Here is a 72089-nt window from a genome sequence, read left to right as displayed (position 1 = left end):
TTTTGTTTGCATAGGTTTACAATGGGAGTTGAGTTAGCACCGTGAGTCATTCAAGGCTAGCAATTTTTCTACCTTTTAAATCTTGGTATGGTTGCGTTCAACGAAGAAACAGTTACAACAGAGATCGGTCGTGAAAGAATGTGATCATAAGAAACAATCCAGCAAAGCTATTTTATATTAAATGCCAGACTGGAAAATAATTAAACATCTTTCTCTAACTTTTCTGTTCTCATATTGATTATCCTACGTGAAATTGCCATAACGTTAAGAGTTATATCACCCGGCTAAAATATAGCGTTACTTCTTATCATCTTTCTATTATTCCAACTATGATTAAAAGAAGCGACCTCGAAACAAACCAGTACGACAAGCACCTGACAGACAATAACTTATGGAACGGGGGTGGGGAGTACATATATTTTCATTTGTTCTCAATACACAGTTGAACGGCAAAATCAAATAACTAGTATTAACAACATGCAAGTTCCAATTTCTACAAACACTCTTCTATTTGGCGAACCTGAACTTGTAACTGAGCAAATTTTTAAATGTAAATGAGTTGTTTTTCAAAAGCACATGAAGGATACGAGGCGTTTTAACACAGGCTTATACGTTAGATTCTAAATATAAAGGGAGTCTTGTAATTATTAATATTGCTCTTCCTCGGCCTGTATAATGACCAATGGATATGTGCATTACATACTAAATGATATTCCTTCACAGGTTTGGTAACATCCTTGTTTACTTGCCTTGAATATCTCTATTCTTTTCTCCTTTTTGTAAACCTTCATCCTTGAATTATCAGCGCACCCACTATGTTATTTTTCTTGTGTCTTTTTTTCTTCTGTCGCTTGACATTTTTAATTTGTACTACTATAGTTGTAAGTGAAAGGGATGATCTAATGTTGTGAGAACTTGTAGCATAATTTAGCAAATTAAACATATTTAAGAGAAGGCGGAAACATAACTGAACAACAGCAACAGCAACAACTCAACAGGTGTATGAAACATAGGGATAATTGCATGCAATTCGACAAGTGCTTGGGTCTTTAGACATAATAGATGCCTCTTCATCGTACAGGACTCAGTAATGTAACTGCCGTGAACCTGAGTACAGCTTAATGGAGGTCGTTACTTAAAGCTAATGAATATCATTGCTATATGCAGACATACGAGATTAAAGTTAATAAAGTTAATACAAATAGATGGATCATTATTTTCTTTCAGCAAAATCTCCATGTTAAAAATATTTTGAATAAACATAACAAAAGTTAAGATCATTTTTCGATAGGCCATTAAAATTATACGAAGCATTCACGCAGCAGTCAGGAAACGTACCTGTGTTCAATTGTTTATCAAATTGTGCAGAAAGCATAAAATCAAAATGATCAGTAATTTTCTATGTAGAGATTATGAGATTAGAGATTGCTTTTGAGGTTATTCGCGTATTAAAATACTTTAAATTACTTTATCTGAATGTAAATGGTTTACGTTCTGTCATATATATATATATATATATATATATATATATATATATATATATATATATATATATATATATATATATATATATATATATATATATATATATATATATATATATATATATATGTGTGTGTGTGTGTGTGTGTGTGTGTGTGTGTGTGTGTGTGTGTGTGTGGGTTCATGGCGCTATGACCACTCCGGTAGCCTAGTGGTTAGGGCGTCCGCCTCGAATGCGGGAGGTCGTGTGTTCGATCCCCGGCCGAGTCATACCAAAAACATACATATATCTTGTTGTACGAGAGGAAATGAAGTTGCTTCTTTCAGATCATCGCATGTTACAATGGTAAGGCCAATCAATATTTGCACGAAACCAAAGACATCCTCTGAGCAACAAAGAATGTAGTCTACAAACTGCATTAATTTAGGTAAATGCGCCTATCCTCCTGTGATGAAAATATGATACGAATTACTCGGGAGGCTAGCTTAAATCATATCGACTATAAACATAATACAGCCTCTGGTCCATGACACTGAGTGTCTCATGTGAGGAGTTTTATCTTGGGTATCAGAGGCATGTCACGAGTTGTGTTCCACGTAAAAAACCGACATTACACGATAAACTGATTTTCTTATCATCAGTACAACAGATTATTAATTATATTGAACGAAAGCTGTTATATTTACACGTAGTTGTGAAGTTAATGGCTGAGTGGACTAACCAATCATATCAAGATAAGATACCTTCATCTTATCAAAATACCTAACTCCTTGGTTTTTCTACATTGTATAAAGGGGATGGGGGTGTGTGCCTTTTTTAAGTCAGGGTACTTAATCACGAAAGTGTACATGTAACTCTTACTCCAGTTTCAAAAACTTCCCATACACTGTAACGTCGATGTGACTCCCCTTAAAGTCACCAACATTTGTAACATTATTGTTTTGTTTGTGTCTCATAATATACCTCACATTTAAATAATGAAGAAAAACTCTAATAATCTCTTTAGATTGATTCTTTTATTTAGTTTTATTTTGCAGTTCAAGTTTAATTCATAGTCAGTTTCGTAACAACCGTATACACTTTCTTATAAGTAGAGCCAACCTATAAACAACATAGACCATGATATATCGTTGCATTATGCAACGGCTATTATGCGACGGCTAATCAGGGTCTATTTTATTTTTATTCTATTGATTACTCCTAAAAGAGCAACTGCATAGACAAGGGTATACTGACATGGTATGCCATGGCGTTTCTGTGTTTCACCCGTTTTCTGTTGGGCTCATTTTATAAGCGATGATAGACGATATCAGTGAAACTCGTATGGAAACATCGTACGATGAAGATGCACATTTCGATAGTGTATTCTTTAAGGTCCTTAATATAAATGAGCACTAAAATACTGAAATATTGTCTGTAACGAAATATTGTATTCGATCTTCTTTATAGTAAGTATGTTCATTCGTAATTGCATTCATTTTTTAAAGGAATTAAAGCTATCGCGGATTGTTTTGTTTGTCTGGTTTAGTTGCGGTGTTTTGGCTTTTTGAGGATAGCGAATTGGGGTGGTAGGCGGGAGATAATAGTTTTCAAAACTTAAACTGAGTCACTGAGAAACATCGTAAATATGGTGGGCAAGAATCATATTCTATGATGAAAGTTTTAGTTGTGTTTTGATATCGTGTGTGAGGAATCATTTATTTAAATTATTCATGGAATTCCAAACTGCTTGGGGACATTTTTGACAAAAACACTACTTTGGGATTATTGTGAATTCATTTAAAGACATTCTTTATTTTGTCATCGTGATACATCAACACTGTTGGTACATCATCACATTCAAGACTATTGGTACAGTTGCACATTCAAGACTTGGAATTTGCTTTGAATGCTCTATAATTTTGGACTTGTGATAGAACTTTTAGGATTATTTGGGATCTAAATTCACAATGACTTAAGTTCCTGGTAAAGTTTCACTTTGTAATCAAGGCAAATAAAGTGTTTGTTAAATTTTACTAGACATGTTGCTTCTACTTTTTCTGTTACTAAGTTTAAGACGGTAGATTCGTAAAAAGTACCAAATGCCGAGTAAAGGAGTTTTAAAAACCAAGGAAACCCCTGCAGCACCCATGTCATAGTTGTCGTTTTGCAAATCCAACTCTTCCAACAAGCTAAAAGCGGCCCCATCATGTAAAAATACTTCAGAATCGCCAAGTAATTTTCTTAATGTTAAATTTATGTTGCACAAATCCTTCTTCAAATCTACTTAAAATGTAAACTAGTTTGTGTTCTTCGTGGAGGTGGACGCAGCCCGATGTTTATGTATTGCACATATACAGTGGGATGGAATGGCTGAAATGTATTCAGGTAATACGAAAATGATTAACTTATCCTTGCATGACTCCATTACTGACGTTGGTAAGAAATCCTGTGGGTGATTCAGACTACCAGTTAACTGGCCTTAGCTTTGTTGTTCCCACGAGAGCCTAATTCCATGAATATTCTCTTTCCAAATGTGAAATAAAAACCGATGTCTCAAAATTAACTTTCAGATCCGTTTCATATAACGTTTGCAACGTGTATCGGCAGACAGTTCCCACCACCAATGTAAATGCATTTGCAGACATCTATGTATTCCTAAACTATCCTACAAAGTCAAACCTGACACCAGCTTGCATGCAGAAAAATGTCGTCAATTATATTTTATTACAGTCCATTCTGAGAGGCATACGCGGGCGTGATATTGTTCAATCTGACTAAAATTCCTAAAGACCATGTAAATAATTTCAAAATGGATCTTCTTCCTACACGTCATGTCACAAATAAGGGCAATGTCTTCATGTTGTCTGACAATCAGACTTCAAGGTATGGCTGCTGAAGATCACGTAACAGTCTTCCATCTGTAATAATTAAATTATTTTGTTGGTACATTAATTATTTTTTAATTAAATTACATAAGGCCTTCTGCAGTTTATGAATCACATAAGCACATCCATCCCTGGTTTCCACATTAGATCAAGTGCAAATAATGCTATATATGATGATATGGTCAGTTTGTATTTTCCAAATATTCTATTATGTTCCAGACATTTAAGATCTATGAAGCAATACCACCATTGTTTGCTATCCATCGCACTACCTGGGTCATATGTGGTCATTATAATCCATACTTAGCATTCATTATTACAACAAGGCCCAGAATACATTACACAGACCGCTGTGGCCTTTGTTGGTCTATGTATTGTAAACAATGGAAGGCAACACAGAAGTATTTGTTGCAAGTAGACTGGTCAGTTGTCAACTTCCTGAATGTGTCATTGTAGTCATATCAAATAATAGCTGCCACTAGCGCTTTTGCTTTGTGCAGTTGACATTCGACGCAATTTCACTTTTTTCAGACTCCATTGCCTGCGACAGTTTCATCTTCGTACAAGATTTCATACTAAATCGTCCATTTTATGTTGTTCTCTTGGCTTTTTCGACTTACAACGTGCTGTTACATACATCTGCAACCGCCATTGCAATAGCCTATGGTACCATTTTGAAACGGGTAAAGCCTCCATTTTTAATCAAGAACTAGCATTCATACTAAGACACATGAAGTATAATGAAACGTCCAACAATATCTTCTCTGATCCCTTTTCACAACCTCTCTATTAGACAATCCTTTATTACCTCAAGCCTAAAATAAAACACACTTTGCATACAACATGTTGAAAATGTGTTGTATACTGTGGCCTGATTAGTCACATTGTCATTTTAGGAGTAATTAAAGTGCAGATCAAGCACATAAAGTTCCATTCACCCATATGTAGTCGTAAACACACGCCTGTTCTGGAGCCGTATTAAAAATAAACGTTCACTCACTCGTTCCGACAACATTAAAGTATAATATCCTAAATTCGTAGCGCACTATAGGAACATATAAAAAAATCGTGATACAAAAACACTTAAGAAAAGGTCAATATCGACTGGCTGAATAAGACTCGATGGTCCAATTTTATAAAATATGTTATGCATATTTAATTTGCATTGTTTGTTTGTTATTTGTCTCTTTTTATTTCATTTTATTCTATTGTAATGCAACATTATACGTTGAACTTAACCTTAAACATGTCTGTTTTCTACTTGACCTGAGTTTTAGACTCTTTTTAATTCTGCAAACAATTAATTTGTTTAATATTATTATCATTATTAATAGAAGTAAACATGTTTATTTGGGTTATTGGAATTCCCCTGCAATTTACCTGGCGTATTTAGGGTAGAGGTGGGTAAAACGCCTCCGTGGGGTAAAACGCCCCCAAACCATCCTGACGCCCCTGTGCTAGAATATGACCTGGTCTTTATTCAGCAAGATTGCTCAGATTACACAGGCCTTGTGAATGACGGCCATTGTTGGATGCAGCCGCACGCATGGTTTTTATACAAGAATATTACTTTTTTGGCATCTTCCTGTAAAAATGTTCAATCCATTTCTTTGCAGTATTTCTGACTGAAACTACCTAAAGAAAACAGGGTATGTATGTTTTTAAACAACATAGTATAGAGATGCATTATGTATAATATTTTATGATTCTCAGCAATTGTTAATTCCGCCTGTCGTTAAATTGTCAATGCTGTACGATAGAGGCAAAACGCCCCCTACAGGGGACGCGTTGCCCCATAACTGTTTAAACGTTGTACACTTTTTAACTAGCCGTTCATATGCCTAAAATTATTCTATACTTTTTTGCAGATGGCGTGAACTTACAGAAGGAAAACTGAAAGCTGCTGCCAGGAATTATGGAATTCCGACTAAAATTTTGCTTAGACATAGAGATTTGAAGGTTTCTCAATATGGAGAGTCAAAACTGGAAATTAAGTACTGTTTTCAAGCCTGTTTATGAGTTACTTCTAGTTGAGCACATCCAGTCCATGGAAACGGCATTATTTGGACTTACCACAATTGACGTACGGCGTTTAGCATACAACTTAGCGGTTCATCTGAATATTAAAAACCATAAATTTCAAGGCAATGCAGTAGGTATTGGTTGGCTGAAGGGCTTTATGAAAAGACATCCAAATCTAGCCATCAGAGCTCCAGAGGCAACCAGTGTCAGCAGAGCCATGGGCTTTAACCGGCCACAGGTACTTAATTTTTACCAAGTATATAAGGAATCTCTTGACGCAACACTTGCTGATGGTCTCAGAATATGGAACATGGATGAAACGGGCATTAGTACTGTCCACAGGCCAGTAAACATCATTGCATCAAAAGGTGTTAGATCAGTTGGTAAAGTTACAAGCGGTGAACGTGGTCAAACTATTACTGTAATATGTGCCATGAACGAGGCCGGTACCTTTGCACCGCCAGCATTTATCTACCCACGTAAACGAATGGTTCCGTCACTGATGAATGGCGCACCAGCCGGATCACTAGGCTTGTGTAGCCCAAGTGGGTGGACAGTCAGTCATATTTTCTTGCAATGGCTAGAACATTTCACTTCTTTTGTGAAATCCACGAAGGATTAGTAAGGTTATGATCATTTCTGACAATACGAAAACAAGCAAGACGGTTGAATTTCTGTTAACTGGTAGTTCTACAGCCACTGTGGATGGGTCGGGTAATCCAGAGACAAACCAAACAATTTATACTCAGTCACATGATAATCAACAAACACATCACTTTGCCATCACCGTCGAGGAGACAAGCAATAGAAAATGTTTGACGAAGCTATTCTTGCTGGAAGAACGGAATGTGTTACCTTGGGGGTATCTGATAACGAATGCAAAAGTGCAGAGGATTCAGCGTTTATGAACATATTGCTTAAACTTTCGCCAAAGCCTAGAATATACGGTCAGCGCACAAGAAAGCAAAAGGCAGAATCAGCCATGAACTTAACATCATCACCATATAAATATATGCTTATTGAAAAGCAAAGTAAGACGATAACAAATACAAACGGCAAATGTTATAGGACTGTACAGGCAAGTGGGAGCAAACGGAATGAAACCAAAGTTTCAAAACAGAAAGAAATGCAGACAAAAAAGAAGCAGACATGTAGGGAGGACAAAAAGATGGGTAGAAAACCATCTAAGACCATGAAAAAGGAAAAATGATTCGGGTCCAAAGTCAGTTGCTAAACATGATCTTGCCTTGTCAGCAAACACAACATATAATAAAGACAACATTTGTGGAAACTGCGAATTTGAGTATGGAGGAAGTGATGATCCCTTAATAGAAGATTCCTGGTTGAAGTGCAAGAAAAGTTCCAGGTGGTGCCATGAATCATGTGGCACCACCCTCAATATGCAATTTTTCTGTGTTAAGTGTGAGTAATAAAGAATTTTCCAGGAGCATTCACGACTTTTGGGCTTTGTCTTTTTCTTCATTAATTATGGAAATTAGGGGCTATTTAGACCTAAGCATTGTTGTAACTGCTTGCCTATCTGCATTGTTGTGCTAATTTGAATGATGCAGCAGTTTGTAGTTTTAGCATCTTTGCCATATATAAAATGTCCATATAAGAATAATACTTGATTTTACAGTTCAGTAGTATCCCTGTAGTTTTACAGACTTATACAGATGTCGAATGCATTGTGGGGAAAAATACCCTGGAGGGGGCTTGTTGCCCCACCATATGGGCAAAATGCCCCTTTATAAAGTTTTACCATTTTTCATTTTTCTCGTAAATAGTTTCTTCGTTGTAACCAAACATCATTCCATTATGTTCGACGTAAAGCATACTGTAAATAAATTGTCCAGTTGCGAACACAATCATGTAAATCATGCCATAAATTACCAAAAGTTGTTAAATGGGGCGTTTTGCCCCCCCCCCCCCCCCTTGTAATTTTAGTAACCGACTTTCTTATTATGATAACCATTTTATTGTTTAAACTTTAAGAAGTTTCTAGAGGGTGATTTTCCATTAGGTAAAAGTATTTTTTAGAAAATGCTAATTGTGACCTGAGGCCAAGTATGAGGAATATTTAGTCTTTCACTGGAAATATTATTCATTAGTGCTTTAACATTAGAGCAGAATCAAGTTATTGTTGCGTACAATATTTTACTTGGAATGATTCAAATTATTTATTCTTTGGAAATTCAAAAGCGCTATGATAACATTCTTGAAAATAGAGATTTGAATTTATACTGAAATTTCGAATAAGGATTTCATCTTGGATAATATTATTATGATCCAACAAATGACTGTTGACACATCACCACGACAAGAAGCCACCAGAGGCACATCAACACTTTACGACTCATTAGATGCACATCAACACCTTCAGCGTTGGACTTAATTGGGATTTCCATTAAAATGTATTCATAAATTTTATTATTAGTACTTACAGGTTTATAACACTGGGATTTTTTTGGCATCTAATTCGCAATACCGTAAATTCTTTCTCTTTTATTTTCACTTTGTGTTCTTAATAAATAAATTATTCGTTGAATTTTACAAAGCTTGTTACTTTCAACTCTTTTATTGTACCTATTTTAAGAGCATAGGTTCGTAACAAACAATTTTATTCACTGGGCAGTATTTCTAGTAACTAGTCACAAAAGTCTATATTCACTAATGCAGTACGATTATGCTTTCCTTAAAAAAAAATGATATTCACTAATACAGCCCTACGATCGTGCAATTTGAAATCTTACTAAACAATATGGGATTTACAAATAACATGATACCGATCCGAAGATCCTCAGTTCGGTTCGGTGTTGTCTCCAATATAAAATGAGCACATCTGATTCCTCTCGTCTTGTAGGGACGGTGTAGTTGGACTGAATGGCTTGAGTCAAATCAAAGTGAAAGGAATTGGGTTCACCGAATTTGAGATTACATGACATTTCAAACTGTGATGCACCTTAAACCTATAGAGACGTTTTCGCTCTGCCTACATGTTTAATTACTTTTGTAGCGCATAACCTTTCGTTTCACCCTATGGGGGTCAGTGTAACTTATATTCAATCATGTAATCGAAGTGATTCAACTTCATCGCTGATGTGACGGGGAAAAATTGGCGGCAATCACTGGCGTAGCTAGGATATTTTGGTCATATATGCAAAGCTCACCGATACATCAAGACTGTTTTGCTTTGCATACTCTTGCTATACCCTGCCATTTCATAGAAATACAAGCTGATGAACCATGCCAGTAGGATGGCCAGGTGCACTACAAACTAGAGTCATAGCTTATACTGACGGCAGATAGTGAGACTAATAGAAAGCAGGTTCGCTTTTACTTGAAATTTATAATTTATTACGAAACGTCTTATCTTAAATATTAAGGATACGAACTCATGTAAAAGAATATATATATATATATATATATATATATATATATATATATATATATATATATATATATATATATATATATATATATATATATATATATATCATGGCTTTTAGAGTATTGTTATAAAAGAATAGATATACCAAGAGTATTGGTACATCGAATTATGATCCGCCCATGGCACATTAAAACGTATGTATAAACATTAATTCATCTGTATGCTATCGATTATATAGTTCATTGATGAATTTCCAATGATTAATCATTAGTGACGTAAGAAAATAACGATAAAAATATATTCATAATTCCAGTTGACAAGAACAAAAATGTCCTTATTGAAATTCTCCCTTAATCTCTCTCTCTCTCTCTCTCTCTCTCTCTCTCTCTCTCTCTCTGCTTGTTGGTCTGTCAAGATATCAGTTTTGCCACATTATCTCGCCCTCACACTCTGCCTCTTTGTCTCATGCTCATCACAAGATACTATTTCGACTGCATCATGCATGTATCAACGTCTCTGAACCATTGAATGATGGTACAAATTAGACAAACCGACCATCGGAAGGTGGAAAGAGAGAGATGTAGGACAGAAACAATTGTATGGTCCGTAGTAACGTTAAAGCAGAATGATGGCCGAAATCAAGTGTAAATACATTACATTATTTGAATTACTTTTTTACTGGTTCGTCATTTTGCTTAGTTTATTTTCCACACTCATTTCCATACACTATCGCATTTATCTCCGACGACAATTTGAAGTCTCCTATTTGTGACTGCTCTTATCGAACCTCCAGGATTAACATCTTCCAAAATCACAAAGACATTCAACACATGCAGCATTCTAAGGATGAGTTCAACATCATCAGTGGAAGAGCAACCACGCATTTCACTCACTCGTGTCTCAACTCTATCGGACAAGGAACGTGGCAAAGTCTTATCTGCAGATCAACTTCCGACCAGCAAACGAAGTTTCGTCAAGATCGACAAGACTCCAACAATATATTCCTAGTGCACGTTATGACGGTGGCTATAGCTCGTGCAAAGGAATTCGACATACGCCATGATAAAAGAACATGGGTTGCACTAGAATATACCACATGCAGAAAATGAAGAGAATCGAAAGAGACCTTCTGTAAACTCCATGAGGTGTACAGAATTAAAGAAATAGTATACCCTCGCTATACTTTGAATGTTGTCCCCATGTCATATGTGGAAATATACTGTATAGAGAACCAATTGTTTCCAGATATAAAAGAAATTCCGGGTAAATCATCACTAAAAAGATTTCGACGCTATTAACACTATTAACGAATTTCTCAGATTCATTTACTTCTGAGAAACCGGTAAAATAGCTTTTCACAACTGGGAGCAAACCTTCCACACTGTGCTGAGAGGCAGGTGGCTATTTATCGTCGAACCCTTGTGTTCTAGAGGGAAAGGAGGACTTGTGGTTTGCAGTACATGATAGGCTGTATATGGCGGCCAGTATATCTAGTGGAAGAAGAATCCTGGAAAACCCAGGGAAGAACCTAGCACGAGAAGCTACTGGCAAGCGTTTTCATATACTCACATTGGCCAAGCCTTCGACTCGAATGCACGAGGACAGATCACTCAGCCACACGGAGTCTTCTAGATAAAAAGCAACAATTATGTGGTTGTCGATCTGCTTGTTACAAACAGCATCAAATGAAAAAGTTCCAATATAAAAAGGTGCATGAGAATTAGTGGAAGTGTGTCAGAATGTGGATAGGATGCTCGTACCAATTTGACATGCTCGGATATTTGTTCACTACATCACCTCCTCGATTTCGTTAATTAGCGTCACATTCTGCGGTTCGTCAAAGACCAAGATGAATTAATGGATAACCAGAACCATAAGTAAAGGAAAGATACCGTCACATGGATTTTTTATCTGACACAAACAGTTCTCAACGCAAAAGGCACAATAATCCCTAATTTTGTTTGTAGCTGATTTATAGTTTATTTTAAAGCATTTAGCAAGAAAGGGAAGCAAACATCAATAAGTGACCATAAATGTAGATTAGATCATTTACTTAGGAATGGTATAATTCAAATATTCCGTGAAATATTCTGACAATGAGACTGAATAAGATGCCTAAATGATTGGAATGTCTGAAGTGGTTTTAAAATATTTTCTTTACTTATCCAACCCCTAGAAAAATTAGCATTTTATTCTAACCTATTGCCCAAAGCACTATACTAGAACCCAGACATTGAGTGAGTGGGGCAGTGTGAGATTTCAACACATGGTATTAGATAAATAGACCGTTTTGACTGTCAACACGAGATTCCTCCTACTGTCAGTCTGATGTCGATATTGCAGGACGAAGTTGAGAAAGAACTGAGGTAGTTGTTTATCGAGAATAGTCATAATCCTTTTACGGAAACATATACCTTTGTCAAATATCGTGACCTGGTGTGTCGAAAGAATTTCATACCCAAGAACATAATAACTATTGTACAACCTCACAAGTATCAATCCGTGAGCCGTTAATATTAGCAGAGGCTTTGTGTTGGTTACGCTGTTACTCAGTACAACATGTTAGAAACAGTCGAAAAAAGACTATTAGTCCATTCTCTATCGATGACAATTATTTTGAAATCCCAATATCGTGTACGAATTTCGTGGCTGACCTTGTGGACATAATACGCGTTACACAGTCCGGGAACTAAACATTCCATACAGAGGACATGCCATGAAGCATACGTACGAAGGTCTCTACCAATGAACGCGAGAACCTAGAAGCCCAGGACACCGCGTGATGGAAACTTGGTAGCTCGAATACGATAAGCGTTTCAACAGACTCTGAATTTCAACGTGTCGTCGAAGATAATGAAGTCGAAGACTCGAAACCTTTAGATTCTCGCGGCGAATTGTTTAAAGGACAGACCGATACAAAGCGCCTGTTGCACGCAACAGATAAACCTCAGTTAGTACAGTTCAGGTATATTGTTGCGTGCCCTCTGTAACCTTGAGTCTGTAAACCAAGTTTGATCTCATCTTCACCTTCATCAAACGTATCATCTTAAATAACGCTACCAGTCTGACTTGAGCCAAACACGATCCTGTCTCCTTTGTGAAGAATACCAATAAAAGCAAAATGTGTTCCCCTTGACTTTCTTGGAGTTTATAATAAGCCGATTGTCACCTATCGAACACCACACGATACGTTGTGGAGGACTAAAGAACAAAATTTGATTTCGTTCTATCAAATGTTTGACAAATCCGGTTCTGTCTGAATCGCAATCTCAAACAATCATTATGATTATGGGATGGTACAGTGCGTCCCAACGTTGACAATATGGCTTTGCCAATCACACTGAGAACAGAGAATACAGTCTTGATATTAAATTATTGAATTTCTGAGAGTGAACAGATCACACAAGACGGTATATACAGAATACGAGCGAGATTTAATTTTTCTGAAATACACATTAATGCAATGCCAGCAGCAACGAGTTTCAAAAAGATAATTTGATTTTATTTCTTTTAAACTAGTACGATAAGCATGTGTTCTTGTGGCGCTGGTGATGATGGGTATCAGTGCAAAGATTCGCACATGGCCTCGGCGTGGTGCGATGTGTTTTGTGATGATGGTAGTGATGGGTAGCATTGTAAAGATTCACACATGGTTCTGCGTGGTGCGATGTGTTCTTGTGGTGGTGGTGGTAATGATGTGTAGCAGTGTATAGATTCGCACATGGCCTCTGCATGGTGCTATATGTATCATCTCCTAGCATCAAATCTAAGACACTTTCAGTTGCGTAATTTATTCCAGTTAATTTGGTTGGTGAAAATCGCTAACGAAGCGAATCTTATCAAGTATGTATTGCTCATACAGAGACAGACTGATATTCATCACCAGTAGCATGATTTTAAACGCAGTGATTTTCTCGAGACCAAACAAAGCGTATGTCTTTGACCAGGAAAAATTAGGTCATTGTCTACGTTCCGAACGACAACATTGTGGAATACTTTGAATGGTACCTAACGATAAAGCTGATGCCCTCCCCCTCATATTAGACTCACTAATATGTAAGTATTGATCATCATAATATGGTACCTAAAGATAATGGTGTTGTCCTTGTACGTCTTTGACACGCTAAAATAGATCGGGCTTATAAAACTCAAAACTCAAAACCTTTTAGATTCAGAACTACATCATCCAATAGCTTTTCCCTTCGAAAAGGATTTCGCTGTTAATATCGTTTTGTGTTGTTTGAAAGCGCAAACTGCTCCATCCTTTGATCATTGATAGACCTGGAATTTCTATCGTAAAACATGTAGGAGGCTCAACCGGTTATTTACAAATGACAGGGCGTAAAGTAGTTGCTTGTAGCCGCAAAGGATAGAAACCGTTCGAAGTTTTAGTAGTAACAGTTTAGTAGTACCAATTGTAGTATAGTCCAATGACCTTGACACTTGGACCAAAATCCAACCATGAATGCATTACTTTCTAAGTCATGTCTTTGAGCACTCTATTTTGACAAGGCAACTGTTTTTTGTTTTTTTTTCTTAAACTCTATATTTTTGAACCGAACATGGCCAGAACGTACTTATTTTGTCGAAAATTGTACGGTTTTCTTTGAAACTATTTCCGGTAACAATATAATACCAGTAAGTTATTTCACTGTTTTCATTATAAAGTGAACATCTCGAAGAATGTGTCTTTTTTAGCATGAAAAGACTAACTAAACCTAAACTGGTTACCCTCACTCTGTGTTATCTGTTTTTTATCAGCCAGCCTCAATGCAACATCCAGTAATTGTTATATTTGATGATTTTTTTTAAATATTCACATGATCTAGTACATGATGAGAGGAATCTAAATTCAAAGCGCCACATGAACTGTCAGGCCTCTTATTGAAAATAGAGCAAGTCTTTCTCTTTATGACTTCCACAATGATCAGTTCGTGATAAATGGCGTTAAATTGATTGCCCTGGAGAATTATGAATTAATTGAGATAGCCTGCAGTTTATCCACGTGTCGTTTTCAGGCCGTTTTAATTTAATGACCTTTAATTGAGAACGCACTGCTATTGATTGCTCACTCATTATTTCACTATATGCATGCAAAGAGGGCACAATTGAAATTGCCATGAAAAGAACACGTACAAGGTCAAAATTCTCTTTTCGCTGATAATTGTATGAGAAAGCAAATCAAACGTATGTTTTATCTTCTTTTCTTAATTACTTTATGTTCTATTTTGTTTGATACTCTTAGTGTAATCATCCGTGAGCATATTTGTTTCGATGAACTATATTCTTGCAATGAGCTTTCTGTTGCTTTTTTTATCTTTTGTGATTTTTTTTTTTTTTTTTTTTTTTGTTGTTGCAAGAGTAGAGCCTTTACGATGTGCAATGTGTCTTTTAGCAATGTTTTTCAAGAAATGTTGCAAGCAAACTGCTTGCTTGTTTTTTATTAACACAAAATGCTGATTATTATTTAACAAAACTGCCGAGTTTGTCCTTAAATTTTAAGTTATTAGTAAGAAACAAATGTCATACAGATCAAAATTGTTCTCTGTCTTTCTCGCAATTCTTCCAGGACCATTATTTTAACGGCATTTTTTATCTCTTCTACGGCAAGAACAAAGAGCGTTGAAACAGGAAGATAGATATCCAAAAATCCAACACGACAAAAAATGCCACTCTTCTTACCTTAAATATCACACATAATGCCAGACAAACAAGTAAAGGTAATTATACTGACGTGTGGATGCCTGACCATAAATAAGACTATTCACAGAAGCGAATGAACATCACTTATGTGTGATTTTTGAACAATATAGGCGATGAATATCGTTATTCAAGTCCCCAGAAAGCCTAAATTGTAGTTAATTAGAGGTCACGTGTTTATTTGCTCATTAAGGTAGTTCAAAATACTTGAAGAAATATTCAACACATAATTAAAATAGAAAGCTTTGGAATATTATGAGAAATGACGCTGTTTATTGTAAAAATGTTTCAATAAGTGTAAACTATTTGAAACTGACCATTTATTTTCCTTGTCCTTTTTCCGGTTCCAGAATAGTATCGGTTGTTGGATTGACAACATTGTCGTTGCTAACATGTATGCAACGTAGAAGAGTTACTTCCCTTGTGAACACTGATGAGCATGACGTGACATAAATATCTGGACATTGTGTACTCTCAGATTTGAACGCCAGTCTGTTTTGTTGAGCGTTTTATATTTTATTTTCTTCTAGATTCACTGGATGGATCGTTGTTACTGTTCTCTTTCATAGGGTTCTACGAGATCTCTGAGAAGAATTTAGATGTAAAATGCAGCCATGATTACTATTCATTTTAGGATAAATGATATCAATTCGTTCTCATAGAGACAGAGTGTACGGGATAAATGGGACATTTCAGTTCTGTACCAAACCAATGACAGCATGCATCATATCCTTCGCACGCGCAAACTATCAAGCAACTTCAATAACAGCCAATACCCGTCAAACTCTGTCATCACGACCAAATGCCCGATATAGGCACAAAACAACGTTGGTGTCGTACGCACAGTGAACTCTCTCACAACTGTATCATTACAAACAAAAGCAAAACCTGGCCATTAGAAACAATGCGATTCCAAAAGCCATAACTCATTTATCCGTTGGTATATGGATTTTGTCAGCGCACGACATGGATCACGAAACCGTAAAGTGCATATATCAAAACCCTTGTTACCAAATATGTAGTCAGTGTACATGCATTTCCCGTTAGGAACTTTTGATGTAGTCTCATCTTTAATCTCCTGAATCAATTTGACATCTTAACCAATATCTGTAAAACAAATTAACCAATATCTGTAAAACAAATTATCTTAACCAATATCTGTAAAACAAATTATCTTAACCAATATCTGTAAAACAAATTATCTTTTGAACCACAAATGTCAGGTACATAAAGCTTATATGTATTCGATATATATTTAACTATTCCTGACCACCAAACCATGTGCCATCTTTTGTTTATTTCTTAATTCAAACGTGAATTATGTTGGCCTTTGCAGCTTGCAATTGACTTCGGTAATAAATTCGTCCATATTTAGATGTTATTTGATTTCGGTTTGCAATCAACACTCAGTTACAGAGGCGTAGCTGGGGGGGGGGGGGTCAGGGGGGTACATATGTCCCCGGGCGCCAAGGTACAGGGGCGCCAAAATGAGGCATACAACGTTACATTATAATAAGTAAACAAGGGTAATATTCAAAAATGTGATTAAACGGGGAGGGGGCTGGGGCGCCAATTTTATAGTTCGTCCCCGGGCGCAAAATATCATAGCTACGCCTCTGCTCAGTTATCCCCGATCTATTTTCAAACAAACATGACTGTGAGTGTGATGAGAGCTAAAAGCGCTACGTAACACATTTCATATATATGCATCATACGTCTTCAGTTTATCACAATCTGTAACGGCAAATGATAAAATCTTTATTTCACACAGGCCGTTTTATGAAATATCAAAAAGAAGTCTTACTTTGCATCTTACTGATCAGCAATAGACGCTTCGATACTTCGAGGAATTTGCATAAAACACATCGTGATCTCGGTGAAGTATAAGAAACTAGCAAAAATACGCATTTAAAACGGTTGGAAGGAACGGAAACAACTACATTAAAACTCTCAGGCAAGGTGTCTAAGATGTCATCAAAAAGACAAACCATGCTCCAAAAGAGGCCAAGATTAACGAAATTGCAAACTCACCAAATTATAATATGACCACTGCTGATTGCATTGCACTCAGGCGCCCTGGACTGTTAAAGCGAATAACAGCTCACCTGTCCAAATCAATCAAATCTTACATACCTCTCCTACATATGCACACGTTGTTAGGGTGATTTAAAGCCCCAATTTCGCTGTTTCTCATTAACTTCACCATGCGTTCAATCTAACTAAAAGGAAGGAAATGATTTGGTAAAAAAGATATCTAACATAAAGCGTTCATTGAAATAATCAAGATGTTACGTTAAAACGACGTTTAAAGATTCAGTTTAGAATTACGAGATTCCACTATTATGTATATTTGATTTAATTATATCTGATTTAATATATATTTATTTCAATTTAATTATTTGTCAGCTGTATAAAAAATATGATATTGGAATGTACATTTTTTCACTAGAGATGATACTTTTCAGTTTGACCTTGACTGTTAGTTTATAAACACCATATGTTGATCTAAATCCTGACCTTGTTTCAGAATTTGTAGCAACCGTCTTAAACAAGTTCGTTTTTATTTTAAAATGATTGGTTGTTTCCAAGGTCATGGTGCTACCTAGTCTTTAAGATATAAACAATTTTTGATACTTTTTATTTCTTAGAGTAAAAATGATTGGTTTTCATCAGGGTCACGCTGGGTAAACACGGTCACGTGACCCTGTGATTCGCAATTCCGGTTTTTCCAGTACTGTTAGATATTCTCTGGGAAACACTTATAACAGTTGTTGTTGTTGTAGGGTTTAACGCCATTTTTCAGCACACGATAGGCTATACATGGCGGCCAGTATTAATGGTGGAGGAAGAACCTGGGAAATCCCGGGTAAGAACCACCGACCCTCGAGAAGCAACTGGCAAGCTTTCTCACATATCCAGATTGGCCGAATCCGAGACTCGAACCCATGCAGACAGAGATGAGATGGCAGTGATCCGTAACGGAGAGCGCTTTAGACCACTCGGCCACTCGGGGCCCCCACTGATAACAGATCATCGCAATGAAGAATAATATTGTACCTGGCAAACAAAAGGCTACATCCCACAACAAATAGAATTTTCCATAGGAGGGAGTCTAGAAACCTCATTTTATGGATGAACATTCCTGCAGATGAGTCAGGAATGGTAGAAAATCCAGATGTGTAACTTGTGAGATGTGGATGACAGGAAACCAACTCCGTTCAATATATGACAACAAACATGGTGTTTAGAGTAAAGGGGTCGCCTAGTTCAGATGGTTACAATAACTATCAGGACAGGAACTAAATTTGTATGGTGAAAGTGGCAACATAAATAACTATGATTACCATGGTGATGATACCCACGAGAATGAATATGATGACCTTTTTGACGCTAAATATTGGGCACACAAGATCAGATATTAGGATGCGAAGTGTGAGTAGTATTGGTTTTGTTAGTATGTTGTTACTGTGTTGTTACTGTGTTGTTCACTTAAATTCCAGAAGGTTGTGGCCTTGACTATTTTTGCTTTGTTCTTATATTAGTGCCTGGTAACGGGCGCAACTTATTTACTGGAACATAACGGGCATAAGGTCTTCCGCACTCTATGCATTTAATTTACTTCATCTATTAAATACTGATATTGCATTCATACGTGAACACAAATTTGCAAGCCATTCAGAGAAAACTTTTTGAATACTTTATATGATACATATACAAGCTACACTAAAGTAGATAACAATGAGTATGAATTTAATAGTAAAAGTGTAACATCTGGTGCAGCAATACTGTACAGGAAATATCTTGCATAAAATCCTGTCAAACAACTATAATTTAGTAACGAATTGAATTAAACGTGACTTCAAAAATCAACTTTTTCTATTAGGCGCTAATTTCCTGCAGATGACAATCATTGATACCAAGAATGTACTGATATTCCAAAATCTCTGTTTCAAGTAATTCTCATGGAAGATTTTAATACCAGATTCTGTTCATGGGACAAAAGTCCATCACTGACAAACGTTATTAGCAAAAACAACTTCGTGGCCCTAAACAAGACAAGCGAGGGACTGAGTTACACATTTGAGCCTCTTAAAATATTTCTTGACTCTATTCTTGTTGGCAAACGCTTGTTTCAATGCGTACATAACTGCGAGGCGTTTCCAAATCAGGATACATGTTTGGGGTCAGATCACAATGTATTGTACAGTAAACCTCCGTGCCCCAGTTGCAAGGTATGCCAAAATAAATAAATAAATAAATAAATATATATATATATATATATATATATATATATATATATATATATATATATATATATATATATATATATATATATATATATATATATATAACTGAAACAGCAAAGCTTATCTCTTACCATCTAGATGTTAACAAAAGATTAAACGAATTATTATACTCCTTTCTGTTAACTCTAAAACAATGAAGAATTAAACAATAATCTCGTGGTTCATATAAAAGAGGCCGCAATAAACATTACCCCATAAAGACATAATCCATATACAAAATCATAGTGATCACCAGCTGTCCATGAAGCATATGAAAGGGCTAGATAATTTGGACACGGATTAAAAATGGGAGAACCAGGCACCTAATGCATATCACCTACAAACAATGTAAGGATGCCAATAAAGAATTTAGGAAAAATATAGAGTTCGCTATCAATGAATGGGAATAAAGAGTGTTAGTAATATAGAGGAAGCATCAGAGTTGGATATCAGACTTTTATGGAACTCCTATAGAAATAAGGTTATAGAATCAGAAACTCTAAAAGCAGTTTTGAACTAAACCTTAATGGAGAAACAGCAGGCAATTCACAAGAGATAGCTAACGTATTTGCCAAGTACTTTAAACACCTATACATCACAGAGAATAATTTATTATCCAGCTCAACGGTGAATAATGAAATCAGTCTTAAAGATCACGTCTTTAATGAACATTTACATTTCTGTAATAGCGGAATCAATAAAACAACTTTAGTTACGTAAAACGCCTGGAATAGATGGCGTACAGAAAAAGCTTATAAGATATGGTGGTAAGAAACTGATAGAAATTATCATAAATCTATTAAATGCTATACTAAAATTTGTTACATACCATTTGACTGGAAAGTCGCAACAATTTTACTAATCTACAAAGGCGGAGGAATTAGTAAAATTAACCCTGAGAGCAACAGGCTGTGTCTTTGCAATCTGTTTTCTATAAATCGTATGAAAATGTGTATTTAAAAGATTTAATACATCGTACAAAACGAAAATGCATTTTTTCCGAATACTGCGCTTCCACAGAGAGTAAACTGCAAAACGTCATCGTTTAACTTCAATGAAGCTGTCTTCAGAATCAAACGTCTGCGCCACATGGGGGGGGGGGGGGGCATAAAAAGGGCGTTTGACATCATATAGCAGGAGGGATGTTAATTAATTCTTACTGTATTTGGGAAGTACTCGCAAACTCTTCCTTGTAATTAAGGAATCTCACTCTAATATCTATATCATTATAACTAGAAATGTCACTAAATATGAACATATACCAATCAGGCAAGGTGTTCGGCAAGTAAGGGTGCTTTCTACGATTCTACACCTGCTATAGATCACTGATATGCTAAAGTTGTTCGAAGAATTCAAGTTAGAAATTACTGTAGGATCAATTTCTTCTGGAAACCCTGCATTTGCTGATGATAGCACCCTTATGACAAAAAAGCTCCCGCTTATTTAGAAGTGATGTTTCATATCCCTCTCATTTATTCTGTAAAATGGAATTTTGAAAATAATGAAAATAACAGTCACACTATCATCTTTATTCGGAACATTAAGAAGAGCGACTGCAGTTTCAAGTGGAAAATCACTCCAAACTTGATTCCAATTTCGCAAACTGTCAAATCACATCGGTATTGTTATGTGCTGCGTAGCAAAATAGAAAATGCATGTTCAAAAGGAAGAAAATAACTATATTCCCTTATCAGAATTGGGTAAATGGAATGTAAATTTAACCCACTAACCTGAGGAAGTCTATTTTAAAAATTATATAATTTTTTTAATGGTTCGAAGATGTAATCAAAGATTGGATCAAAAGACAAAAAAAATATTAGGTAAAGTTCAGTATTAATACGTGAAGCACATTCAAGAATTTGTTGTAATCAATTTTAAACTCATAATTACTACTTACTATATCTAATACTAACGTAATAAATGAAATAGAAAGTCGTAATTACGAAATGCTTAGAAACAAATATTTCAACATTGCACTAACAGGCTTCCGTACATATGCATATTTCATGTCCAAAAGTACAAGGAACGAGGGTCCTACTATCAATAACTTTGATATTCTTCTTTATGCATATCATCATAATACATCTGACAAAGATTTTGTTCAGCACTTAATAGGAAGGAAATTCCCCTGCACTAGTGGACTGAATGAATTCGATCTTTATAGAAATAGTATATCAATTACAATATTTTCTGTGGTACGGATACATGAATTTTACAACTAATCGGAATGTTTGGTTCTTTGTCTGCTTATGGTTTGTTTCTATTTGTTTTTCAAAAATGGCTAACTAACGAAACTTTGATGAATGAAAGAATTAACTCAGAATCATCCAGCTGGATTAGCTCACAGCATTAATTATGTCATTATATAACTGGTTATACTTTGATGTAATACATATCCTAGTACTCATCCATGAAAATTGCATTAAGTTAATTAGATGTATAATTACAGCCCTCTGTCCAAATTAATATTTAAACGCAGTCCTGTTACTAATGGGGGTATTGATTTAAGCTTGGTTTAAAAGATGGTATCATGCAGATAGAAAATAAGACAGTCGATGAATTGTACAGTTTCTAAACATTCTTTATCAAAGCTAGCAAGAAACTCATCGTGATTATTCCAAACAGGCTTTTGCCGCTGCAGGAGTAATGCAAAGTTATTTGTTGGCAAGCACGATTATCCATTTTCATCATCCTCGTACCGGAAGTACACGTGACTGTGCTAAGAGAGTCCATATAAGAAGTTATTGTTCAACATCTATTCCATTCATCATGATACCTCAAGAGAGAAAAACTCATTTTCGTAAAGTTCTCTCATCATAACTTCAATACAATTCCACAATATATTTACCCAACACTGGGGAGAAGTATCTCTGATTTCAAAGAATAGTTTTATGGGATTAAGTCATGACGGAGTCTTGTAGCACCTGCCAATATTGTGTCGTTTGGAAAAATTAATTTTCTCATATTAACCTTTACGCCTTGCTGTAGATCCTACCATCGTACTATTGAAATCTTATGCTTCTATAAGGGAGACTACAAAATGCTATGATTGTAGTTCTGACAAATTATCAAACAAAATGGAAGGAGGGAATATCACATGATAACAACATTACAGAGACAACTCATTAAGTAAAAAGCCGCTATTTTGGGAAGTCTGAAAGCTTACTTATACGTGCTGGAAGAATTTTATATCATACATTGTTGTGTTGATGTGGTAGAACCTTCACATATACATCCACGAGCATATTTTAAACAACAAAAAAAGTATTTACAGAATAAGAACATGAAAATGCGGGAGCCATTTACTGTGATAGAAAGAAAAATAGCAGAAAGTGGAATGCAGTACTATCCAGATATCAACCAACAAAATCAAAAACATGAGACAGATAAAGAAAGCAAATATGTCACATTGTACGGTCTGTCAATGAAAATAAGATACAATTCTCTGATGAATCTATGCAAATCAAGCGCAGAATATGTGATCTGCATGTTTATTGGAGAATGTGGCAGTTTTTTAAGCCTATAATAATCAGCATTATATTTTATGTTATTTGTATTGCAGTATATACGGTTCTGAAACTCTGTTTGAATAATTTCTGTGCATTTAATAACATCAATCTGTGTTTATAGCTGCCAGGTATATTTTAGCTCTTTCAGTGCAATTCTGTGTATTAGCTGATAAATTATTGCCAATGTGTTTCCCCTCCCCAAACAGCCCCCATACACACACGTACACACACACACTCACACACATACATACACATCTTTCATGCTGTCATCATCCAGTGTTATTTGATTTGAGTATCAACTCTTTTTTGTTGCTGTTCATAATTACGAGTTAGCTGCTGTAAATGTTTCTAATAGTCTCAGTAGATGTTAATACGTTAATTTTTAAATCCTTATGCCATTATTAATTGTTAAAAGCCCTATGCCATTGTTAATTGTTAAAATCCTTATGCCGTTATTAATTGTTAAAAGCCCTATGACATTATTAATTGCTAAAAGCCCTATGACACTGTTAATTGTTAAAAATCCTATGCCATTATTAATTGTTAAAAGCCATATGCCAGTGTTAATTGTTAAAATCCTTATGCCATTATTAATTGTTAAAAGCCATATGCCATTATTATTTATTAACAGCCCTATGAAATTGCTAATTGTTAAAATCCATATGCCATTATTAATTGTTAAAAGCCCTATGACACTGTTAATTGTTAAAAGCCCTATGCCATTGCTAATTGTTAAAACCCCTATGCCATTATTAATTGTTAAAAATCATATGCCAGTGTTAATTGTTAAAAGCTCTTTGTCATTGGTAATTGTTAAAAGCCCTATGCCATTGTTAATTGTTAAACGCCCTATGCCATTATTAATTGTTAAAAGCCCTAGGCCATTGTTAATTGTTAAAAGCCCTATGCCATTGCTAATTGTTAAAATCCATATGCCATTATATATTGTTAAAGCCCTATGACATTGTTAATTGTTAAAAGCCCTATGCCATTGCTAATTGTTAAAGGCCCTATGTCATTATGAATTGTTAAAAGCCCTATGCCAGTGTTAATTGTTAAAAGCCCTGTCATTATTAATTGTTAAAAGCCCTATGCCATTATTTGTTAAAAGCCCCTATGCCATTATTAATTGTTAAAAGCCCTACGTCATTGTTAATTGTTAAAACCCCTATGTCATTGTTAATTGTTAAAATGCCTTAATATTGTGGGGTTTCTTTTAGTTTCAAATTTTGTAGGTGGGGACACCATACTTTTTTTCCAGTACATATGGCCATGGAAGGCTTTATTCCAGCACTGCTTGCATTGTAGTTGGGGGGCACCATACTATTTTCATTGCATAGGTCCATGAAAGACCTTAATCCGGCACAGCTTGTTTGTAGGTGGGGGGCACCAAACTATGTTCAGTGCATAGGGTCATGGAAGGCCTTAATCCAGCACTGCTTGCATGGGGGGGGGGACAATACTATTTTCTGTGCATAGGGCCATGGAAGGTTTTAATCTGACACTGCTTGCATTGTGGAGGGGGGACCATACTATTTTAAGGCCGTAAGGCCATGGAAGACCTTAATTCACACCATATTATTTTCAGTGCATAGGGCCATGATATGCCTTAATTCACACCATACTATTTTCAGTGCAGATGGACATGGAAGGCTTTAAACCACACCATACCTTTTTCAGTGCAAAAGGCCATGAAATGTTTTAATCCACACCATACTATTTTCGGTGCATAGGGCCATGAAAAGCTTTAATCCAGCACTGCTTGCATTGTATATGGGGGGCGCCATACTATTTTCAGTGCATATGGCCATGGAAGGCCTTAATCCACACCATACTATTTTCAGTGCATATGGCCATGGAAGGCTTTAGTCTGGCATGTAATTACTATCTGAAATAATTTCACTTCATTTTCGGTCTTGTTTAACGAGTTTACCTGAACGTTGATCCTATGTAATTTGTCTGTGGATGAGCCAGCTTTGAGATGCTTTATTTTTTTCCCCTCCATAATACAACAGTTTTATCTTCCATTTATGAAGATGGTAACATTTCTTGAGTTCCCCGGAAGAATTATAAGAATCATACGGCAGCTCGGTAAATAAGTATATTACATCTGTTGTTCATAATACACTGATATAAATAATGTGCAATACTGTCATCTAAAAGACTTTAAACTCGGTCGTTACTCTGTTCCCAACAGGTAGTATTGCCGCTTTACTACTATTGAGCCCGAGCCGACTGCAAACAACATACATAGACTGCAAACAACATACATAGACTGCAAACAATATACATAGACTGAAAACAATATACATAGACTGCAAACAACATAGACCCATATCTGCCGGCACATTATGTGACGCCAAGTCTGGATATTTTCAGTTTTCAGTTAGATTCAATTGATAAGCGACGATATACGGCAACGGCGTACTAATACAAGAGTTAGTTTATGCTGAATAAGATTTTTCTCATAATTGATTTCCAGCGAACGAATTATATATCTCAAATAAAACCTAATATGGGCAACAGTCTCATGAGAATTTGCCTTCGTCTTTGCTGTTTACAGATAATTGGGCCCTTTTCGTGCAATACAATCTCATGTATGCAGAGCAACTGGTCATTACGATCTTCATATTTTGCTACGAGATAAAGGTGCTATTTTAAAGGTGTGTAAACACTAGACACGCACTTGGTATTTAATAGACATTGTTTATCTCAGCTCTACTGTATTATTTTAGTCAAAATGGATTGTCTGTTAACGGTAACTGTATCAGTCCGTAGCAAACATTCGCAAATCAGGAGATTATTACATGCGTCAAATATTACATTGTTCTGTGTTGTGTCACGTCAGGACATGACATCCCATCATTGTTATGGCTTAACGGTTGATTTTTATTGATAAATTGTAAGAGAAAATAGCGGACATTTAACGTGAGATAAGACATATGTCCAACGAGCTTGGAGGACCATAAAAATACACAAATAAGCATTAACAGAGTGTAAACTTGCAGTCAGAGATGATGGAAAATGGACTTTGAAGGAGTTATAAAAAAGAGGGCTTCGGAAAATCAACGTGAGTGTCCGATTGTGTCAGTTTAGAACTAAGTAGGTATCAAATCACCTTCTAAAATTACAGTTGTTATTTCCTCTCTCCTATGTACTACTTGTAAACGTTGAAACAGTGTTTAATGGTTTTATTTCTTTCTAAATACATGTAACATTTAATAAAAACATGCCGCATCCCCTTCCCCGAAGATTCTTTATCATAAATTTGATAACTTATTTTTCATTCGTAAACAGTCCCTCCGGGGGGGGGGGGGGGGCAGGGGCCAGTTTTTATGTACAAATTTAATGCCGCAATCAGCGACATAGTATAAAAAAATAATAAAAAATCATATATGCAAGTGAGATCAAAAAGGTCCATATTTTTAGATACCTATATTAAAACAAAGCATAAGAATATTATCCACTTGACCAGAGAAGTCAATGGCAGTTCATAGCAGAAGAAGTTTATGCACCTCAACCCCTATTTTATACATGTATTTTTCACATCCGAATGCCATTTTTGACAGCATGTTGTGCTAACAGTGCAAAGGCAATCCCTTTCCCTGTATGAAAATTTTGAAAAACATTGTCTACTAAATAGCTTGATGAAATTCAGAATAGTTGTCATCCAAGCCGTTTTTGAGATATTCTACTTGCCTTGAACCCACGTGTCTACTGCTATGGGAGGCTAGCTCTTCTTCCTAGTCGACTATTGGTATTTCACTATCAACATATTGCAGAGCAACTATGGAAGGTGTACATGCCTGACATCAGTTTCAAGAACAACACAAGCCCGAAACACCTAGTTCACAAATATATCCACATCTATAAATAGTAGACAATAATAGCTGAAAAAGTCACACCATAGCCGTAAGTTAAGAAATTTGCCAGAGGCCAATTTACGAAACTGTACCCTGCCACCTTAAGAAGAAGACTTGTTGTATCCCTTCCGTGAAGCTGTTGCCGATTCGTTCATTGAGTGCAGTATTTTCAACTTTATTACGCACATTACATTGCGACAAGCCTACAGCTTGATCTCCAGTCGCATAATGTTCCGGTAGAACAGAGGTTATTCTATACTCTCGGTATGATTTTTAGCGAGATCTAATTTGTTGTCCCATTTTGCTACAACATCTCTGCCTTTGTACTTTTTTGTCAAAATATAGGCCACTTCCGTTGTAGACACAATTGCTGAATCTAAAGTGTGTAATCAAAGGAAACAGAAGATCTATAAGTGAATACAAAAATATTAACTACGAGTTATTGTGGTTTTATTGAAGGCATATGCTGTCAAACATTCTCAAAGGACTCGCTTAACTCTCTAATATAAAAGCAAGCGTTTCTGAAATGTTTAATCACATGCATTAGTTATTTAAAAATGAAAGAATTATGTATATTTCTTCTTATGACAGGTGCATTGAAAATTCAAGTTATCTCTTTTAAAGAAACATTAAAATCGTCATTAAAATCGTCGTATGATGTTGTGGGAAAAGAAATGCTATTAAAGGCTTTTAAATGCAAGACTCGCGCGTGAGTTTTTAATACCCTTTACTTATCTAAGCTCATTTTTAGTCAAAACGGTAGACATTTTAATTTTTAAAGTGTCAATCAGCGGCAAAATTATGGAAAGTATATTTGGCATTAAATATTCTATAATTATGTGTTTACATCACGTCAATATATTAGTTCGTATCCCTTTTATAAGTTTCGGTACGGACCTGACATAACTAAACGATTTGTCCCGCCTCCTTGAATTTTATTTGGGAATCTATCCTCGTGATGGCTTAACAACTGATGTAACAGCTTACTTGTCGGAGAAAATAGCAGACGACATTTAATGTGAAATAATACATACGTCCACCGAGACAAAACATTTCATAAAAATCCAAACAATAAACGAATTGACAAAACGCAAACTTCACACAAAATGTTTTGCACTAAACGTGCAGTCATACAAGATGGAAAGTGGGCTTTAAAAGAGTATGAAATTTTATGGCTTTGGGAAAATCGATGTGTTTTTCCGACTGCGTTAGGTCTGATACTGTGAAGGTATTCAATCACCTTCTGAACCTTACCTACTATATCTCACTTGTTCGTATTAATTAACAAATGTGGAATAAGACTTTTGACCTACCCACCAACAAAAATAAATAAAAATAGATAAACACAAATATATCGAGCTTCATGAGGAAAGCATTTTTTTTTATTCGAGAAAAAAAGCCTACTATGAAATTCAGTAAATTATTTCATAAGACTGAAACTAATTCTTTATTAGTTATATTACAGTCTCTAAGTTTTATAATTTTACATGCTCAGTGCAAGTAGCAGAGCTTAATAGTTTTGGATGAGATTAGTGTGTCAAGTTGAGTCGCTGCAGCTAATAAATTACATTTAAAGGTCACATGGGACACATATTCATCAAAAGCTTGATGTTATTCCAGCTCGTAAAATAAACACATTTTGTTATTTACAAGCACCGTCTAATTCATTATACAGGTCCGCTTTTTTTTTTATTAACGAGCAAGTAGTTCAGAAGTCTCCGTTAGCAATCGGCAGTTTCCACGTCCAAAAAGCGAATATGGTATATATATATATATATATATATATATATATATATATATATATATATATATATATATATATATATATATATATATATATTACATTCATTCTAGCTATTCATTTAATTTCCCAGAGTAAATGTAATATGTACTAAGGGTCTTAATTTTCTAGAGCAAATATGGTACGTTGCGGATGCAACCAAGAGAGTCATGATGACTGAAGAACAAACGGTTCTTCTTATTCCGGAAAACCCTTTTACCGTATAAAGTGAATTGGAGCAGTGGATCGAATTTGGGTCAGCGATGGGTAAATTATCCCCTTTGTACCAATAGCAGCGGCCTGTTTTTGTACAAGGCATTTTGAGGACAATTGATTTTCACACCCACCTTTCATGATAAAATCCTATGGGGTACAAATGAAACTGACGTTATTTAAGACATCAGTGCCAGCCTTACAGAGACTGGAATATGAAAAGAAACCCCTTATGTCACCAGTGAAGATTCATGGTGCTTATGAGAAGAGAGATAGAAAAAGCTTAAGTACAAAACACCAAATGCCGATCCTGATACAGTGATTTTAGTGCAGATGTGAAGTAATAATGTGAAGAAAAAAAAAGAAAATCGTAATGATATTTAAATGTCACGAGTATAAGCTATGATGATAATAAATGTGCATTTTTTAAACCAAGATGAAATCAAAACGCGTTTTAAAAAACGTAGAAATGAGATATTAGTCTGGAACATGTATGTCATCATAGGTGTGCAAGACTATATATATATATATATATATATATATATATATATATATATATATATATAGAGAGAGAGAGAGAGAGAGAGAGAGAGAGAGAGAGAGAGAGAGAGAGAGAGAGAGAGAGAGAGAGGGGGGGGGGGCACACGCTTTTAGTGGAGAGGTATCTGCCAAGCACCTGTTTCCAAAACTTCTGATGACTTGCGCAGTCTTTCTGCTAGTATCAAGACTTTTTATGGGTTGTTTGGCATGGCCATAGCGTGTCCGAATTTCACGCTGAAGTGAAGAGTCCAGGCAGTAAACAAAGATGCGTAGCTCCAACCGCATGCTAAAATACAGCGCTGTGAACAAGGATGGGCAGATGAGGCTCAAAATGGTACGGTCTCACTAGACAGTTTATCTGGTGCATTTTCATCCGACAATGACCTATTGCATAAAAATGAGAATAATTTTATATTGAAGATACAAATTAAAACAAACTAATGATTTTTGTAGAAAGCATGCATGTGATATTTTGACTGAGGCAATCAGGATAATTTCTTATATAACTGGTGGCTTTTATACTAAACCAACACTGACACCAACCCCTCTTTTTTACGTTCATTGTTGACAGCACAGTACTATTATGAATATTTGCCTGGGACAAGGCTGCAAAAGAATCAGTATGTGCCTTATTCATGAATAAAGTTCGCTAGTACTATAAGAAATTGGCACACTTTTCATCACCCCTCAACCATCTCGATTTTTAGATGTTTACTTCTGTAGCGAACATAAACAAATACGTAAGCCAAATCGGCTATTCATTTGCAGCCCAAGTTACGCATTTGATCTCCAGTGCCAGTCAACATGTGACAGGCAGTCACCAAACAAGTCAACCCATTTTCAAGCCTAACTCAAAGTAAATATAAACCACATAATAGATTTAGCTTCTGTGTGAATTTTCAAATGCTAGGCTTATCATAATTAGCTTAATGCTTTTTACCTTTAAAATTAGGGAGGTGTCGAAATACGAAAGTATCCAGTGAGACCTTAACCCAAATACAAGAGAGGTCACTATATGCTGAAGGCAGTGTTCCAGTGGTTAGTATTCAGATACAGCCAGTATGTACTCTAGGGATAGTATGCAGTTAAAATTTAAAAGTTTTTCCATCATTTTTTTATATAAATGTTTGATGAAAATTTTATTCTCATGCAACTATTTACAAGCCATATCTAAACAAAATCAGAAATCTTTCTATGACGATCAATCGGTTCTCACACTAAATGCTACTACATGTACTACAAAGTGTATAATACAACTAGCCAAGTTTCTAGAACATAATATTAGTGAACATCTCATGAGCATGTTATATAATCTGGGCTAGAAATGGACCATAAAAAATTTATTAAAAAAAATTCATTTTGACCTTAGAAACCTAAAACAGAATAAAAACGTTAGGAAAGCTAAATTTAGAAAGAAAAAAAAACTGAAGCAAATCCCGTCCCCCCTCCCAAGAAAAATTTTAGACACCGTTTTTCGTTAGGTAAGCTTAGTGATCGAGAAAGTGCGCAGATTTGTTGGCACTTACAGGTGTTTGTTTTATTATAATTTATTAATTTTAACTTACAAATAATTTTCATTTAATTTAAAAACAAAATCAAAGCATACTTTATAAACCTTTTAATTCATGTATATAGCTTATATATCTATATATATATATATATATATATATATATATATATATATATATATATATATATATATATATATATATATATATATATATATATATAGCTCACCTTGGAAATAATCTTGTAACTGGGTTCTGTCTTGTGCCGCAAAATAATTAATACCTTGATGAAAAAAAAACTAAAGATATAATCATAGATTTTAAAATTGAATTTCACTTCTAACCCTTTATAATTAAATGTATGTAAATCTATACAGTCTGCATATATATGTTCAATCGCTTGGCAGCAGGGCCTCATATCGATCGTCAAAGTTGGGGGGGGGGATATGGGGCCACTTAATTTGCCAGAGACAGAATCACTTTCTCCTTTCCTAGCTGCTAACAATTCTACCTGTCTTTCATTATCTCTCTGCTTATTTCAGTTATCTACTTCCATGATCTATAACCTAGCCGACTTTTCTAATTATTCCCTTCTTTCCTCTGATTCCACTTTTAATTTCCCCTTTTCCCTTTAAATTTGATTTGCTATTTCCAATTTTCCCCTTTCTGGTTCTCTTTTTAATTCCCTCATTCCCTTTCTGCTTCCTTTTATAATTCTCTCTTTTCTTTCTAAGCTTCCCTTTCAATTGCTCTTTTATTTCTCTCCCAGAATTGTTCTACCTGATCTAATTTTCTTTGACTCACTCCCTCATATTATCTAAATCAAGCAAGTATTTAAAAGATGACGTGACGGATAGCCAAAAAGGTCACCATATCCAAGCACATTATTTCTATACACACTAACGGAGTTAAATATCCTACAGTCAGTCGTATATTCCTTATCTAAGCAAACAACCCCCCCCCCACACACACACACACACATACACACACACAAATATAATATAATGGACCCATAAGCGCCCCAAAAATAAAGGACAAACAAATACCTAGCGATATGTTACTTTGCCTTATCAGGAAGGTCACGACCTATAACGCACGAACAATGTCTGCATGCCTTAGCATACAAGATGACAATAATAAAATCCAATTATTCCGCATCTGACACCATTGTAATATGATCACGTGAAAAGGAATGAATATTGATCCATAAATTATGTTTTAAAAAGAGCATGCGACTGCCGTGTTGGAAGAACTAATTATTTTTCATCAAAAATATAATTCTCGCATAGAGACTAAACGGTAACGCTCTGAGGCATCTCCAGTCACCACCGACTCTCACCAGCTCGGACCGAAAGGTGCCCAAGCAAGAAGTAAACACCATGCACAGGTCAAGAGTTGTAGTCATGGGTCTCTAGCAAGTTCAGCCCGTTATAGTTTCGCGGAAGGAAACCTGGTTCAGAGGGCATTCACAGTACATGCTGGTAGTACTTGCCTGTCATACGTTGCAAGTCTGCGCCAGCAGGCTAACGGGAACATCGCTCGGCCATTTCCGTCAAGACGCGAAGTAACCCATAACGTATTTGTAGGAATGCACATCAGTTTGATGTTTTTGGTGATTGTGTCTTTGTCTCATTCCACCATCCTATTGTTCCATAAAAACGAAAGCAGTTCAGAACATAGTTTTCAATGGCGACGAACGACATCTGAGATTTCTTTTTACACTTGACGGAGAAACCGAGGATGTTACAATTGCCAAAAGGCAAGACGCCGATAGATGACATGTCTATACACTCTTACCAAAAAAAAAACTTTGATTTTTATGCTAGTAAATGCAGATGTGAAATTCCACTATCTTGTTCTACTTATATCAATATGTTCACAGCAAAAATTAAAGAAAAATGTTAACCAGTGTTAGCAGATAACACAAGTAAAGACTGGTTTTATAGGTTATAAGTCCTCTAATTTAGGGTCATAATGATTTATGGGTTAAGAAGATAATGGTTTAATTGTTCGGTCTAATAAAAACAAATAAATAAACAAAAATTTGATTGTAGCCTCCGTTTATTGTCGTGATGTGTATCTTGTATTTCTATTCCTGGTCTCAGTAAACTTATAATGTCCATTTTGCGAAATATTATGGTCCGTTGTTATCCTCCTATTTAGAGTCTCGTGTAAATTCATGTATTTTGCAATTCTCCTATTTGTCTATCTTTACTTACATTAATTTTTTGTTATTTCGTTCGTTTATTCATTTTTCATTCAATTATGTTCTTATGTCTATTCCTTTTTTTTACCAACTTATTTGCCAACTACCTCTGTTCTTTAGTCCATTTCAATGTGAATGCCTTTTAATTATAAGGCTAAATAGAGAGATCGAAAACTAAATTATTAATGGAAATCTAAACAATAACTGTCCAGAAGAAAACAAAATTCTCCGAAAATCTTAAGGCACATAGCTATAATTAAATTAAAACAGTCGTGGTGGATTAATTCCTGAAAATGACTTGAAATGTATCATATGAAGTCTTCTTATCCTTTGTTAACAAGAAGTATGTACTCATGTGGGGATATATCTGTTTCAGTTCGGGCTTGGGTCTCTGTATGTGTGAAGTCTAAGCTAAGGGACATGTATACGACTTTTTCTCTCAAATAAATGATTATTTTTTCATCATTACGCTTTAGATTTTTTCTTTCCTTTTTGTGTGAATATAAACATTGTAATTACTCTATGTAAACTGATGTAGAATAAAAGCAAGTAATTTTAGAGTATGGCCTCTGACCTTTAAAAATCGTGTCTAATTGATTTCTATTATTTGCTGCTTCTCGTTGTTTTGGGTCTGAAACCATTTATTAGAGAAAGATATACTATACATATCGGCCAGTATAAATGGTGAAGGAAGAACCCTGGAAACTACCGGTAGGAACCATCTACTCACGGGAAGCTATTGTCAGTTTTCTCACATACCAACAATGGCAGAGTCCCAGATTCGAACCCACGCGGACAGAACTAAGATGGCGGTGATCGGTAAACGTGAGCGCGTTAGACTACTCTGCCACCCGGGGAACATGAATATTATTACCAACTAGATAAGGCTGCAGATAAGCTTTATTTTCATTAATTTGCCGTTCGTAAACATTCCCTCCTTCAAAAAGACAAACTCTTTATTCCACCCGTAATTAAATACTCACTGGTATTTACACGTTGAAAACGCACATCTAAATGTGAAGTGCGTACAGTCAGATCTCCCATCATATAATAAGCCGGCAGATCAGAGTGACTCTCTTCTCTCTTGGTATGATTCTGTTTGGCAAGAGCAAACTGCAAATTGCTATAACCAAAATTTAGCGAGCTTGTTACATGAAACTTCAACCCATATAAATTTGTACTCTGATCATAATTATTAATTCCAGGCCAGTCTCCCATCCTAAATTAGATTTTTTCCCTCTATTTTTTTTTTTTTTTTTTTGGATCGTGATTCTCTGTTAAATTTAGGATTCTAGATATTGACTTAAGGGGAATTGTTTATTCTTTAAAAGATGTTCATTATGGTATGGTTATCTGTATATTTTTTTTGGCTACAGTATACAGTATGCAACAAGGTATTGATATTCGCATGTATTCGAAGTCAGTGATCCATTGCTGTTTACAGAAAATTCTCCCACAAGAACTTCTCCGTTGAGTTCATATTTGAAGATATTTTAGATTAACGTATTATTTAAAAAGATTTGGACACTCTGAAAAATTCAGTACTGACAAACAAATGTAGGGACCATATAAAACAAATAAACGTGATCTGAGTCCATTAGCATCTTGCACGGAATCATATAGCTGCCATTTCTTCTGTATACACATTCTCACCTCACAATCTAAAGTGTGTAATTGAAGGAAATGGCTGATTTACGGGTGAATATGCAAATAATTTCTCTGAGTCAGTGTGGGTTTTATTGAAACCATATGCCATGATAAAATTCTCAACCGATTCTTCTTGCCCCAAATCAAACAAACGCAAACGTTTATGACTTGTTCAATTATGATAAGTGGCTTTTAAAAAAATCACGATCGGACAAATTGTGTACTTGTCATATAATGATAGATTGATTGAACATTCGAGTTACCTCGGACTTTTAAAGAAATATCTAACAATAAAATTGAAAATAAAAGTTGATAAATGAAATATTTTGACAACGATTTAAGACTTCAAAATTGATGTTTGCAAAAGAATAGTTAACTGTGGAAATTTACTGAATAATAAACACTCTTATCGCTTAAATAAGTAGAAAATTATGATCCATATTGCAATTAACGTTAATCACATTACAATTCATCTACGGCAAGGAGAATGCACTTGGGGTGGGATATCAGATAGGAAGAATGTGGTTTCTACACAACAGTGATTTTTAAATGTAGTAAATGCAAAATCAAACAGATCCACTGCAACTTGAAGAAAATGGGTAATCTTAGAACACAGATCTACATCTGAAGTGCTTGCCTTGTTGTTTTGCGTGTTGTAATTGGGCTGGTTATACATTCTAATTATTGATAGTACATTTTACTTCAAAGAGAAGCTAAAATATGAACTTCTGAATTTGAAATATTAATTGCAATGTTCAATGAGAGTACCTTTTCAATAATAAAAAAGCACCTGAATGGATGGGGGGTTTTTTTCTTTAAAAAAAAAACAATAAAATCTGACTCGAAAATCATGCTTGGGATTTAATTCCTCCAATTAGCTCTGCCCAGCATAATAATAATTTACTGACCTACCTCCAACTTACTCAGGGGCCTTTTCACTTCCGCAGAGAGAAAACTACACAGGTCCGTTAAGAATACACAGGTCAGTTAAACCTCGGGTTATAGTTTTTAAATATTGGCTATTTGGACATTCTAATATTCTAAATAAAACTATAATAAATGAAGACAAAATTGGAGTTGCTGAGAAATAACCAAGGAAGAGCATGTACTTTGCTAATCATGTCCCTTTTTCATTTGCATAACCCGTAAAGTGTGACATACGAACATTTCGCGAACGCAGTCTCTGAAGTAGAAGTGGTGGTTTTCATCTAGACGAAACAAATCCACATAGTCATAGTACACGTTTCCATCAGAAAAAAAAACCCAAAACATTTCTGATAATCTTTATTTTACAGCTTCTTGAAAGCAAAATTTTGAAATTATGTTTTCTTTTTAAAGTGTGGGTTGCACAAATATTATTTACATATCGGATTCTCCTGAAATCGAATAACCTAGCAGCTGCTGTTTACGATAAGTGGCATGTGGTATCTTGGTGAAACAATTACGAGGAACGTGTTATGTCAGAATATAATTAAATTTTGACATTGGTACTTCTACGAAAAAGAAAGTAATGATAGTATATAAATCCATTCTTGCAATTGTGTATGACGTGTCAGTATATTTAACAGCAAGCCTAATGCATGCCCACTACTACTATCAATTCTGAAATGGCAATGTACCTCCTTTACACAACAAACCCGCCGATACACAATCGTGCTACATGTAAAATAATAACAGTTGTCCAGAACTTCAATGACCTATCTTGTTTATGCTGCAATTAAATCCACTTATTATTGGTCTAATAATTGTTATTACCAGGAAACCTAATAGAAGTGCACTTACAAATATTAATTTTGAAATAATAAAAAAAACCGCAGAAGCAAAGATTGGGATAATCTGGTTATAGCGCGAGGAAACCTAGCAGTTTAATACCGTAGATCCCGGAAAAAGAACCGACAACCCACACTAAGGTAACCTGGCTTGCCATTATCCCCTCAGTGGCAAAGGTGACCAATCCGCCTAGGCCCCACATATCAGTCAAGATTTGATAAAGATTCTGGAACTGATTATCAAGTAATTGGTAGTGCGTTGCCAACAATAAAATGGAAAAGTTATCCTTAAAATCATCTTAAACATATTTTAGCTCTACTAATTGAAATGCTGACCCTGATGTTGTTCCTCTTCTGTTTGGTTATTGATAAATGAGCTCAGCAAGTCTGTGTTGATACTGATGGACGATATATGGGTCTAACGTCACCTGTTCACTAAAATGTGCAATTTTGCTGCATGCAAATCTTTCCGGGAAAAAAACCATGGTTATACTTTAGACACATACCGGTATTTGGTAACAGTCATAACGATTACGACCGGAATTTGTCGCCACAACTATTACTTATAATTGCTGACTCTTCATATAGATAAATGAATAACATCGGTTGATGAATATTTGGTTGAAAATTATGTTTTCATAACCTTTTGACTGATGAATTAGAGCACCAAAATTCGAACGTGAATAAACCAGTCTGTTTTAAATAACTCTTCAATCGGAACACGTTCATTTCCGTCATGGTTGAAACAATTGTTGGAATACACCTACATTGGATGGCTTTGGTGATTCGCCTCTGGAGGAGTGCATCATATACGTTGCAACAGAAAAGAAAAATAATGGTCTGATTGTGACTTTATCTCCCCGCTGTCATATTGTGATAGGTGAACAAAAGTAGTTCTGAATATAGTTCTCAACGACGACAAATTACATCCTAGGTTTCCTTCAAGACTTGAAGGGAAATATTGTTCACAGTGTGAATCTCTTCAGAATTGCATATATAAATAGAATATTTTACAAAATTTTGGAAAATACAGGAATATGTGAGGTCAATGCATTTAAATATGGAAACGCTAGGCGGCTATACATTTTTTCCCCCGGATATTTGATGGATTATGGATTAAACTATGACACAACGGTCTTCTCCCTTGTTGGTCTTTCTGTTTCCCTCTGTGTGTGTGTGTGTGTGTGTGTGTGTGTGCTGGTGTGTGTGTGTGTGTGTGTGTGTGTGTGTAAGAAAGACCATTCTTAATTAAAATTTCAACATTTATATGCAATAAATGTAATTATATCTATCTTACTAGTCTGTTCAAAGGTTGAGTCTTTAGACAAGTGAAACGTGTAATGTTTCTTAAGAAATAAAATTATATGTTGTTCGAAAATTATAAGTTGTTCGAACATTCTTGGTACATTTACTTGTTACCTAACAGAGGGACGCGTTTATTCACCACGGTAGTCAAGAAAGATAGCATAACTTCTTTTCAGAATTTAAACAAAACAAAGTAAAACTTTCAGGTGACACAACCCAGAGATAGTACAATAATTTGAAATTAGTCTCGAGTGAATTCACTGCATTTGAAACAAACGCAAACCATCAATTGCTCATCACAATGGCATTTAAAATATGACCGTAGAAGTTATAACGATGATTTTTAATATATTTGATAAAGCTGTACAAAGAGTATATTCATTTTATTGGAGACACATTTAAACCCAGACCAGAGTATTCGCACATGTCAAACTGGTTAAGATATTGAGTCTTATTTTGTAGGGGCCCCGAGTGGCCGAGTGGTCTAAAGCGCTCTCCGTTACGGATCACTACCATCTCACCTCTGTCTGCATGGGTTCGAGTCTCGGGCTCGGCAAATGTGGATATGTGAGAAAGCTTGCCGGTAGCTTCTCGTGGGTCGGTGGTTCTTTCCGGGGTTTTCCCTGTTCTTCCTCCACCATTAATACTGGCCGCCATGTATAGCCTATCTTGTGCTGAAAAATGGCGTTAAACCCTATAACAACAACAACAACTTATTTTGTACATAATGAAGAAACTCGGAGGCTGAACCCGGGATATCTTCAATCTTACCCTTAAGGAGCTCCACGATATTAGTGCGATTTAATCCAGATGATTCGGTCATATGGACTACTTTCTCAGCATAATGTACCCTATATACGAGCACGGAAACCATGTTGCATATTGTCCCTAGGTAACTCTTCCAGCATCTGTTTTTCATTATGATTGCAGTTACTCCAATAATCACTGAACTGAAAACAGGTATCATTTCAAACGAAGCGGTTAATCTTGCTCTCAAAATTCAATTGTATATTCTCGACTATCAATGCAATATGTTTTGGGAATGGATGAAAATCGTACATATAAACCATCGATTGATAATCGATTAAGTGTTGAACGTGATGTTATGCCGAAACCAGTTATTCACTAGAGTAGAAAGGAAAATGACAGTAAAGCCGTGTCCCAGAAGTAGAGAGGTTTATATTGTATACTGAACCCTGCGTTACCTCCCTTACACCACAATCTACTGATACACAAACGTTTCACGCGTACGTTGGAAGTGTTCACGCGTACGTACAATACCTATCTTGCCATAGTTGCATTTAAATCCAATTAACCTGATACATGTTATTATTTATAGCGAATCCATTAATTTTCATGTTAAAATGGATGTTTGACTACAGGAAAGTCCTATATTCTCAACTGGCATTACAATCAGTGGTGGGAATATGTTCAATATAACCGATACATCGATTAATAATCGATTAGTGTTTGCAAACGAGGTTTGCCAAAACCAACTGTTTTCTAGAGTCGAACAGAAGATGACAACAAATTCTAATCTCATTCTTGTTAACTATACTTTTTGAAGTTTCAATGCAAAAATAAAATGTTGGCAAGAATCCCAATAAACTGAGAATGATCCCTAACATTTCACGGAACTGATTTGACCACAATCGATCCTTTAATTATAATCGAGTTATTGGCCATTATATTGAAAGTTACCAATTCTCGATAAAATCGACTAATCTGACACATTATTTGTTCTCAGTCTTTACTCAAGCTTGCTGAACCTTCAGAATATGTTTAATTTCCATAAGACTTATAAGAAATGCATGCAGTTTTATGTTTCTATATGGCCTTTAAGGAATGTATGCAGTTATTTATAATTTCGGTTAGGCCTATAAGGAATGTATGAAGTTTTATGTTAACTTTCCGCTAGGCCTCTAAGGAGAACAATCGAATAAAAGTATAGCACACTATGAGCGAGGACTATCATAAAATGATCACAAAACTTTTATGAAGAAGCAAAACGACGGTGACATCGGCAGCGTTCTGTGTCGACCGACATTAGGAGCGAACTTTAGACATACATGCACCGTAGCGAGTGTGATGATGAAACGATCACCAAAGACCAAGACGGTCTGGTCAAGATTGTCCAAGAGCAAAAAGGTCACGGTTATTTCTATATTTAACTTATGAGCAATTTGACTTCCCAAAATAAAAACGACAGCAAAACGTGACTTAGATTTAGCGGTGTCACGTTGTGAAGACAGCCCTCATGTATACAACTTACCTGGGGTGGATAATGTCGGCACGAATTTAGCGACTGACCTTTGTTTTGCAAGACTGCGGCTTGAATCGGCACTGGAGTAAACAAAACAGCGGCTATCTTCAAACAGACGAAGTAACTGGTTAAACCGGAAGAGCTGCGGCCTAGCCGCGGAAGAAAAAATTTAGCATGTGCGTGAGAAACTAGGCAGACTACAGATTAATGAGACCCAAGTACCAAATCAGGGATGAGTTAGGGAAACACGGGCGGGGCACCTGTCCGAAGCAGACCCTTACTCTACAGGTCATTTTACGATAACTTCAGTACTCGCCAGGATTTTGACCAACGCTGAGGTCTAGAAAGTTAGGGAATGAATTCTAAGAAACGTACTCCGAATGCACGTCATTCGTAAGAGCGGGAAGCTTAAAAAAGTAAGAATTCTTCGCCCGAATTTGTTGAACATTACTATGCGAGAATTGTGCGTTTATATGTAGCATGTAGCAATTAATTACTAGAATTGTGTTGGTATGTATAAATTACCTTTATTAGAGTTAATCTCACCTACGTATCTGAGTTATTTACCGGTTACTAGAAACACCGAAATACACTGAAAAACCTAAATACACCTAAATACACGTGTATTTACATGTTCTCTCTGTATATATCGGTTTCCACACACAAATTATTATTTGTTTTTGTATGAATAATAATATAAAGCAAAATAAACTTTTTTCCTATTTATAGCACAATTCATGTAATGATGTCACTCGCTCGTACTTGATTCGACAGACCTGTCCGTGCTGGAGATTAAATTTGTTCCGGAACGATCAGTCGTTATCATACCATCTCCGTTCCGGAACGATCAACCTGTCCAATAAAGTACGACCAATTGACGCGTGCTATAACTAAGAACAAGTAAATAATTCGTATCAAAATCACATAAATCATATTTTATTTTGCTTTATATTATTATTCAAACAAAAACAAATAATAATTTGTGTGTGGAAACCGATATATACAGAGAGAACATGTAAATACACGTGTATTTAGGTGTATTTAGGTTTTTCAGTGTATTTCGGTGTTTCTAGTAACCCGTTATTTACCAATTGTAACGTTCTGTAGAGAAATTAGTAGTACACGAGATTGAATTACATAGAATGTTCGGAATGAATTGTATAATTTGCTGCTGTGTGCGTCGCATTGAATTATTGCATTTATTAACATAACTGTTAGAACTTATACTTGTTTTAATTTTGAATTCGAAAACATAGTTGTGAACTATACTGAGTCGGGCATGTTGGCCTTATGTACATAGCGTGAAGTATCTGCATATTTCTATTTGAACATTGTGTGTACCTCTTATCAGTTTGTTGGTGCATGTATCGGGAGTCATTAATACCGTTGTTGTATTATTACCCTTATTTTATCGTACAAGCGTGAATGGATTATTTCGATGTGAGTGTATGCATGACCTAATTATTTTAATCACCATTATGTTGATGAAAGGTTGTGTGAGGGTGTGAGATTGTCTAGGTCGAAAGGGAGACTAGGCGATACTTCCCTTTTTTATTTACAGAGAAGCTTTCGGTGTTGGTTTGGAGTTTGTTCTGGTTGGGCCGAATGCCATCCAACGGTGACGAAGTATGGAGAAGTTGTTATAGAGTTCACGGGACCGGATAGAATAACGGAGGCAGAAGTTTGAAGTCAGACAAGAAAACAGAAGTGGAAGCACTGGGGCATCATGCCGCAGATATGTAGCATGATGTCCTACGCAGTGCATTATCCTGACACCAGGCCGACCAGTCCTAACACTAACCTCTTAATGCTGAGTGCCAAGGGAGGCAGCTGTTTGTACCATTTTTATAAGTCTTTGGTATGACTCGGCCGGGCATCGAACCCACGACCTCGCGGATGCTATAACCACTAGGCCACCGGAGCGGTCAAAAATAAGAGCACCGTGGATATTCGCCCGTGGCTTGCGACAATTCGGATCTTTCGTGCATATTGGGCAACTTGGCAGAATACAGAGATATATGATAGCCATTTCGTTTAGATTAATAAAACAGTAGACCTTTAGTGATAAACAAACTTGATGGTCAAGATTTTGAATATCGATGACAGAGCTGCAATATTGGTCAAGTATGAATCCTAACATGTTTTACTTGATCTTTATTTACAGCGGTTGTACTATGCCTCAATATGTCATTAAATTTGTATTCTGTATATTCACATTATGAAAAACTGAGGAGATATTCCTCAAAAATTTAATCATTTTCATGCAATTTCATGCAACTACATCGTTACCTTAAAACGTTTTGTATTGTTTGCTTGCATTAAGTCCTGGTTCCTCATTTGATTACGATGTAATTCCCAATTCCCACATAGTTAAATACTCTGACGTCGTGAATGACGGGTATTTATGGAATAATAATAATGATAATAATCATTGTCATCTTTGTTAAATCTATGCTGTATTATATTCCTTTGGCCCGCTGTATCTATGTTTTTTTTTCTGATGTGATATATCTACTTGCCTGTCTGTTTTTTTTTTTTGTCTGTCTGTTTGTTTGCCCATAAAGGCACATTAAAGCTGTTTATTTACAAACTAGTATATCTAGTTTACTACCCCAATCAACCATTTCATGTTTCAAATACAACCCACTCTCTGTGGCACCCGCTTCGATCTTTGGGATGAAGAACAGGACCAGTCCTAATGCGCCCTCCAGTATATTGTAAGAGGCAAGACAGGGAGACCAGGATCTGCGGTGACAATATTAGATTGCCCGACAAGCAAACAAACGGGTGCAGGTTTATACTGATGAACGCCTTATGGGTCTGAATTTACGTATTCATAAAATCGAGGACAGTTTACACAGTTCTGTCCGCATCTCACTGCTTTACATTTGTGAAACTTATCGATATTCCCCGCGTCTCTTAAGCAACCATCGGTTGAAATGTCATTTTTGTGATGTGTGCAGATCATTTCCGGATCAAATCTTATTTTTGACGACATGTAAATCCAGGCGGAATAATGCAATCCTATGTCCTATGGCCATTTTGAATTTCGTGATAACATGTGGCTCTTACCAAAAACCGGTAAGAGTCTAAACTGTATGCTGATTAGTTTCAGATAGACTTGTATGCTTCCAAATTGCGAATTTTAATGAACAGGTGACATCTTGCCCACAAATCGTCCATCAGTATCAACACAAATTTGAGGGACGGAGGCTCAACCTTAGCAATATAATACAAGGGACGAAACGAGTCCGCACCAATCTGTATTTCCAACCCTCCTAGTTGATCCTATTTTCGTCTCCTAATGTACCATGGTACGCCAGCCGTAATCAAGAATAGATCAAGTTTCAAAACATCTTGACAGACTTAGTTCAGTTCATAGTATATTAAAGAAAATTACACAACTGTTCGCCGATTTCGAAGAATCCACGAGTACTGGCCTGGAAATCAGTGTTAGCATTCGGATAGTCTTGGATTTCACCATTGACCGAAAAGTAATTTCAGAACAACCTCTAATAAAAAGTTCATTTTTGTGATGTGTGCAGATCATTTCCGGATCAAATCTTATTTTTGACGACATGTAAATCCCGGCGGAATAATACAATCCTGTGTCCTATGGCCATTTTGAATTTCGTGGTAACATGTGGCTCTTACCAAAAACCGGTAAGAGTCTAAACTGTATGCTGGTTAGTTTCAGACAGACTTGTATGCTTCCAAATTGCACATTTTAATGAACAGGAGACATCTTTGCCCACAAATCGTCTATCAGTATCAACACAAATTTGAGGGGAGATATATTTTCTTTAAGAAACAAAGAAAATTCTACCCAACAAAAAGCAATACATTTAAATCTCTACTATAGTGTGTATCTATGTTTCCTCTCTGTTCGGAATGATGCGGCACTTTTCACGAATAGAAAATAAAGCCGTTTGAGACCATCAACAAAAAAAAAGAAAAATGAGTGAATGTCCAAACGATTCTAGTTTAAACTAACTTTACGTGATTATATTGAATTGATAGACGGGCATATGACATTTATCACTAGTAATAGTAGTAGTAGTAATATCGGTACTTATGAACTTTTTGCTCATAAAGGTGAATCAGTGCAGGCGAGAACACACGATCTACTTACAGCCAAAAACAAATAAACCCCTCCAGAATATGGTCGCATTGTAGGCCATTTATGACTCCCCCGTCCGTGCTCACCCAACAAATAAAAAACATAAAAATAAGACATGTATATATTGTATCTAGAACTTTACATCTGCGTTTCATTATTATATGCACGTATATTTCAGTATATGTAAATAATTATGTTAAATATATACATCAATATCAACGTTTAAAAGTGATGTTTTTAGTATTGCATTGACTTTGTGATATATATAGAGAGAGAGAGGATAGGAGGATAGATACACTCCAAAATCGCGAACAAGTACCATGCGTGTAAACGGGGACCTTCCAACAAATCATGATTTTACGTTATTCTAGGCTAAAATAGTTGGGAGAAGCAAGATTTGACCATTTTACCAACCGAGGACGTCCTCGGTAGGAGGTGTGTCCTCGGTACGTTGGTGTGTAATCTCATTAATGTCCTCGATTTACACCAAATACAAACGCATACACGAACACACACACACACACACACACACACACGAGAGAGAGAGAGAGAGAGAGAGAGAGAGAGAATTATAAAATATACACCAGGCAGAACCGAAAGTGCTATCACTAGATTCCCACAGAAGAAGCATTATTCTATAAGAATCCAGGGATAACACTCTCCGTTCTGATTGGTGTATATTTATAATTCTCTATAATTAATTCTATATACCTTGATTTCTTTCACAGGAATCCGGAATGACTGTGTAGATACATGAGAATTAATTACTAGGTCATCATTAGAGTGTCTGCTACACACGAGTGCATAAAACACCGATTAAGAACATCATTTTTTGGTGATGTGTGCTTAGTGGTGAGGGAATGTGGGCTCGTGTGTGTAGGCAAGGCGATGGGTGCCGTTCACCCACGGACCTGGGTTCGAATGTCCGTAGAGTACAAATTAAAAATTCTCTAACCTGTATGCTAGTATTATATATATATATATATATATATATATATATATATATATATATATATATATATATATATATATATATATATATATATATATATATTTGTGTGTGTGTGTGTGTGCCTTTATCATTTTCTTTGCTAAACATATGTGATGCACTGTGCACAGACTGTACTTCCAGCAAATAGCTTCCATTATTTCCAATGTTTTCCAACAGATTATTCTGAGCTAGAAAAAAGTAGATCAAAGAAATATTTCTCAAGGAAATAGCACGTGGCTTTGCATAGCATGGTCGTTTACTATCCTCGCAATGCTTTTTGATCCAGGTTGCACTATCCATGTAGATGCAGTTTGGGTAATTTAACTGAGAACAGAGACTTCCGTATTTGTGAGACACATTTACGTCGATAGGTAAGCTTGCTTAGAAACAGTTTTGGAGTACGGACTACTCGTCAGAAGAAGTCTTCGTCGTGAAGATGTGTAATTTGTGTTAAAAAGCCTTTTTCATTTGAAAATATATACTTCCCAGCCCAACAACCCTTTTCTGGGCCATCCAATTATTCTAGATAAGAAACTATTCATAACTAATGCCATCTTCTGTGTTTGTACTTGTCTATGTGAAATTGTGCATGTGTGCGCGCGCCTCTGTGATACTAACTATTTTTGTTGTGAGGATACATTTTCAAATGTTCTATCATATATATATATATATATATATATATATATATATATATATATATATATATATATATATATATATATATATATATATATAGTTTAGTAATGATATTAATTTATTTATTCGTTTGCTATTGGAAATAATTCAGAGGACTTCATAAGCAACGAATCCACTATTTTTGTGATTCTATGTATCTCATTGCATTTCTATACTTTGTCTTAAAATCTTCAGAAAATGGAGGAATAAAAGAATATCATCATCATCATCATCATCTCTCGGTAATAATGAAAATTGCTGTCTATTGTTCTGAGTAAACTTATCACATTTGGAATTCTTGTTATTAAATAATTATCTTAGTTGAAATTGGTGTCATCCAAGAACTATTTATGCCATATTCCGAAAGGAATGTCGATACTATCCATTTACAATAGTTAGTCCTGTGTCACGTGTGTGTGTGTGTGCGTGTGTGTGTATACGTGACCACCGATATAAAAAAAATGCACATCATAGTTAGAGGAAATGAATTCAGATTCAAATCATCATACACCGGAAGAAGAAAAGCAGTTGTATAAGTGCCTGTCTGTGATGATGTATCAACAATTGTGATTTTTTTTCATAATACTGAATGTTAAATTGAATAATTTATTCATACCTGTAAATAAGCTCGAATTAAATTCTATTTTCGCTTCAGTTCTAAAACTAAATTTGAATTTTGATTTCTGGCGATATATATATTTGAGGAGTGCCCTAGTAGATTACGATCGTTAATATTTGACATACAGTGTTATCAGCCTTTAAAGAGTTGGTGGTAGTGATCGAATAGCTTTGGAGGTAAGACAAATTTAGATACTCTTTCTTATTACCGACTTTAGTTTCTATTTAATATATTATGTATTTAAATGGCTAAACATAACAAATAATATGCGTTAATTGACGTTATCTATACAGGTCATGTTGTATGAGCAACCAGGAAAGAACGATGACATTTTTAGCCCTTGTTCTGAATTTGAACGTACCACTCACTCAGATTGTGATATGACATGTATTTACATGTATAACTTACTTGTATCGTGTAATATAGTGGTTATATTGCCACACTCGCGATAAAGGTAAACCATCTAAGGTCAATTTATGGAACTTTCAGTGGAGAGCACAACTATCCAGAAAGCTGTACAACAAAACTCGTGGTATCTATTATCGTGTACAGCAACAACACACTTTGATCGCAAGTAGGAATATGTCGCAAAACGTGTAATCCTTATTGAATTTGATCGGACTCGGGTCAAAGTTATTACTTCCGGGTCATTACCCAAACATGCAGTCCCAGTCTCTTTTAATTCGTTTATTTTTATTCTCTCATTTAGGTAGTAATACATGAGTTAAATTAAGGACAAAACATGTCTAAATTAATATATTTGAAAATATATCGATCAAACGACTTTGAACAAGCAAAAGTTAGATTACTGTTATTAATTACCTTTAAAATTACTACCCCAGTTTCTAAACGTGGCTGACATGTAAGTTCGATATAGTTTGATAATTTAAACATTAGTTCTAAATTCAAAGTTGAAATCCACGATGAAAATACCTTCCTTTTCTTTGTGATGTGGGGTGACTGAATTGTTAAGACAGCTTAATATTAGAAAGAGATCCACCAACCCACCCGCCCCTACTTTTTATTTTCTTACGTGGATACTCGATTGTGGTAAAAACAAAATGCATTTTATTGCGACTCTATGGTCTTAAATTAAGTAACAGGAAAAAGTGAAAGTGACAAGTTAAGTAAGTCAATAATAAAATCTTGTTTTCGTAGAGTACAAATTTGAAATTCAAAAGAACCTTACATAAGTGTGAATTAAATCCCAAATAATCCATAATGTTCTAACAGAAGTCCAAAATTGAAGTATGTTCTTAATGAATTCCCAAAATCTTGCATGTACTGATGTACCAATAGTCTTGAATGTATTGATGTTCCAATAGTCTTGATGTTTCACAATCATATAATCCAGAATGTCTTTGAATGAATTCACAATAATCAAAAAGTAGTGTTTTAGTCCAAAAGGTCAATGAATATTTTGTAATTCCAATAAATAATTTAAATTAGTGATTCCCGTCAGATGATATCTGAGCACAACAGTAAATTATTCCACAGACTGAGCTTAAAACAGGAATGAAGATTTTGTTTCCTAAACCTACAATTATATTACAGCCACTTTACTAAAGTCACAACAGAATGCATAGGATGTGGTTAGCTTTAAATGTAAAATTTCATCAAATTCGTCAACCATCTTATCTCTTCCACTTAAACTTTAACACACCTCAAAAATCAGAAAAACAAAATATGACATTAGTCAGGTAGACCAAAACTATATCCTCAATCACGGACAATCACGGACAAAAGTGTAGCACATAATGTAAATTACATATACATGACAATTTATAAAGACTTCTTCGCAAATGGGAACAGGAGTTGGTAAGCTATTTTCTCATACGGTCTTTTTATTATGGTAAGTTGATGAGTGAGAAAAGCACAATCTCTGATTTCTGTACGGCTTCAATTATGGTTCTGTGAAATTTTATAGCATCGCCCATCTCCACTCTACCCATGAGCTGACATTTTGGTGCGAATTATATGTTGCTGGTGCCGTAGGCTTTTCACAATGCGAAAGTCTCTCAAACTGTCATTGACCCGCTTCCCGTGAAGATGTATTCATGTCACATGACGTCTATTATTCATCATACGATTTTGAAAATTGACTTGTTTTAAAGGACACAAGCAATGAATCTGAATGGAGATTTTGCCAGAAACATTTAGGAGTTTTATATTGGTAATTTTGGAACTGCTGAATCTATGCTTTTTTATCTACAAGGAAGCAACAAAACATACAGTTGTTGCTCTTGAATCTTTGGATTTGTTTCCTATAAAATTCTGTTTGTTCTGATAAGTTTGTTAGTGATAAGTGTGGGTAATTATGTGGGATAGTATTTGTGCATGGATTTTTACGGATGTTTTCATTTTACTGATGCACGTAAATATATAAGCTTTTCAATAATTTAGCTATTTTAGCTGAATATAATATACTTTTTTTATTTAGCGGTTGAATACAGTGTCTTATATTCCTGTGATTACACTAGAGCGCGTTTTACGATAATTTTTTCTCACTCTTTTCGAATTTACAGATTGTAATTTAGCAAACAAATGGAGTTATGGTATGAAAAGGCACCAAAGCAGTTGCATTTGTGATTGTTTAATCAATCTCTCTCTCTCTCTCTCTCTCTCTCTCTCTCTACCGGGCCAATGATAAAGATATAATTGTGTGTTTTCATTAATGACACATGTTCATAGTTTATATTCTGAATGAATTAATGCAATAGTTTAAAAATAGACTTTACATCCCTGATATCTGAACTCAGTGTCGCAGATTTTGAAGATGTGCAAGAACAATTGAACCTTATCGGATAACTGTGAAAGTCCTGGGGCTTCACTGTACTTTAGATTCCAAAGTATGGGTTGTATGCTCCGGCACCTGGGTTAATCCAAATCCAGCGTTTTAAAACGGTCGCATGATGAAAGAAAATTTCACCGGCCATAGAAAAAAGTGCGCTTATAAATGAGTCTCAAATCTAAAGTCTAAGACAAGATCTACATTGTATGGGATCGTATGATCGTTGGTCGTTTTCTTTCGGTTATATCAGAACAGCCTTTTCCGGTGTTAATTAACATTTTTGAGGGAAAGAAATTCAAAACGTTGCACGGAAGTAACAGAAATGTGACAAATTAGGAGGATGGTGTATTATATTACAATCTTTATTTTCAGATAAAGTTAATTAAAATTAAAACGGAGAAAAAACAACTGAACAATTTAAACCTGACTACATTTTAAAAGAAGACTATATACAAATTGTAACAGTTATCAGATGCGTGTTTGCACATACTACTATTTATGTTCTCTCGTGAGACATTGCTTTAGAACTCTTTCTTTTCATCCTGGATATTTATGTGGCCATTTACTTTGTACCAAATCAAAACAAGGGTAGGTTAAAATTCAGAGCTCGAGTGCAACTGCCATCGCTTTCAGATTCGTTTCATTATACATTTCTAACTTTCACATATGTATTGTCTAAACAAAATTTTTCTTCCACTCTTATTATTCACGTGGCCCAGAAACATAATGCCCAGGAACAGACACGACAAGGTCCTCCTTGGCGCTGCTGGAGCAGTGGGAGCTTCTGTTCTAGCTTGGAGAACACTATTCCCATGGATTGCATATGATATACAGTACCTCAGAAATGGTATACCTGCCATCCTGCACATCAGAAGAAATGCACTGAAGGGCAGGTTCTTGGTCGACATGTTTGAGGATAATGTCCAGAAATCTCCCACCAAACCGTTCATTATATTTGAGGACAGGGTTTACACGTATGACTTTGTGGACCAACAGGCGAATCGAGTGGCCAGTATTGCCCTCCAGTGGAACCTTAAAGTTGGCGAAACAGCGGCCATCATGATCACAAACGAGCCTGCCTTTATCTGGACATTTCTGGGTAAAATGTCGCCGCTAATATTAGTCTGAAACATTCAATCACTTACTTTTTAAGTAGACGTGGCCTTTAGCAACCTTAAAACGATGTGTGTGCTCCAAATGAATAAGTTTTTGGGTATTAACTTGTGTCTTTGTTAATTAAGAATTGAATATGTTTGCTATTACGTTCCTTTGGAACTATCTTAGTAAATGTATGTATCATCTTGTATGATTAAAAGCTGGCTCTATATATATATATATATATATATATATATATATATATATATATATATATATATATATATATATATATATATAACAGATCTCAGCTGAAGCCAGATTTCTTGTAAAATTTACTTGACGTTATAATTGAACATGTGCGCTATAGACATAAGAATTTACAAAGCTCTACCTTACAAATAATGTTAGGTATTCGACAGACAAACAAGTCTTTTCTTATCCATTCGTCTAATTGTCTCTCCCTTAATCTGTTATCTTTGTTTCTAAATTAAAGGATGATAGCACTAAAAGAGAAAATATTTGTTTAAAAACACTTCATGATATTTATTTGTGTTATTTTATAAATTATATCATTTTACCATTTTTATTTGTGTTATTATTTTATCAATACTATTTCTTTAATATTGTTTTTTAAATTATTGGTTTGTTTCATAAATAAAATATATTTTGTGCATTTCTTGCGTGCAATTCAAGCTTCATCGAGTATTAGTACTATTCTTGCCAAAAGACATAAATAAAATAAAATATAATAAAACTGAAGTCATATAATGCAACAATTACTGAGATCATGATGTACGTTGGTATGAACATTTATGAGTTACCCCTGGTGTGCATACAGTGACATCGTATCACATTTGTAAAATCTCTTTGACCACTTTTCAACCTAACTGATCATTATAGGTCCCTAAAGGGACCAATGCTTTTAATGATGCGTAAATATGAAAATCCAGTCTGCGCGTTTTTACAGTTTTTGTAAATGGTATGTTTTAAGGCCTACAGAAGCTGGGAATAGCTGTGGCATTCATCAACTACAACATTCGAGGGCAGCCACTGGTCCATACCATTCGGGCATGTGCAGCACAAGTTCTTATACTGGGACATGGTATCTCTCTCTCTCTCTCTCTCTCTCTCTCTCTCTCTCTCTCTCTCTCTCTCTCAGGTGACATATTTGAACTGCTCATTTGATTTTTGTAACTTCATCCAGGTCTTCAGCGTAACTCTTCAACAATCTTAGAAAGACCTTTATAAGCAATAAACATGGTAGATATTTAGTGTAGACCTCGGGTCTAAGATGCTCACGTTCTGCAGATCACCCACATTGTACTTTTGTACATGCGGGTTCTAGTCTCGATTCGCTCTGCGTGGATATATGAGAAAGTTTGCCAGTAGCTTACTGGTGAGTTGACGGTTCTTTTAAGGATCTTCATTTACCATACATGCTAGCTGCCAGGCATAAACTATCATGTGCTGAAAACTGATGTTGAAAACACGAACTATTCATGCTATGCACAGTGAACGCTTTACTTATATTCTGTCGTGTCATCCTCAAAGATATGCTTTTGGGAAATCATGATTTTTCGTTCCTCTCAAAAAATATGTTCGCATGTTAACATTAACTCTAATTTGTTTTCATTAATTATTTAGAGATTTTTCGAAAATAGATTGGATGTTTGATATTCTTTTGAATGCCAATTCAAATCAGTTTGGGAAATACATTTTTCTTTAAATACAGCTTTTGTCTTATTTGCTCACACTTGTCTCCACAGAACAAATATCATCAAAAATATTTTGGTAAATTTGTTTTTTTAAACTTCAGACGTTCATTACTATTCACTGTCGATTTTCTGCTGATTCTGTGAAAGCTGCAAGTATTAAGACTAGTAATATAATTCATGTCTGATTGTAAAAATTTTCCCATTTACAGAAAATGAGATCCTGGAGTCCGTTGAGGAGGTATATTCAGAGTTGCAGAACATACCTGTTTACGTTCAAGGATCATTACGGTTACCTGAAAGACGTTTCCTTCCATGGGATATTTTAATGCAACAGGCTCTTCCCTCTGGAGTCTGCAGAACGGCACGTGCTGATGTCACTTTGATGACACCTTCCTGTTACATTTTTACATCCGGGACTACAGGTCATACATATTTTATCAATCCTTTCGTCTGAGATGTTAGGAAATAACGCTGTTTATTGTTCTGAAAAACGACTTAACACAATCATTTCATGTTTCGAGATCGTACTGTTTATTAACATTTCCATTTAAAACCAAAATGATAGAAAAGACATGGAGGGAGGGCATGAATTCTTCCAGTGAAATTGTTCACAGAAAGTTTCATACAGTTTTGATCGATTAATTTCTAAACACTCAATTATGCCGGCTCCCTTTTTGCATTATTTGGTTCCTTTTCGTATTATTGGGCTGTTATTGCTTTTCCAGATTAAGCCATTAACAGAAATACCAATTTACAGATTATGCGGTCTACTCGAAATCTGTTTCAGAAATCATGGGCCCAGTTGTCGTGTATTAGTTTCCATGCTGTTTTTGATGTGTTCCCAGCTAATCTAGGGTGATTGGTCTTCACATCTATTACAATGATGTAACGTTATCGTCCAGCGGGTTTCCAGCCGAAATACAAAAAGAATACGCAACATTTGATAAGAGTATTTAGTCTTTTAACGAATGACAAATAAGTACTCAATGTCGAGTTCTGTTTCCCTCCGCTTTAAATTAATATGCAACTCTCATGACGCTAGGATTGTCTAGTAGTATGTGTGTTGACCCATACGATTCGATAAGAATGATATATTATTAATCGATACTTTAACGTGATATCGTCATTGTCATTGCTTGGACAACCCGCTTTTGACCGCGATAGTGAACCAAAAAAAGAAACAAAAAAACCCACAAACAAACCAACAAACTAATGACCCGCGTTCTGAGTCTGAGAAGAACTAGTGCCAATTTGGAAGTACTCACCAGCTGATTCTTTGTTTATACATTGTAATAAAATGTTGATAAGAATTGTGTGATCTCTGTCTCTCTTTTTTTTTCTCCGCTCGATTGAACCTGCTGTCCTCTTGATTTTACATCCTTTACTTAATTATGGATAGCAAATTATAGCATGTTTGTGATAATAATAATAATGATAATAATAATAATTAGGTCTAAATCGTTGATGAAAATTGCTTGTCGTGGTCAATACAAAGCCATTTTGTCTTCTTCTTTTACCCATGATGCCGTCGCGAATTTTATGTACAGTCCATTCTTTTTGACAGTCTATATGCCTTGGTGTTTCTCCAGGTTTACCAAAGCCTTGCGTTATAAACCAGGGAAAAACCATATCTGGCTCCGCCTTCATCATACTCGTGGGATGCAGAGAGGATGATGTCATATACACGACCACACCTCTGTACCACAGTGCAGCTGGCTTAATCGGTTTGATGGGCACAATTGGGACGGGTACAATGTTTTCCTCTTATTCCTTATACATGTGAATTATAGTTTGCTCTTTTGTGAAAGTTATGTACGATATGCCTTTCCCACATTCCTACTTGAGTATGATCATTGTTTCCATTGTATTGCTACGATGGGTAATATCCCTATCTTTCATCATGTGACTTTCTAATGCAATTATACTTAATGCAAACTGGGAACATTCTATGATTCCCATCACCACTTGAGCATTCCTTCACTATAGTCAAGATAAACATCCATTGCAACACGTTTACATCCTAAAATGTGCAGTGGTTGCCAGTGGCGTACTAAGGTTAAATGGCGCCCGGGGTGACTATGAAGACCCAAATGGGTTTGGGCGCCATAGGGCCTCTGGTACCCGTGGTTCAAGCGCACCAATACATCTGGCGTCCTGGGCAACAGCCCCGTCCGCCCCCGCCCCAATTAGTACGTTACTGGTGGTTGTGGGTACTTTCGAAACAGGACGTTTTGCTTTTGTTTGGTTGTAGTAGCAGTTTACGGAACATTAGCACAATAATGAATAAATGATGCCAAATAAAGGCAGATGCTTGAAAAATGTACAAGAGAATTACAATTAAATCCTAGGGAGATATACCCTTTCAAATGTAACCGCGAGGTACAGAAAGAAATTTTTAAAAAATATTAAAAACCGTAACAGGTTTTATTATTCAGTTAAATGTATTTAAAAAAAAAAAAGATAAAGGATCACATGTAAAATCCTTAAACCTTACTAAACTTTCTTGTATAAACCGCATTCCCTTAAAAAGTCAAAGATTTTCAGATGTTGTACGTCTCACACAGCTTCCTCAAGCAGTTCTCTGATTGAAGTTGTTCCATGTGCTGATTTATTAGTCCCGTTTTTCGAGTTGGAAAAGACTTTGTTGATATTGTTATGTCTATTTATTTAATTTATTTAGTTCATTTTCTCGCGATAATTTATGAAATGAAAATAAATCCTTGATCAAATCCGAATTGAGGACTGTATCATTATATGTTACATGTCTCGTGCAATCTTAGAAATAACAGTGGAAATATGTTTGAGCTGTTCACATTGGTATTATGATTACATAACACACCGTTACCTTTGAAGATTCTACCTTCACGACAAATAACAGTGCCAAATTATTCTCTCCAAACATATTTAAGAAAGTAAAAAGAAATCGTTCTCTTTCAACCTTATATCATTCAGGGGCGACAATGGTGCTTAGGAGGAAATTTTCAGCAAGACATTTCTGGGAAGATTGCAGGAAACACAATGTCACGATCATCCAGTACATCGGGGAGCTTTGTCGATATTTATTGAATGTTCCAGAGGTATGTATAATGTCCAATCACATTTGATAACAGTTTATTTCTATAGGGTTCAATTTATATAGTAAATTGCCAGAATAGAAGCTGGTACGAACTTTCCAGCCCTTGCAATATCAAGAGTCTAGAACTGACCGATCGACATACTGGAATACCAAGCGTCTATAAATTAATGATCGATTGACACACTGGAATATCAAGAATCTGGAACTGGCATATCGACATACTGGAATATTAAGCGTCTATAACTGATCGTTCGATACATTGGAATACCTAGCGTCTATAAATGATGGATCGACACACTGGAATACCAAGTGTCTATAACTGATCGATCGACACACTGGAATACCAAGCGTCTATAACTGATCGATCGACACACTGGAATACCAAGCGTCTATAAATTAATAATCGATCGACACACTGGAAATACCAAGCGTCTATAAATTAATGACGATCGACACAATGGAATACCAAGCGTCTATAACTGACTGGTCGACATACTGGAATACAAAGCGTCCATAACTGATTGATCGACACACTGGAATGCCAAACGTCTATAACTGATCGATCGACACACTGGAATAAGAAGTGTCCATAACTTATCAATCGACACATTTGAATACCAAACGTCTTGATCTGACGTAGCGACACACTGGAACACTGGAACTGACTGATCAATACACTAAAGTAACAGGAGTCCAGAACTGATGTATCGATACAATGGAGTATCAGTACTCTTGAACTGACCAATCAACACGTTAGAGTATCAAGGGTCTAGAACTGACCGATTGGCACTCTTGAATATCAAGGGTCTTGAACTGACGTATCGACACACTAGAATATCCAGAGTCTAGAACGGACGTATTGACACTGTAGTATCAAGAATGTGGAACTGACCGATCAACACATTGAGGTAACAGAAGTCTAGAACTGACGTATCGACACACTGGAGTATCAAGAATGTGGAACTAACCGATCAACACATTGAGGTAACAGAAGTCTAGAACTGACGTATCGACACACTGGAGTATCAAGAATGTGGAACTGGCCGATCAACACATTGAGGTAACAGAAGTCTAGAACTGACGTATCGACACACTGTAGTATCAAGAATGTGGAACTGGCCGATCAACACATTGAGGTAACAGAAGTCTAGAACTGACGTATCGACACACTGTAGTATCAAGAATGTGGAACTGGCCGATCAACACATTGAGGTAACAGAAGTCTAGAACTGACGTATCGACACACTGGAGTATCAGTAGCCTGGAACTGACGTATCAACAAACTGGAGACAGATTTCACGCTCATTATTATATTTTTTATTCATGTATATTAACTGTTTTACATTTGATAATAATGTCAGGTAAATTCATATTAATTCTAAGTATTCAGAAGAAAATATCGTGAAAATAGTGTTTGATTTGTATCCAGGTGGCAGATCATCCGACAATACTGCTTCGAGAAATTTTGGTGTAGCCGCATTTAGTTATTGATTCCCACATTCCCACATTGCCATTAACTGCACCGGTCAACGGACTCTTGGCTTTGGCAAGATGTTAAAGTTTGACTTTCGGGCAGTCGGACTCAAAGCTCCATCATTTACGGACTTCTGCTGCTATTGCTAATACTATTGATTATATTGTTACCAGTACTGATATCGATACTAACATAACAACAACAGCTACTACTACTACCACTACCACTACTGTTACTGCCCCCACAACTATTGCTGACTTTTGTATCAGGAATGCATCGGATTATGTCTTTTTGCTCTTAAATATACATTCATAGATAATGCGTTTTATTGCATATGTTACATGTTCTTGCACGTAAACAAACTTACATTATAAAGAGCCCATTTCTATCGAACATGAAACTTATGCAATTATTTTGAACTGATCATGTTATCAACTCTGGGTTGAACAATTCCACTTAAATAATTTAAATAAACTTCTGATCCTTTTTTTTTTACCAGACTTGGTAAATATGCACATTTGTCACGATGCAAACACATTACTCTCGAGATTTAACAAGAAACAAAAATTTTTATTAAAATTCCATGACATATAATATTGGCTTATTTCAATATTGATAAATATCTCTGCAAAACTGTATGGCTTTCACTTTAAAAAACAGAGTCCAGAAGATGGAAAACACCGTGTCCGAGTGGCCGTCGGAAATGGACTTAGAATGGATATTTGGAAGAAATTTCAAACCAGATTCCGGGTGCCAAATATCTGTGAATTTTTCGGGGCAACCGAGGGACCGACTGCGACCATAAACGTGTCCAATAGAATGGGATCGTGCGGCAGGATGTCACCCTTGCTTGTAAGAAATTCTTCAAATGCATAATCAGTTACTTTCACAGGATACGGGCCAGAGTACTTCTGCTATTAAGTGTTATCCAACTTTAAAATTCTCGATTCCCCCCCCCCCCAAATTCACGATTTCTCTAATTTAATTTACAGATATATTATATTATATTTTAATTTTCATAGTTACTCTTTGAAATCTGTTTTTAAATGTTGCTTTTTATGAACATCGATTGAAAGTTGCAGCAACTGAGAGAAATTGTTCTTATTCTGCCTCTCCAAACTACTTCCACTGAAATGAAAATTATGTCGTAAACATGGTCTCAGATGGGCAATGATTTCATATTAAATTTATGAAACTCAATGAAAAAATTCTAATTTTTTTTCTCCAAGCATCGCAAAAGCTGAAAATTATTCAACTCGATTAAAAGATTTAGTAGTTGATAAGAACGACGTTACGTGGCAAATTCAAAATATATGGTCGCTAAACTCTTTTGAAAGCTCGTTCTTACAATAGGAATTCAGTATAAATTTACTCTATAGAGAATTGGCTAATGGAGGTACATCTCGGGTTCTGAAAGATCAGACTGACTACAGTTTCGTCCATTTCAAGTATTTTGTCAATTATTCGTACACGGTTGTCTACTTGGCATTTGTCATAAACTAAATTTTCTAGATACGTAAACTGAGTTCATTTCAAATCATTGAAGCCGGTCCTTGCAAACTCTGACAAATTGAGCATTGCTGATTTGCACATGAGACACTGAAAACTAATTAAGTTAAAACTCTTCGCTTATCAAAACACACATCCCCGTGCTTATGTGTATTGAGGCGAACACCCATGTTTGAGCGTGTACGTGGTGAAGTCACTGGGGAAAAAGTATGACCCTGGGCCAATATCTCTTGTAGTAAAAGCCTAAGCAAACGCGGGGCCCGATTTTGATCATTTTGGCGGGGCTCCCCTGGATTTACGCGCGGACCCCCCTTATGAACACGGCATTTGGAAATAAACTTAAAAACAAGCTTTCTATGATATGAACTTAGTTGTTTTTTTCGATCGCTTTAAAATTTCTTTCTCTTTATAGATATAATTTTAAAAATTAGTAATACGCGGGGCCCCTGTCTGCGCGTGGTCCAATTGGGCCAAATCGGTCCAATCGGCCTAAGGCCGGCCCTGCTGACTCCAGGGACCCACATTTGTCAGCCCGTATGTGTTGAATCAAAATTCTATACACATCTGCAGGTCACCCGCAGTCATATCCCTCGGTTTTATGTTTTAATCTCGAACAGGTACTGTGCGACATTGTACACACACGGACGGTAAATATCGCACAATCCCCACTCTTTCGTCTAAAAGCACGAGGATAATAACAATACAATATTAGCGTACAGTATAACCCAGTTTTTCTCAACCGTATCAGCGCAAAACATTTTCTAAACTCAACCTGCTAATATCCACACCTAAATGTGTGCCTGAATTCACAGAATCTTCTGGACCCCATCAAGAAGCACATCGTCAAATATGATCCAGTCATGGAGGAGCCTATCCGGGACAAAGCTGGCCATTGTGTTCTCTCAAAAGTTGGTAGGTATTTAAACCCTGTACAGATATAGAGTAGCAAAGAGTGCCACTTTAGTAACGCGTACATGTACCCTTATTTCAATAAATTATCAATTAGTATCTCACAAAACAAAACGATGAAGATATAATAAAAAGAAATTAGGAGAAGGACAAATTCATGTTTATTTGTTAGTTTTCCGGTGCAATAAGGAATTAAGTTTTTTAAGTTTTGGGAGAAAATCACTAAAAATTGCATTTTTACAAGATATAATATCGATTACTAATTGTGTATCTTTAATAATCGACATATGCAATTATTTAGAATTATTGAAAGCACATGTTTCAAAGACATGAAGATCATGAAAATGCCGCGACTCATGGTTTTCTCTAACAGAAGCTATAATCTATACTTACTATAATAAATATTAGTTTGACCATGATTGTACAGACATTTTAAGTTATTAAATATTGAATATCATGGCATTTGGATAGGTTTCCTAGGGGAACTGGATTAGTACCGTGAGTCCGTCATACTCCTTAGGTTGAAGAATTGCTGTAGCGTGTTCATTTTTAGATACTGGTCATATGCCAGAAGCTATGCTTACGTACTCTCCATCCCTCACTAATACGATTCATTTTATCATTCCTCCAAAGCTGTAATTAGATTATATTCACTACAAGTTTGAGACACCGATATACTCAGGGGTTATAGAACGATCACGCTGCAAAAGGGCATAATTGAGTATGACTGATGTCCGACTGAGGTGGCCAAACTTATATTCATGGTGCTATTGGCGCTGCTGGTCCTGTATTATCAAAATAGAAACGAGAGAGAGAGAGAGAGAGAGAGAGAGAGAGAGAGAGAGAGAGAGAGAGGCATGGGAAATATATTTCAAATTATCTGGGTCTTTTTAAGTCAGATATATTACATCGTGCACCTTCCTCTAATTACTGAGTTCGCCTCCTTTATTGTATACTTCTTGTTCGCAATCTTCTGAAAACATTTTACTATGCATCCTGTTCATCTTTTCAGGTGAAACCGGTCTGATGCTGACCTCATTTCCTCCGGAAGTTCTGGAGTCAGGGTTCTACAAGGGAAGCAAAGACGTGAACGAGCAGAAGATTATCAGGAACGTCTTTGTGGATGGAGACGCCTTCTTCAGTTTTGGAGATCTGGTACACCTGGATAAGGACTACTTTGTCTACTTTAAAGACAGACTTGGAGACACATTTCGGTAAGATACCCCACCCCTAACTCCCTGAATAATACAGTTGTTCTTCAATCGACAAAAATTATTGTCTGATTTGTCTGATGTCACACTGTAACACAATGGGCATGGTAGTCCTGCGAAAGTTTAATAAAACTCATATATATATATATATATATATATATATATATATATATATATATATATATATATATATATATATATATATATATATATATATATATATATATATATATATATAGTTACGTGTTTAGGCTCGAATAAACAGTAACACAGAAAGAGTGAAAACAACAAGCTTTTTAAAATTTAACAAATAATATTTTTTTTCCTGGAAAATTTTCTGTAAAAATGAAAAAAGGAGGACTTACGGTTTCAAGAATCAAATCTAAAAATAATCTAAGAATAATCCACGAATTAAATTTGCAAAAGTCCTAGTAATAAATGTTCTAATAATTTCAAGTTCGAATCCTGATGGAAAATCCAAGATGGATGACCATGACGTATGTTGTAGTCAGTACTGTGCTTATCTACAGTTCCTTGTAGAAATACAAATAATGGCACTCCGGTGTCGGAAATCCAAATTAAATTTGTAAGCAATGTCTTTCGAAATTTTCTGTGTGAGCACTCCTCAAAATATTTCCAGAGATTAAAGAATTAATCCTTTTGAAATCCAACTGATCTGAAGAATTATTATTGCTCAAATCTGGCTACAGCAAATTGACTTGACATGAGTATGAAAAGCCCCAAAACTGAGAAATCTCTCTCAAAACAAAGATTATATTGGATCATAAGACGCAGTTTCGAAATTCCCCCAAAGTTATGAAATCAGAAGGGGGGTGGTCACATACACAGAATATGGCCTTGATTAGACCAATGATTTTATTCACAGAATAAAATTTTAAAAAGTGTTTACTTCTTAACCCACGTAGTCCCTTCATGACCTTGACAACAACCAATCATTTTAAAATAAAACAGAACTTTGTTTACTAATTCTAAACACAGGTCAGAATTTAGATCAACACCTGTTGTTTATAAACTAACAGTCAAGGTGAAAACAGTTTCTGAAAAAGTATCATCTCTAGTGAATAAATTTACATTACAATAGCATGTAAGAAAAATATAAATTTAAAACTGACAAGCAATTAAATTATATATATATATATATATATATATATATATATATATATATATATATATATATATATATATATATATATATATATATATATATATATATGTGTGTGTATATTTATATATATATATATATATATATATATATATATATATATATATATATATATATATATATATATATATATATATATATATATATACATACATACATACATACATACATACATAGAGAGAGAGACATACAGGGATAGATACATAAATAGATAGAATGTTACCCTCTTCTAATGTCAAACAAAAATCACAACACTCATCTATTTCACTTTCCATTTTCACCATTTAATGTCAAAATCAATGACGTCATCTGAACATAAATAACTTGTCCGACACTTCCAAGCAAGCATCTGATCATTACACCAATAACTGTGAGTTAAACCTGCTACACTTTCTGGTGTCTAAAGCAAAAAAAGTATTGGCTGCATTAGTAAAGCCAGATTTTCTCAAACTATGATTAGCTTAGAGCAGATCGAGTAGGATGGGCAATGAGCAGGGGGAGTAGGAAATACAGCATTTCGTACCAAACTAGCTATAGAAAGAACAGTTGTTGATATTGTCATAACTATCGCTGTAGATATAGCAGCAATTGTAAAACCTTTTCTGTGATGAATGTTTTAATTCTTATTATAGCGAGTTTTTTCTTTTTCTGATCATTGTTTTAATTTGTTATATGTTTTTCCAATCATTATTTTAAAATTACAAATTTAACTGATTCATTTCTCTCAATATTTCTAGCTAGGTTTGACCACATAATTTTAACTTTCATTACATCACGTTGTAGAATACTTTTTCATAATAATATTTTTCTTTCCTAATTTGTGAGGAGGCAGCCTGAACAGCTTTGTTTAATTTCCTCTTGCCTCGTTTTCCTCTTGTTCATGGCCTTAAAGAGAGATCAATGGCCTTGTGGTAAGAAACACCCGGACCTCTTCTGGTTCTTGTTCAAATAAAAATTTTCTTTTGTAACATTAAAAAGTTTTGTTCGGCCTGGGCCCCCTTACGGGCCCGGGCCGAAGGGATATATCCACGCTTGCTCACCCTCTTGTAGGCCCTGCTCTTGTTGCGTAAATAACCTTCCAGCAATGTGTTTTCTTGATCTGCAGGTAAAATGGTAAACTCTTCTAATTTCATCAATCATTCGTCCATTTCAGTTCCAAGATTTTTTATACTTCATTTCTATACAGTTGATTTATAGGACTAAAACATTTGGGTCTCTTATTCGTCAGATACTTGTATTGGTCGCCTTTATACAAATGGATATTTCTGTCTCTTAGTGTGTTCAGTCTGCATAGCAGAGATAAAAGCTAATACCTCAAGAAAATACTGATATTTTTACGTTTTCAAAAATCATTACTGTTGAAGTATTTCATAAAGCAGTATCATCCAGCTATTGGTTATTTATTGAACTTGAATCTTGAAATTGTTTTCCCCGCCAGGTTGTGTAATCTTTAACTTTGCTGTATCCTCGTATCTTCCTCTGTATATAATGTATGCGTTCTTCTCATTATCTCAATACACTCTTCTTGTGTACTTGCTTTCAACGTTCTCGTTTTCATTATGACCAGAATGTATAAGTAATTATTTCAGCATAATTTTGTTTTGATTGCCCGTTGTTTAGTCTTGTATCAAGATATTGAGTATTATCGACTTCATCTAGCATATCACCTTCATTGTCATCGTCTTTTTTCAATTCATCTCATTTCAGAATCTTTGTCAACTTCAGCCATTTTCTATTATTTATATAGCAAAGAAATGGACAAATCACAGTTGGAAAAAGAACTGGGATTTATTGTCGACAAAATGCGTACTGCACCAGTGGTGAATAGTCCTGTTTTTACAGAAATGAATGAATACAAGTAGGAATTGAAAATCGCTATTATAAAATGGGCAGTTTACATAATAAAATGAAAGAATAATACATGACACCAAATCGGAATTAGACGCACTAATGGAATTGTTTTAAAAATGTGCTTACCGCTGTCTGAACCGAGTGCTAGTTTGATAGCTTACAAGCATATAGATTTCAGAAGACTAACTGAAACTAAGGAATCTCAATTGCTACATTTCACATTTGTTAGATAAACACAATGTGTATCGATTACTTCATTGTTGATACATTTGTGTTAAAGAAACAGAAGCTTTTACACTTCGCTACGTTTAATGGAAATGAGAGCCATTTTTGTTATAGCTTATTTGCTTGTTTGTGATCAACGGCAACGATTATTTTGAAGTCAAATTTAAAACCAAATTTAAAGTGTAAAATGTGATTATTTCGATAGTTGGATAGCCAGCACTCTGGAAGAGCGATTCAATGTTGAAGGCAAATGTAGAAGTTCAAGGACGATCCATCCGTGAAGCAAGCACAGCCCTGCGGAAAAAAACATTAAGGGCTCCTGGTTGACGGAGTTTGACTGAATCTCAACAGCAAGGGCGAGCATTCTACACCTTTCACATGCTATAAAGGCCATGTCAGCATTAGTAGTTCCGGAACTATGTATGCGAAATCCGTCGAGCTAAAACACCAGCTTTTATCAGGGCATATAAGAAAGAGCATTTTCCATGAGTAGAAAAGTTAAATAGCATCTGAGTGCAAAGATGAAAGAAAATCTCACTTTGATCATCTTTCATTCCTCTAATGAAATATTGAAACAGCAAGGTCAGCAACTATAACTGCATACTGCATTCTACAGTCCAATGAAATTTAAAGAGAGATACTTCGTGTATGCTTAATTGTACTACTTAGAGACCAGATGTGCTTATGGTCTGGTCTGATATCCGTTGTCCAACGTCCATCCGTCCGTTTGTTAGCACAAGTTTGTTATCGATACTCCTCCTAAACTCATTCTAGGATTCCTTTAAACTTTCCAGACACATTCACCCCAATATCTGCTGGTTCTATATCAATGTAGTGCCGCTCGGACATACATTATCTTGAATATATCGTTACCTTTAGTCCACCTGAATGGATGGTTATATCAGCTTAGGGTTTTCAGTAAAATACTTCTTATGTTGTCTAGTTCGTCTTAATGTATCGATCTAGCATCAAATAGGGTCGCCTTTTTGAACACTTGTTGACTCTACTTATCCTGATTGGAAAGTCATATTAACATAAGGATTTACCAGAAGACATCTTACGTTGTATAGTTTATCCTGACTGAAAACAATGACAGTATGATATCAAATATAGCCATCATGGCGACTAATATAATTCATGACATCTAGTTGGTCCTAAATTAAAATGGCGCTAATCTTGCGTCCATTATAGCTGCCATGATATCCATCTTGAAAATCGTTTCATCGCCATTGCGTCTGAAGGGATTGTTATACTGACACGAGGTTTAAAAGCTTACTGATGCTGTCTAGTTAAACAAAAATGACAATGGTTTTTATATCTAATTTGAGCACTCTTAAACCCAATTTAAAAATGTTGTGATCTTTCAAATGTAAAGATATTTTGAATGCCTAGCAGTTAGAAAGCAGAAATGGTTTTATCTGGGATTCCTGGATATTCCATTTGGCTCGTAGACGCAGGTCGCTTTGACGGACACTTGTCTTTATTGTATGGCTTTGTAGTCGTGAATATATATTTGTACTGTCTGGATGGTTGGCAGGCATGGAACCGGTAACCTTTTCCCTGGAAAGAACACAGCTATAATGGATTTAAACCTTCTGCAAATATACACAACTATCGCATATGTTACTCATTTAATACTGGTTTCATATTATGTCAGTCATGTAAGGTGAATTATTTCCTAGTAAATATAACGTTAAGACTTGAACTGTGTCATCAACACACTCAAGTTCGATAAAGGAAGCAATTAAAAACATAAGCATCGTTCTTCCGACTTTTTTTTACACCATCGCCACAACCATACATACTTTTTTATTGTTGGTCTAAACCCTACAGCTATTTTAGTGGTATCGTATGCTAGATCGTTCTCATATATCTTCTTGATTTCCATATTTACTTCAATACTTTGGCGGTTTCTTTCTTGTCAAGTTCTGCTAATATGACATCAGTCGTGATTACGTTCAACTTTATTTGATTTTACATCTCAGAGAATAACAAAGATTTGTTTTCTTTGAAGTTTTCGTCGAGAAAAAACTTTCGTGATGCAGTTACTTCATGCTGTTGGTGTCACAACCAAAGAGATTCCTTCTCAAAGGAGGAAGTGTTTTTCGTTGTCTTGTTTATATTTTGAATTATTTTTTTTTTAACAAACATTGTTTCAGGTGGAAAGGGGAAAACGTTTCTACCATTGACGTATCCAACGTTATGACCGGACTAGACTTTGTGCATGATGCCGCCGTTTACGGAGTTGAAGTACCAGGTAAGTTCCAGATTACCAATTGTCGATTAGATGATGCTCCGCTGGGAAACTACTTGCTGGAAATTTTCGTTCTTTCAGCCATAAAACAAATTAAAAGGTTCGTCGTTTAAAGCTTTCTAACTCTTTGGAGGTTAGCCGTCGAAATATTGGTTCATCCTATCATTTTCATGGGTTGCTTTAAATCCATGTAATCGAATGAGATTTCCTGAAATGAAATGGGTTATAGTTGCTTAACTCAAGAGTTACTTTTCTTTCTTTTCATTTTTTCTTTTTGGTTTCTTTTCTTTCTTTTTTGTGTGCTTCATACTTGGAAAAAACACGAGGAATGGAAACTAAAAAACAAACGGCAGAACATCAAACACATTATTCAAATGTGCCATCCCTCGTATAGAATAAAATGTACAGCTAAAGTGGTATTTGCCGATCGCTTATAGATACACACATGCCTGACCTGTGTATAGCTCCTGAATAGTGAACCTCGACCAGTATGTTTACCTTGCCAGTGTTCACTGACAGTGGAAGACATTCCAGTCAAGAGTGTTTGATTTACGACTTGTGAGACAGAAGTATTGTGACGTGAACTGCATGAAAAAACTGCGTTTTGATATACTGCCTGAGGAAGTTTGAACTTTTTGTGGGAATGAGGTTTACAGACCAACGTTTTGAACATAAGTTTAAAAGATTTTGCATTCATTATCTTTATCTTTTACTTTATACACCTTTCTCTCAATTTTGACATTTTATATTTTGTATTTGATCTTGATGTTCTTTTTGCTAACATTTATTTGAAAGGTTTTTTCTTCCCAAATGTTTGCACAATTGATGTGAATATGTTTTTAACTTTTAGTTCACACCATGTAGCCACTATTGTGCTGATGTGCCGTAAAACGCTACCTACATACATACATATATACTTGTAGATGATTCACAGTGCTCCAGCTACTGATATGCAACTGAAAGATGAAAATTTGTTTCGAACTTTCTTTGCCAGTTGGATGAATAACGTTTTTATTCTCATAAAACATTTTCAAATACTCTTTATCAATGAGAACGTCATCGTTTTCATCATTATTATCAATTTACTGGATTTAGCTTGATTGTATATTTCTTGGCTTTTATTGGGCAGGCAATACTTGGTATGTTATTAACTCGTAAGCATGTCACTTTCAGCCATAATCTGGACTTAAGCGTACTTTTTTCTATAATTATATGCATTAGGAATGTACGAGTTTAATTGCATTACATTTTTATAGGGACTGAGGGAAGAGCTGGTATGGCGGCAGTACATCTTAAAGAAGGAACAAAATTATCCGAAAATATTCTTAAGAACATTTACGACCATTGTGAGAAATTTTTGCCGACCTATGCCAGACCAATGTTTTTACGATTTCCGGATAATATGATGATAACGGTGACTTTTAAGCAACGTAAAGTGGAGCTTGTAAAGGACGGGTACGATCCAAATGTTGTGAAAGATCCGCTGTTCTACCGGAATGACACAGAGAAAACATTCACCTCTCTAACGTTAGAAACCTTTACACAATATAAAAGCAAATCAAAATTGTGAGAAAAATTTATGTTAGGAGTACGTAGTGTTAATAGAAATCTTTCTATGAATTTGATAAAAAAGTGTACACGGCACCACATTTTATTTCAGAGCCGTCATTTTATTTTCCCAGCTTAGTTTAGAAGCCGCCTCCAACTTCAGTGCCACGCTTTTATGTTGAAAACTACGGTGTTGATATGTTTTTGTATACATTTTCTCATACTTGCTGACACACATTAGACTTAGTTCGACCATGATTAATATACTGAAACAAAATCTGCCACGTTGAATGCAGCGCCACGCGAGCAAGTTCTTACTTGATTCAGAATTTTTCTATACGTGACATCGGCGTAATTGCATATTGCCTTCTTAATTAGAGGATCTGGCTCCACTTTTCTGAAACCATTCTACGCTCAAATCCCGACGCTAAAAATAATCAGAAGAAATATATTTAGGAAAGCGCCCATACTGACAGCTCTTCATCCACGCAATGCCAGAGGAACTGTTGTCAACAAAAGTAACAAGCGCTTGTAATATCGGTCAGATTTCTAAAAGCAGTAAGCTCGTTTGTGATAGCGTCTGTAATATTCAATACGCTCTTCGCGTTGTTCTTTTTCAACGTGACTGATAATGTGATTGAATTATATAATACCATTCATTGTTATACAATTTGTTTTACTGATTAAGATTTAGCCTAAAGTATTGTTTGAAAAACTGCTGTCAAACCATTTCTCCTCTAATTGTGTTTATCGCAGAGCATCAGCCTCCGGAGGACCAAAAAAGAAACATGTTTTGCTATCTCGTTGAAGACTCCATTTAATGAATGTGCTTCTGTATACCTAATGGCGGCAGCAAGAGAATTAATATTAACATCCAACTCATCAAGTATCTTGTCATCAGTTAATAGTTATGACAGTTTTTAACTTTTTATTCGCGCAGAATCTCTACTATTTACATAACCAGCCTTGTTGCATATGTGATCCATGCTTTATAAAATAGCATTATCATGACGTATAAAAGCCTCCCTGCTTTCAAGAAGAGCTTCTGGTGAATTTGTTAAGCTTCTTTCAGGTGGAGAACGATTCGTGTAAACATGCGCCTGAAGAAGCAGATCTACATCATTTGGAAACGAATTAAGAAAATCTATTTCTGAAGAAAGTACATTTGCATTGGTTTTGTGTCTTTGAAGATATATGTAAACGTGATGGTACACCTCCGCAAGGTTTTGGTTTCTGCTGACACATTGTCTCTAGATGGCAGTAAATAGTCTGGTAGCCCTAACTTCGGCTTTTCTGTTCGGGATTTTCGAATTTCAGGTTTAGGCTGTGGTAGATATTTTAAATCTAGTTTGCTGATGATATTTTAATAAAGATCGAGCACCTTGTCGTTTAGTATACTATAGTTCATTTGCGTCTTCTGCATCTCATACAGTCTAATTAGTTTTTGGTCTGATGTTGATGCTTCTGGAGCACCAGAAAAGTTTCCTTGTGGTATATGTGTTGTTGCTGATGTTTATTCATTAAGCATACTGATTAGATCGTCAAATCTTTTAATGAAATCGATAGCACCTTGCACTTTATTTGCATCATCTTTATGCGGTTGTATTTAACTATAATATAATAAGCTTCGATTCCATTCAAAGAAATAGGGGGAGGAGGTTCATCACTGCTTCCACTTCTTGCTGGTGGTGATGCAGATTCGCTACTTGTAAAACGTTTTGGCCGCGGCCTAGTTAGTTAAACAAAAGCGAGCACGAGCTCTGCAGCTGCCAGGAACACAACGCTGCCCAAACAATTTGACATTGAGAAAGTTGTTGTTGTTGTTGTTGTAGGGTTTAACGCAATTTTTCAGCACACGATAGGCTATGCATGGCGGCCAGTATTAATGGTGGAGGAAGAACCCGGAAAATCCCCGGAAAGAACCACCGACCCACGAGAAGCTACTGGCAAGCTTTCTCACATACCCACATTAGCCGAATCCGAGACTCGAACATATGCAGACAGAGGTGAGATGGTAGTGATCCGTAACGGAGAGCGCTTTAGACCACTCGGCCACTCGGCCACTCGGGGCCCCGACATTGAGAAAGTAATTAGTGACATAAAATCGTTGTTGCTGATGTCTATTGACAGGACACGTTGCCATAAAAATAGTCGCTAATGAGAGTTGTGTATTCACCAAAGAAAACTACTTTGATAGTGCTGGAATATATTGGGTCTCAATAGTGAACAAGCTAGATAGTAGTGACGTAGAATATTTTGACTTATTTGGTCTGCATCTATCGGACCCCTTCAAAATTTGTATCAGGCGACAAGCAAACTTGTATTTAGAGTTCATCATCAATTCAACATGAGGATAATTCAGGACGTGGCGACTTTTGTATTTATGTTATCAGATCAGGGGCCCTGAGTGGTCGAGTGGTCTAAAGCGCTCACCGTTCCGGATCACTGCCATCTCACCTCTGTCGGCGTGGGTTCGATTTTCATGCTCGGCTAGCATGATTACCTGAGAAAGCCTGTCAGTAGCTTCTCGTGGATCGGTGGTTCTGTCAGGATTAATCTAGGTTTCTTCCTCCACCAGTTATACTGGCCGCCATGTGTAGCCTACCTTGTGCTGCAAAATGGCGTTAAACCCTACAACAACAACAACAACAACACCATCAGATCACGCTGCGAAGTAAAATCTGCTTCAGACATTTTGCTCGAATTCAGGGTGCTGCCAACTGTGGCTAATGACGAATGATTTTTGAGCAAGGTTAGCAAGTAGTAGGTCATGTGATCATAATAGGTCGAATACATTTTGTCTAAATTTCTAGTATAACGACAGCATTGTGGTGCTTATACAGAGAGACTTGAGAAAACTGTATGTCAGAATAAAAATAACCTATCCATGGTAAAATGAATATGTACCAATATCGCAAGACAAATTACGTTTTGTCAGTACGGGAGTTGACTGTGGCTGTCCCAAGCAGTCTATCGCCATCTTGAATAGTTAATATCAGAAATCCTTTATGCTTTGAACATTTAGTTTTGTTTTGGCTGATATAACCTAGAGTCATCTTGGATACTTTATGGCATAAAGCAGTGTGCTTATTGTTATGTTTTCCTGATATATAATGCATGATTGCTCTGATAATATTTTTCTCCAAGTCTACACGATTTTCTGCCAATGTGTTGTCTGCAAGCAACGCATAATTTATGGCAACGCCTTTGATCTCTGTGCACTTATTGGAAAACTTCCTAAGCCAAAAGGAGGTTAGACTACCTGGCCACAAGTTTACTGTTCCATCGAATCATTTCGAAAGAGCAACTTTATGCTAACGATCAATCACTTCCAAGGCAACAACCATTTAACCGAGCATATGTCACGTCGATGCGGTATGACATTTGATTTCGAAACCGTCCGAAAGAAGCAAAAGCAATGGGAAAAAGTTATACTTGACGACTAGCTCAATAAGCCTACAGGAATGAGATAACGCACAGAGAGAGAGAGAGATTTTGTAAGAAATGATACTGGAATTAAATATAAGCTTGGCATAGGAACAGTAAAACCTAGAAAACCAAAGATCAACAAACCAAATGCTGGCAGACAACAAGAATATATCGTCCAAAATTAAAGTTGACGAAGTGCATGTAGACGAATGATATAAGTCGGCAAGACGCTATTAATTAGCAATAAAACAAGATAGAGCGCCTCTTGAAGCCAAGTTGTTTTTCCGCTCGAAGCATGAGAGCAAACATTTCTTGTTCACCCGAATTGATTTGATATTGGTCCCAGTCTGGGCGAGCTCTGTTCTTGTGTTTTCCTACTTCGCTGCACATATTTGTATGTCTTTGTAACCCTCCTAAGTTCTCGATCTTGTTGTTGGACCGTTTGCCATTGACGTGCTCTATAATGTCGTCTCTTGGTATCATCACCATGCCAAATTCAAAGATAAAGCGATTCGCACTCAGTAACCTCTGGTGTCTTCCTACGCTATATACATCTGTCAGAATGTAGCCTTTATTTTGGGGTTCTTCGTAAGAATTTTGTTATACAGGATATGCCTGACATCCTCGTTCTCAGTTGACTCAAACAAACTGTAGACAGAATGCTCTCTCCACGCCATGCTATACCACAGGGGCTCGTATTGTTACATACAATTTACCCGTCATACATGTGCTATATAATAACTACAAGGGAGGACACTTCTCTCCTTTCTCGCACAACCCATTTATGAATAAACGCTGCTATTTCAAGCTAAGCTTTGCAAAGCTTAATAAATTTGGTACCCATATTTAGCTTAGTCATTCGACTGTGTATCCCAGTCCAAAGTTCGACTTAATATCATACCTCTAAGGAATGCCAGATCATTTTCCCACGCTACCGCTCCACATGGCCCTGATCGCGCCCGCTCAATATGCAAGTCCAACCCCGCTGAAATGATTACTGTCCTCTCATTGTTTAAAAGAAAATGACTTCCTACATTTATTTATAACTTATTTTCAGTT

General features: G+C 35.8%; 1 protein-coding gene across 1 annotated transcript; it reads left to right on the top strand.

The window, feature by feature from the left end:
• Positions 1–46837: 46837 nt before the first annotated feature.
• LOC149801043 (long-chain fatty acid transport protein 2-like) lies at positions 46838–69407 on the top strand. The gene is made up of 11 exons (XM_089954241.1): positions 46838–46933; positions 50268–50647; positions 51638–51748; positions 52571–52783; positions 53951–54109; positions 55314–55438; positions 57572–57763; positions 59233–59332; positions 60342–60543; positions 65959–66056; positions 67310–69407. Exons 2-11 carry the CDS (start codon positions 50275–50277, stop codon positions 67621–67623), a joined length of 1887 nt encoding a protein of 628 aa, XP_089810367.1. The 5' UTR covers positions 46838–46933; positions 50268–50274; the 3' UTR covers positions 67624–69407.
• The last annotated feature ends 2682 nt before the right edge of the window (positions 69408–72089 follow it).

Source organism: Sinohyriopsis cumingii, chromosome 4 (genome assembly GCF_028554795.1).
Source record: "Sinohyriopsis cumingii isolate HCF-2022 chromosome 4, ASM2855479v2, whole genome shotgun sequence".
Lineage (NCBI taxonomy): Eukaryota > Metazoa > Mollusca > Bivalvia > Unionida > Unionidae > Sinohyriopsis > Sinohyriopsis cumingii.
The sequence above is the reverse complement of the archived record's forward strand: the minus strand, read 5'-3'. Positions and strand labels throughout refer to the sequence as shown.

Coding starts and splice junctions, on each gene's coding strand:
- LOC149801043 (XM_089954241.1), top strand. CDS start 50,275: ATGCCCAGGAACAGACACGACAAGGTCCTCCTTGGCGCTGCTGGAGCA. Junction 50,648..51,637: donor CTTTATCTGGACATTTCTGG/GTAAAATGTCGC, acceptor GTATGTTTTAAG/GCCTACAGAAGCTGGGAATA. Junction 57,764..59,232: donor GCAGGATGTCACCCTTGCTT/GTAAGAAATTCT, acceptor CTGAATTCACAG/AATCTTCTGGACCCCATCAA.